We start from the raw sequence: 72,089 nt of genomic DNA on the forward strand, positions 1-72,089 counted from the left end.
TTAGATCTTTTACCGTTTTAGTACACACCATTTTTCTTGGTATATAGATAGATCACCCCATTTTCACAATGTAATAAAAATCAATAACATATTAAAAGTAATATTATAATAATCATAATAATAATAATAATTATAATAATGATAATAATAATAATGATAATAATAATAATCATAATAATAATGATAATATAATAATGATAATAATAATTATTATTATTATAATTAATAATTTTTATAATAATAATAATTATTATAATAATAATAATAATTATAATAATAATTATTATAATTATTATTATAATTATAATTATAATAATAATCATAATAATAATAATGATAAAAATAATAATAATGATAATAATAATGATAATAATAATAATAATAATAATAATAATAATAATTATTATTATTATTATTATTATTATTGACAAAAGATCAAAATGTATATGTAATATTTTGAAATTCTTAATACAATATTATAAATTTCTTTATTATTATCTTATTTTTAAAATTATATTTTTAAAATTTTTAATTACTATATTTAAAATAAATAGATAAATACATATGTGTATTTTTGATATATTACAATTTCTTTTATTTCTAATAAATTAAATGGAAATATTTAGTATTCAATTTTATTATAACTTTAATTTTAAAAAAATAATATTGTGATATATATATATATATATATATATATATATATTTAAAATTTCAAATGTTTAATATATGTAATTATATTAAATTTATATATATATATATATAAATATTATGAAAGGGTAAAAAAAATATTATTTTATTAAAAAAAAAAATCTGCAGCCGATTTTTTCTGCTGTTGTTGTACAAAAACAATCTTATCCTCTTATCTCATATTTAATAACCCTTATCCCTTAGTAACCAAATTGGTAATGGGAGATTAAAATCAAACTAAATAACAAATTTCCCATCAAATGCTAACTAGGTAATTATTATAATTTATACTATAATAAATAGGTTTGAGATAGAAGAGGAACATGCAATTGAAATTGGTGAAACACAAAAGCTTAAGTTGAGAAAAATAATAAGAAGGAAGAGAGAAAAGAAAAGAGAGAAAGAGAGAAAAAAAAATAACTTTTGAAGTATTTCAAAGGTATATCATTTTCTTAAGATAATTAATTTATATAAAAAAATATATATATAGATGGATTTTCTGGCTATTCCAGGACCTTTTTCCCTCAGTTATATCCGTAGTATTTTCCGGTACTACGTGGAGTGTAGATGCGGTAGCAAACTCAATCACTTTCAACCGAGTGGCGGTGTCATCTTTTACATTCTCTCCAAAGTAAGAAGTTCCCAGCGTAATCAACGACTATATAATAGTTACTTTTTATTTACCTCCCACCAATCACGTGAATCCCATTGTAAATCGATATCACCGTAATTTGTAAATATTGTAATAGATATGTGAGAAGTAAGTAGCTATGCACGTAGCTGTAAATATTTTTAGTTTAATATGTAATGTAATTAATAGCTAATTATATGTAAATGAGTTTGAAAAATCTTTTTTTGTTATCACGTATAATATTATTAATAATATACTTGTATTTTCAATCTATAAATATATATACGTATAATAATAGGATTAATATTTATACAATTAGGTGTTACAGTATAAATATATTTTAAAATTTTTTGTACTAGTCAAATCAAATTTTTTGGTTGACCGCTAGGGTTAACCTAGTAGTTGGGTGGGGAGGGACTGAGGTAGTTAGAAGTATGATGACTTAGGTTCAATCCTCACTGCAACCATCTTTGTAATCTTTCCTATTTTTACAAACAAAAAAATCAAATTTTATGGTTATACTATTTAAATCAATTTAGATTAGATTAAATTGATAAATATTAATTTAAAAGATTTGAATAATTTATAAAAAAATATTTGTTATTTTTTAAGCTCACTTATGGTAGAACCACGACTTCTCCGTCCGGTTCATATGTACGGCTTGTTCTATTATAGATTTTCGCGATGTTTTACGGCTGATTTACAATGTTACAAAAGATTAAATCCCACAACGTTCACTTGGTATATATAATACTCAATTTTTAATTGTTTAGTCTAAAATTGGCATTTTCTTATAATAAAGTAAACAGGAAAATGGTGAACCTTGCACGAAATGTTGACACGAGTACATAAAGATCACAGAAATGGTTCAGAAAAAATATATAATTTCCATCCTCCAATTTATACATGGAATCACGTACACAATAATTGTCATTACCATCCATGTTTAAGAGGATGTTGAGTTTTGGTTCCGAGGTGAGTATAAATTTAAGTGACATCAATTATCTCCTTTAGTTTCCATAAGCGTCCCTCCCATCCACCCTTTCAACATCTCAAGTGCAATGTTTGGTTGATCCATAGGGACCAAGTGCCCAGCATCAAATATCTGTTTTAGTGTCACATAAATAAAGTTATAACCACAAGTGAAATTAACATGTTTGTCACACTCAAAAATACAACCTTAAACACATACCCTAAGGAAAGTGAGAGGTCCATAGCTTTTCAAAAACCCTGCTTCTGCACCATCAACCACATATTTCAATGTAAGAGATGTCCCAAAGGCATTTTGGCCTGACCACTCCATGGCATGAACCCACCTTGAATTCCCTGCCAAATAACAACCATATCAATAATTCAATCTAGCATATAATATATAATTTTTTCAACACAAACAAATTTGTTTCAAATGAATGAAGTAGACTTACCAAGCCAATTGCATATGAGATCTTTATCACCAACATACACAAGCATCTTGATTCCATCCTCAAGAAGAGAAGGAATCCCCCCTTCCAGGTTTCTCATCCAGTCTTCCCTCATAGCATTGTGCACTGTTATACTGCATGGAACATACTCCAAGTCATTCGCCACTCCTAAAGCACTCTTCACGTTCTGCAGGTTTAACAGCCTCTCCAAATTGCTAAAATCATAGCACAAAGATCCTACACATTTCTTTCTGATATCATATACCTGCAATTTACACATCAGCAGAATGCAATAACGAAATCGAATTGAGTAGAAAATTAAAAATAAAAGTTATTGTTCTTTCATTCTTACTTACATTAAGGTTGTTGCCAGCAGCTTTCAGTATACTACCAAGTATGTTATCACAAATATTATATGCAATGTCGCAACTTTGTCCACCTTGAAATTCTGAAAAATCAAACACAAACAACATGGCAAATTCAAACCTATATGTAAATTAATGAAAAGGGATGGGTGTGAGTAGAAAACAAAAATGAAATCAGTACCACAAGTTTCAATGGCTTGCTCACAACTTGGGATGAACTTGCTGATATAATCATAACCGGCCTTATTAATTATTCCGTTGTCTAATGCAAAATCTGTGTATGCTGTATATTGAATTGCAGGATTTGTTAACCCATCACCAATTGCAAAACCCTGTTGTTACGTCAAATGAATCAATGCAAACAAAAGCCAAACAAATCGTGTATATAACATGATAAATTATATTAGAAACAGTGTAAGACCTTGAGGTTTATATGTATTCCTAGATTTTGTTTATTTGCTTGGTTAATCCGATATGCAAGTGCTGGAATATAGTGTCCAGCGTATGATTCTCCAGTAATATAAAAGTCATTCTTAATGAACTCAGGATGTGTCTTGAAAAATTCCTGCAATTATAGTAAAATTAATTTAGTAGATCTTACTAATACACAAGAAGATATTATCTTGTATAATGGAATGAAAGAAGGACTTTATAATTCTTACTTGCAAGAAGTCATACAAATCACTGCTAACGCTCACTTCATCATGACGAATGTCTCTATCATAAGAAGAGTAACTAAAACCTGTCCCCGTAGGTTGGTCAACAAATATAATATTTGATGCCTGTAAAATGAGAAGAAAAAAAAATTGTTGATATGAGACAAATAAAGAAACAATTTTCGTGTGACATTTTCAATAATAAAGAGATGGAAATTGACCTGGTCCCAGCCAAAAACATTCCATACAAGGGACAAGTTATTGGCAATATGAAAAGGACCATTTTCATAAAACAAAGCTAGTTCACTGCTGCACCCTGGTCCCCCTGCCAACCATATGATAACAGGATCATCCTTATTGTTCCGTGATTCAAAGAAAAAGTAGAACATCCTGTATGTGGCAACAAATTAGGATCATGAACAAATAAAAGGACAAAATTCAAATTTATTCATTTTAATTAAAATGAAAATACCACACTCAAATCAATTAACCAATCTCAAACCAATAATCGCTGTGCAATACTAAAATTAGAGTTATCTGTAGATAGTTTTTTACATGATTAAAAAAAGCTACCAAGAGAGAGTTTTTTTTGTTGCTGTTTGACTCAGCACATTGTGATTCCAAACTTATCAGTGGAATGAGGAAGTGATATAAATCATAATATATAAATTTACCTTGCGGCTATGGAATGAGGAAGCGAAAAGTAACCTGCATGGTGGCCAAGATCTTCAACAGAAGATCCAGACTGAGCAAAAAACGAGAACTTGTTCTCGACGATCTTTCCAGGGACAAAATCAGCATGGTCACCTTTAACAATGTTAACTGGTTTCTTTGGGAATAGGTTAAGGCTTCTAATGAGCGTTTGGGCTTGTGATTGTGATGAGTTGGTACGGTCATGGGTGAAGCGAGAATTTGCATAGGAGAAAGAAAGTGAGACGAAGAAAAGCAACACAAGAGACAATGAGACTTTGGAGAATGCCATGTTTGCGTTTGCCAATGTCTTTCAACTTATTTATAGCACTCGCAAAGTCGCAATGCATAGCCGTTCCACAACTTTTAAGCATTTATTTTTGGAGTGTGTATTAATTACGCATTCCCTTTCCTAATAAGTGTCACACACACGTGAGAAAAATATATATTTTAAAATAAGTGTATATTAATTTTTTAATATAATTTTTTTTTTAATTTCTCATAATATTCTTTAGAGAGTGATAATAAGTTGTATCGTTTTATATAAAGAAGATTAAGCATAATTAATTTTGTAAAATCATCATTATCTTACATATGTTTATTTTTCTAATTGTATAAAATAATTTATGCCATTATTTATTATGAGAGGGAATGAATATTTATTATTATATGTTAGTTCTTTAGTTGACTTTTACTTTCTCTCTTTGTTAGTGAATGACAGATAACTCTGATGTGCACCACCATTCAATATTAATTCTTGATTTTCTACTTTAAATTATATATATGTCTAATAAATAATATTAGAGTTTATTAATAAAAATATATTGTGATTTATTAGCATATAATAAATTTACATTAATTTGTATTAATTATTTTATTGATCTATATCTAATAATATTAAAAAATATAATATATTCAAAAACTATCTTTTTGTCCAAGTTAGAATAATTATTTTATATGAGAGTATTTTTATAAATTATTTTTCAATGAAAATATTTTTAAGGATTTTTTTTTCTTCTTAACTTATCTCTCATAATATAATATGTTCTTATTAGATATGATCTCTTTTTCTCTCTCTCTCTATATATATATAGATAGATAAATAGATAGAGAGAAAGTTAGGATTAATTGATATTAAGTATAAAAAATTTATAGCAAATTTTATTTTTTCAATAAATTTTTATATAATATCAAATTTCATTAATTTAACCGTGAAATTATGTAATATTATATCTAAGATTATATATATCAAATTTGACATGATTTGAAATAAAGTGAAATATGATGAACTACAAAATAATTTTAGAATAACATGGGTTTTGACACACAGGATAGAGATAGAACAATTTATATATTTAATTATCATTTTAATTTATCATGAATTATTTTAAATTTAATTATATATTTAAATAATTTTTATTTTAATTATCTCTTCACAAAATATTTAAATGTAACCACCTGCTTAGTACTACACTTACTATGATCTAACAACAACTAAATAGGAATACAATCAAGTCTAGTATATCATGCAATAAATAGATAAATCTTATGAGAGCAGTCATATATCACTATAACAAAATTTAGTATTACCGATAATTATTTAATAGTAATAAATTAATTTCTTCTATTTTATTTTTTAATAAAAATATTAATGACTATTATATAATGGTCACTAAAAATGTATTTATATCACATCAAAATTTACTATTAGCGACAATTATTTGTTAGAAAAAACTTAAGTCCCACATCGACTAGAAATAAAATAATTAAAGAGTATATAAGTGAATGATAACTCTCACCTTATGAGTACGTTTTATAAGGTTGAGTTAGACCTATAACTTATTATTCTAAGTTGATATTTAGGTGATAAGATAATTAAAAAAATTAAAGAATATATACTTAGAAGATAACCTTCATCTTCTAAGTCCCACATCAATTAGAAATAAGGTAACTAAAGAGTATTTGTACTTATCTTGCAAGTCCTACATTGACTAGAAATAAGATAATTAAAGAGTATTATAAATCTTTTCTTAAACTTTTAGTGGCAATTTTAAATGCCAGTAACAAATGACACAAAAAGTTATACATTTTTCCCGACCATTATGAGGGTCTTTACCAGCATATAGAATAATTGCCGGTAAATATTTTAGCGACACTGCATACAATGACTAATGTGTGAAATGTCGATAAAAGATTTTATAACAATTTTTGTTACCACTAAAAATCATATTAAATATCACTAAAAATCTATTTTATTGTAGTGTATGCAAGAAATAAAACAACTAATTCTAAACATATATATACATATTTCATATAAAAGAAGTAATAGTTATATATAAAATAAATCTAATTATTAATCAAACATTTATACAAGATTTAATTACTTTAAAATAGTAACTCAAAATAGAGTCACCTCTAGCATGACTCGTCCTAGAACAACACAACTTGACTTGACTCTGATATAAATATGATTATATGAGCCTCAAACCACAATAAAGAACAATATAAACAACTTAAATGATAGGGTACTCATCGGTCCATTACGGTCGGATTTGGGCTCAAAATGGTCAATCCGACCAAAACCGAATGCTCTTATTTTAATTAAAATCGTTTCCGATCCTATTGCCTCTGGGTCGGTCGGTTTTTTTAGCTTGATGGGTTGCAACGGGTTTGATCATGCACCACAAGAGTGTCGTCCGTTGTGGACGTGAAACTCCGATGTGATTCTGAGATACTAAAGAGAAAAAAGATGGAGAATAGCAAATTGAAGAGATGAAGTGAATAAGAGAAATGAAGCTGTGAAAGTGAAGAAAGAACATATCTCTGATGAAGCAAGAGAGAAACAAAAAACTGGACCAAAATCAAACCTCCATCTTTCACACAATGATTCAACTTTACTAGAGTGAGAAATTGAGAAACCAAAAAAAAAAAAGTACACTTATAGAGTTACAGTTCAAGATGTCGCCTAAATGATAGAAACTTTATCTGATAATATGCATATTTTCTTTTGATAATATGACTACAACATTTTAACTTCTCAAGACATAATAATAATTACATTTCAATGTAAACTTTGAAAACCGAAAGAAGTAATAATGTGTTGCAAATGCATTCCAATAAATTTAAATTCAAACACTTAAATATTCGGTCATGTGTGGGTTTGAACGAATTTTTTTCCCTAAGCCACACTCGCCCGAAATTAACCATCCAAAACCATTTTTTTAATTATTTAATCCAAAATCTCACTTAAACCATTTAAGCTATGCCTAGAAGTACGAGAACCTAAATTCAATTTTTATTACGATCATCTTTATAATTATTTCTATCTTTATAAAGAAAAAAAAAAACACCTAAACTATATATTTTTGAATTGGTTTAACCGAGTTTAGGGTGGTACTTTTTGCTCACCCCTAATAAAACTAATTTCATCTAATCTAATCCGCCAATGGTTATAAACAAATGCAACATTGAACCTTCTTTGGAAACCTATTCGCTTCTCTAGTTCCAACGACGGTATGTTTCTTATTTCTATATACTTCATCATTCTCATCGATCTTTACGATTTGTAAATTTATAAATTATAGACACCGTTTCTTTATCTTGATCGTTTATATTTTGCGACTTATAAATTTATCAGACCGTTAGGGAAAAATTCTCAAAAATGAACATGGCTAGTAAGAAATAAATATGAGCTCCATATTTTGATCATATTTTTTTTATGAACAGTTAACTTATAAAATAACTAAAGTTGCTTACAAACTCAATCAACTTAACTCCCGGTAGAAGCACGATTTTATCCACGCTCCACTCCATATGAACTGCTTGTTCTATGTTAGTTTTCGGCCATGTTTAATTTTACAACGTCACAAAAGATTGAATCCCACATCGTTTACTTGGGATAAAGCTGAATATTTTTAATTGTTTATTCTAGAATTGATTTTTTTTTTAAAAATACGCAAACAGTGAACCTTGCACAAATAGTTAACAGGACTGTAAAGATCAGGAATTTCAGCAAAAGGTTCGGAAAAAAAATATAATTTCGACCCTCCAATTTATGCAAAAAAGTCAGCTACAAAATAATTGTGAACACTATCCATGTCTGAGATTACGTTTGGTTTTGGTATTGAGGTGAATCTATATTAAATTTGAAGGACATTAAGTAACTGCTTTTTGCTTATTTCAGATTCCCTGCCATCCAGCTTTTCAACATTTCAAGTGCAGCTTTTGGTTGATCCATAGGGACCAAGTGCCCAGCATCACGTACCTATTGTAGTATCACACAAATCAAATTATAAAAAAGTGAAATTAACAGCGTCATGCATACTCAAGAATACAACCATGAATACAAACCTTGAGAAAAGAAAGAGGTCCATAACTATTCAAAGACCCTGCTTCAACACCATCAACCACAAATTTCACAGTAGGAGATGTTCCAAAGGACTTTTGACCTGACCACTCCATCGCGTGAACCCACCTTGAATTCCCTGCAAAATAACAACCATACCAATAATTCAATCTAGCATATAATATATAATTTTTTCAACACAAAAACAAATGTATTTCAAATGAATGAAGTAGACTTACCAAGCCAATTGCATATGAGATCCTTATCACCAGCATACACAAGCATCTTGATTCCATCCTCAAGAAGAGAAGGAATTCCCACCTCCAAGTTTCTCATCAAATCTTCCTCAAAGGCATCATGCACTCTTGAACTGCATGAAACAAACTGCAAGTCGTTTGGCACACCCAAAGCACTCTTTACTTGCTGTTGGCTTAACAATATCTCCACATTTCCAAAGTCATAGCACAAAGATCCCACACATTGCTTTCTAATGTCATAGACCTGCAACTTGCATATCAGAAAAATACACAACAAAACTGAACTCAGTAGTAAAAAAGAAAAGGCATTAATCATTCATCATTACTTACATTAATGTTGCCAGCAATTGTTGTGATACTATTGAATATGTTTTCACACGTTTCTAATGCAGTCTCGCAACTTTGTCCACCTTGAGCATCTGAAAAATCAAACAAACAACATCACAAATAGAAACAATATACATTAGTAAAAAAAAAAAAAGAAGGTTGTGTGAGTAATAAACGAAAATGAAATATTTACCACAAGTTTTAGCAGCTTGCTCACAGCCTGGGATTAACTTTTTGATATCATCGTAATCTTCCTTTCTAATTACTCCATTGTCTAATGCGAAATCATTATATGCTGGGTATTGAATTGCAGGATTTGTTAATCCATTACCGATAGCAAAACCCTGTTGTTATATCAAATGAATCAATACAAGCAAAAGTAAGACAAATAATAATTAAATAACTAACCTTTCAACCACAGTAATAATGTAAAATATATAAGAAATGGTACCAAACCTTAAGGTTTATATGAAGTCCTTCATTTTTCTTATTTGCTTGGTTAATTCGGGAAGCAAGAGCCGGAATATAGTGTCCGGCATATGATTCTCCAGTAATATAAAAGTCATTCTTAATGAAATTTGAATGCGCCTTGAAAAACTCCTGCATATTATAGTAATATATATATATATATATATATATATATATATATATATATATATATATTAGTGAATTTTCTTTGTACACAACAAGAATCATTGTATTCGGATAAATGGAATGAAAGAAGGAAATTTTGTATAATTATCACCTGCAAGAAGTCATATAAATCATTGCTGACGCCAACTTCATCATGTGGAATGTCACTTTCATCAGAAGAGTAACTAAAACCTGTACCTGTAGGCTGGTCAACAAATATAATATTTGATGCCTGCAAAAGGAAGAGGAGAAAAATTGTTGATACAATACAAATAAGCTAACAATTTTGATGTAACACTTTCGATAATAAAGGAAAGATGGAAATAGATGGTTACCTGGTCCCAGCCATAATCATTCCATGTAAGAGACGAATCATTAGCAATATGGAAAGGACCATTTTCATAAAACAAAGCTAGTTCACTGGCGCAACCTGGTCCTCCAGTCAACCATATAACAACAGGATCATCCTTTTTGTTTCGTGATTCAAAGAAAAAGTAGAACATCCTGCGAGTTGTAGTAGATTGCAATTCATATCAGGATCACATATTAGAAAAAAGAAAAAAAAAGTATTTATATTAAATAAAATGAAGACTAAATTACTCTTGATCCTTTTTATTTATTTACTCGATTCAATTTGATCCGATATTTTATCATTAAAAGAATTAATTTTAAAAATACACAACGTTATTATTTCCCTCTTAATTAATTATATTAAGGGTGTTAATTTCGTGTATATGTGATATAATAAAAAAAATAACACATTTAAACTATTCATATATTTTTTTGGTTGCAAAGCACTTAATTTGACTCATCACATGACATTTACAATGAATAATCGAATATGACTTTGGGATCCCAAAAGACAAAGTGATATGAAATTATATGAGAAGGATATACATATTTTACCTTGCTGCTTTGGAATGAGGAAGTGAATAGTAACCTGCATGGTGACCAAGGTCTTCGATGGAAGGCCCAGAATCACCAAGAAACGAGAACTTCTTCTCTACGATCTTTCCAGGGACGAAATCAGCAACGTCACCCTTAATAATGTTAACTGGTTTGTTTGGAAATAGGTTAAGACTTCTTATGAGCCTTTCAGCTTGTGATAGTGGTGGTTTGGCACTGACACGGCCACTGCTGAGGCGAGAAGTTGCATAGGAACAAGAAACTGAGACCAACAAAAGCAACGCAAGAGACACACAGAGAGCTCGTGATGATGGCATCTTTACCTTTGTGTCAAAAAAAAGGTGCCAATGACTTGATTTTATAGGACCCCAATGCAAAAGTTAATGCAGACATTGAAATTAAGAAATCTCACATGATTCTGATTTTGGTAATTATAACCGACACATTCTTAATAAGTTTACATCAGAAAATCTAGCATTTATTTTTACATCTAAACATGTTTGTAGTCATTAGAAAATGGAAAAAGTTCTTATAAATGATTTTGATTTCTATTATTTATTTTCCTTTTTTTATTATTCTATAATTTGAAACTATTATTTTTAACATTTTTATAAAATTAATTTCAATTATTTATTTATTTATTAAAATGTCAAGTGTTCATTTTATATGTTGTACACAATACTCCGGTTAGTTATATTATATTCGTTGTGGGTTACTTTTAAATTATTTTTATAGTTTCGTAGAATAAGGCTTATTTATTTTTTTAAAAATGATTGTTTGAAATTAAAAGTGATGATTTTATATTTTTGAGTTTATATATATATATATATATATATATATATATATATATATATATTGTAGGGAATAAAAATAAAATTTATAAATAATAAAAAAATGAAAATAAAAAAATTACAGAAACTAAAATAAAAAATAATTATTTTTAGAAAGAATATAAGTATATTTAAATTTTATTAAAAAGTTTATATATTCCCACCCCAACTTATTATAAACAAAATTAATTAATTTTTTCATAAATTAAAAGTTCTTTAATTAATATTATCTATTTTTGTTAATCTCAATTATAAATAATTTTTTACTATGTTAGTTATCTTTCATTGAAACTTGATTTCAAGAATATAAAAAAGTTGTTGAAAATAAAATTTAGATAATATATACTCCTTCGTTTGATTTTATTTTGATATTTTACGAAAAAATATTTCATTTAATTATCATTTTACAATATCTATCAAACATTAAATGTTGTTTATATTATATTCTTAACTATTAATTGTAAAGTGTGAAAATATTAAATAAGAAGATAAAAAGTATATTGAAAATTTATATAACTGAAATCTAAAATATTAATTATATTTTTTAATGTATGAAAAACATCAAAAGTCAAATAGAACACAATCGAGAGAATAATTTATTTAAAGTAAATTTTATTCTTTCAAAAAAAAAACATAAAGTCTTGATATATAGAGAGGTAGTGAGTGTTTGGCAAGATATTGGAAAAATAAGTTTCTTTGAATAACTTTTAAATTAATTTAGTAAAAAAATATTTTTTGTGAAATTTTATTTTAACAAATTATAGTTTATTTTTATAAGTTAATAGAAGTATTTTATTTTATTTTATAAAATATTAGTTTTTTTTCTCTTTTTAATCCTTATTAATTTACTTGAAATTATATTTATTCCTTTTAATTTAAAATTTATTTTTTCTACATGTTATGTCAACTCTTACTCTAATTATTAAATGGATAAATATGTCATTTTATATTGATCAAGTAACGTATAAACTAATTTTATCAAGTAATTTCAATTCAATTATTTAGTTTATAAATTTATAACTTTTGAACTTCTATCTTATAATTTAAGTTTTCAGCTTGCTTATAATCAATTTTACCAAGCACATTTGTCACTTGATAAACTATTTTTTTCTCAAGAGAACTTTCAATATTTTTTTTATTCTTTTAATACATTAAATAAAAATATGTTAATTAGGATAATATAAACTAGTATATAGTATTTTTTTTATTTATCAAAATTGAACTTAATACTAAAGAGACTCGCAATAATTCATCTACTCCATTCAATCAATTTAGTTATATTCTCCTAACTAGTATATGATTTGAATTAAGTTAACAATGATTTTATATTTCAATTAAAGTAATTAAAATTAATTTCAATTAAAGTATTTATGACCAGTAATATATTCTGACTCAAATTTAAAACAGTTAAATTAAGAAAACTAGCATGATTTTGGATACACTACTAGAATTTCTCTTATTACGTGCAACTTTTCCTGCGAATTTTTTATAGAAATTTGCAGGAAACGTTGTTCCTGTAAATTTTTCTGCGAAATTTTATTCGCAGGTAATACCTTCGTGGATAATATATTTTTGCGAATTTTAAAATTCGCAGGAAATTTTCCTGCGAAATTTCCTGCGAAAAAAATTCGCAGGAAAGTTTCCTGCAAAAAAAAATTTGCAGGAAATTTTCCTGCAAAAAAAAATTCGCAGGAAAATTCGCAAGAAACTTTCCTGCGAATTTTTTCGCAAGAAATTCTGCAGGAATATTTTTTACGAAAAAATTAAAAAAATTTATTATAAATTCTATATTTTAAGAATTCATAATCTTTTATTTTCATGCCTCATACATAATCTTTTAAATTCTAAGATTGTAGATTATAAGTCTAACACTCAACCATACAATTCTACTTGTAAGGTAAGTGTTATTCCAACTTATATACTCTTTAATTGTTTTATTTTCAATCGATGTGGGACTTGAAGATTTTTTAAAATATTAATCTTATTAATTTAAATATATTTTTTATTTTTCCTGCGAATTAAAATTTGCAAGAAAATCCGCAGGAAAAGTTACCTGCAAAATTTTTCTACCATTTAGTAAACATTACTTGCAAATTTATTTTTGCAAGAAAATATGCAAGAAACAAAATAAAATTCTTACAATATTTTCTGCAAATTTTTACCATGAAATTTTTTTTTCCCATGATTATTAAAATTGTAGCAAAATTTGTAAGAAATATCTGTAAATTATTTTTTGTAGGAAAATTCGCAAAAAATTTCTGCGAATATTTTTTTGTAGGAAAATTCGCAAAAAATTTTCTGCAAATATTTTTTTGCAGGAAAATTCGCAAAAATTTTCTGCAAATATTTTTTTTGCAAGAAAATTTGCAAAAAAATAACACTTTTCTAGTAGTGATATCAAAGCACAAGTATATAATTAATAATAATTCAAGCCATTAAAGAGGGCCATTTTTCTTTATTTAACATCATTTATATTTTGCGACTAATATTTATCTTTAGAATAAGTCTCGATCATGGGCATGGCTAGTAAAAAACAAAATAAAGTTCCATAAATTTCTTCAATCTGAATGATTTCTTACTTCAGTTTGATAGAATCATGACATATTCAAGGTCAAGTCCATTTGAACTTTTTGTCCTGTTTCAGCTTTTGCCTTTCGGCCATGTTTTACTGCTAATTTAGTAAAATTAAAAATTATAATGTCACATAGGATTGAATACCACGTCATTCACTGTTGGGATCGATAAGGCTGAATATGTTTAATTGCTTGTAATTTGACATTTTTATTGAATAAATTAAGTGGCGAACACTACAAAAACCATTAACACCGGTATAAAGATCAAAAATTTCATAAAGGCTCCGAGAATATAAATTCCACCCTCGAATATATACACGAAGTTATGTGCACAAAATAATTGTGATCATTATCCATGCCAAAGGATATCATGGTTTTGGTTTTAAGGTGGCAATCATGAGGGATATTAATTATAACAAAATTTAGTTATAAATTTTTAAGTATAATTAATATTATTTTTTAATTAAAATTAAAGTTTTACTTTGATATTATATTATATTAAATATAGGTTTTTGTTGGAAAAAAATTGAAATTTTAAAGTGCTCAAAATATTTTTAAGAATCCTTTTAAGACTCGAAGAAGAGTGGTTACAAGTAATTCAGAGAAGTTATCCATTGTGACACCCTCTACCCCAACATCATTAATAAACATAAACTATATTTATAAAAGATTTTCATAGAATGATATAAAACAATAAGTATCATAAGGTAGAAGATGCACATTCATAATTCATACACATAAATATTAAACTCAAGAAGTTATTATAAAACAAAGATTATAAATTAATCCCAGTAAAGGTGGCAGTGCCTCCTAGTTAGAAATCAATTTATAATTTATTAAATTACACAAGAAAAGAAAATATTTTTAGAACAATAAAGACATAAGAGAAATCCTAGCTAAACCCGATGTCACATCCTATCAGAGCATGCCCCAAGAAGCCTTTAGGCCTCATCACCAACATCCTCATGATGATGATTACCTGCAACATAAATTTAAACATATACAAAAAAAATAACAAGGGAGTGAGAAACATCTCACTCAGTTGTAGATGAAGAAATAAAAGTTAAATAGCACACACACACAATCATTATCATATATAATAATTATTTATCATGCAATGATGTCATAGACTCAACTCATAAATATATGCATGTGGCGCCATACGGAAGTTCACATATCATCATTGGTGACCCTAAGGCACACCTAGTTAGCATATCGTGGGTGACCCAAAGGAACACCTGGTTACATCATTGGTGACCCAAAGGCACACCTTGTTAGTCGTGGGTATGCGGCCTCAGCGGCACACCTGGAGTATATATGCATATGATGCATGTCATACAATCATAAACTTAACATTTCACATATTACAGAATTTCCTATAATATACCATATCATAAGCATAATTCATACTTATATTATATTTTATTAATCCAATAGTCCAAAGGTCCAATAATTCAATAGTCCCATAGTCCAAAGGTTCAATAGTCCAATAGTCCATTGTCCAACAGTCCAACAGTCCAATAGTCCAAGGTCATTAAGTCAAGGGTCCAATAGTTCAAAGGTCTTTAGGGATCATATAATTTATATTTCCTGGTATAATTATATCCTTAAGTAAAATAGGAAGCTTAATGAAAATAAGGAGGCTCGGCCTTCCATTTAGATAATAAAGTCTAAATTTATAAGTTAATAGGAGACTTAGTCTTCCATTCAATGAATATTTTAGAATAGTAAAAGTGAAGTTATCCATTAATTATAATTATTAATTACCGCAACAAGAAAATCAAGTAGTACAAACAAAACACAGTAATAATATATATTCAAATAATCAAACAACAGACAAGGGATCGGGAGCCAATCCAACAAACAGACTATTTAACAATTATTTCTACACCCCCAAGCAAGGTTTCCCACTCCCCCCTTACCTGGATAAATAGGAATTTGGGCAGAATCTCCTCTCTTTCTCCTTAAACCGGAACCGGAACTAGAGCAGAACCTTCTCTATTCTCCTCCTCTTTTCACAACCTAGGCAGAACCTTCTCTCTTATTTTCTCTTTCTATCTCTCTAGAATTCCTTCTCTCTAAACTTTTCTTCTCTCTAGTTATGAATTTTCAAAATCCTTAGGTCCCTATTTATAGAAATTTTGAAGTTACTATGCACTATGCACTATTCATTAAAATAATATTATAAGTTACTATGCACTATTCACTATTCATTATTATATTCAAATTAATTAAAATTTTGAAACGGAAAGAATCCGCAGCCCACGTTTCAGCCACCCCTTCACTGTGCAATTGCATAGTAAAATACTATTCATTAAAATAATAATATAATTACTATTCATGAATAGTAAAATACTATTCATCCAAATAATTTGAGTTTTGCGTAAGCGCTTACGTTTTTTCAAAATTACTATTCATATGAATAGTAAAATACTATTCATAAATACGTATACATAAATAGTAAAATACGTATACATAAATAGTAAAATACATATACATGAATAGTAAAATACGGGAATAAAATACTTATTCACATAATAAATAACTCTTTTCATTTGAATAAAATTTTGGGATGTTACATTTCTCCCCTCCTTTTAGAAATTTCGTCCTCGAAATTTACCTGAAAATAGGAATGGATATGCTTCACGCATCTTGCTTTCTAATTCCCAAGTAGCACTTTCTTCAAAATTTCCTCCCCAAACGACCTTAACCAAAGGAATTTCCTTTCCTCTTAGTTGTTTTACCCTCGTATCATCAATTCTTAGAGGAACTGTTTCATAGGTAAGATTATCTTTCAACTGAACATTGTCAGACTCGATGATATGGGAAGGATCATGGATATATTTTCTGAGTTGGGAAACATGAAAGACATTATGAAGATTTGAAAGAGATGGGGGTAAGGCAATTTGATAGGCTACTTCACCAATTCTTTTAAGGATTTGATAAGGACCAATAAAACGTGGAGTAAGTTTACGGGACTTCAGTGCTCTGCCCACTCCTGTCCAAGGAGTAACTTTAAGGAATACATGATCACCTTCATTAAACTCAAGGTCCTTTCTCCTCTTATCACTGTAACTCTTCTGCCTACTCTGAGCTGCTTTCATTCTCTCCTGGATCATCTTAACTTGTTCAGTAGTTTGTTGAACTATCTCAGGTCCTAAGATAGCATTCTCTCCAGGTTCTACCCAACACAAAGGTGTTCTACATCTCCTACCATATAGAGCTTCAAAAGGTGCCATCCCAATACTGGAATGGTAGCTATTGTTGTAGGTAAATTCTATCAAAGGTAGGAAACTATCCCAACTACCCCCATGTTCTAAGATGCAAGCTCTCAACAAGTCTTCCAAAGATTGAATAGTTCTTTCGGTTTGGCCATCTGTTTGGGGATGGTAGGCTGAACTCAATCTAAGTTTAGTGCCTAAAGCCTCATGCAAACTCTCCCAAAATCTAGAGGTAAACCTAGGATCTCTGTCAGAAACTATACTAGTAGGAACCCCATGCAATCTCACAATCTCACTTATGTACAACTTGGTTAGTCTCTCCAAAGAGTATCTAATGTTAATGGGAATAAAATGGGCAGACTTAGTCAATCTATCTACAATAACCCATATAGCATCTAAGTTTTTCGTAGTTTTAGGTAATCCAACTATGAAATCCATAGAGATGCTATCCCATTTCCATACAGGCACATCCAAAGGTTGCATCAAACCTGAAGGTTTTTGGTGTTCTACCTTAGCTTTTTGACATACTAGGCAGGCATACACAAATTCCTCCACTTCCCTCTTCATCTTAGGCCACCAGAACATCTTCTTAAGGTCTTGGTACATCTTAGTGGATCCAGGATGAATACTAAGGCTACTCCTATGTCCTTCTTCAAGAATTGCTCTCTTAAGTTCAGGCACACTAGGAATACACAACCTATCTCTAAACCTCAATACTCCATCTATTCCAATTTTAAATTCACTTTCCACACCTTGATTTAACTTCTCAACTTGACTCAATAGGAAAGGATCTACCTTCTGACCTTTTCTAATTTCATCTATCAAGTTATTAGTCACCTTCAAGGTTCCTAACCTAATACTTTTAGAGGTTAGTTCACACCCTAAACTCATATCCCTAAATTCCTCAATCATGTGCAATTCCCTCATCATTAAAGAAGAAATTCTCAAGGATTTCCTACTCAAAGCGTCAGCTACCACATTAGCTTTGCCTGGGTGATAGTTCAACTGAAAGTCATAGTCCTTAAGAAACTCTAACCATCTTCTCTGTCTCATATTTAATTCCTTTTGGTCAAACAAGTACTTAAGGCTTTTATGATCACTAAACACCTCAAATCTAGATCCAAACAAGTAGTGTCTCCACAACTTAAGCACAAATACTATTGCAGCTAACTCAAGATCATGGGTAGGATAGTTTTGCTCATGGGTTTTAAGTTGTCTAGACGCATAGGCTACTACCCTTCTCTCCTGCATAAGTACTCCACCTAAACCTGATTTGGAAGCATCACAAAATACCTCAAAAGTCTTGCTAGGGTCAGGTAATACTAACACAGGGGCACTAGTTAATCTTCTCTTAAGTTCTTGAAAACTCTCCTCACACTTAGAGTCCCACACAAAAGGTTGGTTTTTCCTAGTCAATTTGGTCAAAGGTAAAGCTAATTTAGAAAAACCCTCTATAAATCTCCTATAATACCCAGCTAGTCCTAGAAAACTCCTAATCTCAAAAACTGACTTAGGTGTTTTCCATTCAAGAACCGCCTCTACCTTAGAAGGATCTACAGCTATCCCATCCTTGGATATCACATGTCCTAAAAAATTTACACTCTCCAACCAAAATTCACATTTTGCCAATTTAGCATACAACTGTTTCTCCTTAAGGGTTTGAAGAACGATCCTAAGGTGCTCAGCATGCTCCTCCCTATTCTTAGAATACACTAGGATATCATCTATGAAGACCACTACAAATCTATCCAAGTAAGGGTGAAAGATCCTATTCATGTAGTCCATGAAAACACTAGGTGCATTAGTCACACCAAAAGGCATCACTAAATACTCATAGTGCCCATAGCGGGTCCTAAAAGCAGTCTTTGGGATATCCTCGGATTTCACTCGGATTTGGTGATAACCTGATCTCAAATCTATCTTACTAAACACACAAGCCCCAACTAGCTGGTCCATAAGGTCATCTATTCTAGGCAATGGATACTTATTCTTAATGGTTACCTTATTCAATTGTCTATAATCTATGCACAATCTCATGCTCCCATCTTTCTTCTTGACCAATAGAACAGGCGCTCCCCAAGGTGAAACACTAGGCCTAATGAATTGTTTCTCTTGTAGTTCCTCTATCTGTTTCTTAAGCTCAACTAACTCTTTAGGAGACATCCTATAGGGTGCTATAGATATGGGTGCGGTACCTGGCACTAAGTCTATACTGAACTCAATCTCTCTCTCAGGTGGTAAACTAGACACATCCTTAGGAAATACTTCTGGAAATTCTCTCACTAAGGGAATCTCATCTAGCTTATTCTCAGTCTCAACTGTTAATGAAGATAAGATCATGTATACCCTTTCATTTTCCTTTAAACAAGTTTTAATGTTAGAAGCACTAAGAAATTCCGTACTCTTACATTCACCAAATGAAATGGATTTATCAAAGCAATTTAAAAGAACATGGTGAGAAGATAGCCAATCCATACCAAGGATTACATCTAATTGACTAAGAGGCAGACAGATTAAGTCAACTAGAAACTGTTTATCAGAAATTGTCAAAGGGCATTTTAAACACACTAGGGATGTAGTTACAGAACCATTAGTAGGGGTTTCAACAACTAAATCAAAATTTAACAAAGACACAGGCAATTTCAGTTTTTGGACACAAGAGATGGAAATAAAGGAATGAGTTGCACCAGAATCAAATAGTACAACAAAAGGAGTCTCAGCTATGAAACAAGTACCTTGTATCAAATTTTCTGACTGAGCAGCTTCAACACCACTAAGAGCAAATACTCTTCCTACAGTCTTTGGTCGTTCGGTTTGCGATCCTGATCCAACGACACGTGTTCTTGGTGGTTCAGAACATTGAGTGCTAATATGTCCTTTACCACTACAGTTGAAACAGGTAATCTCCTTGTCACGACATTCTGACTTGTTATGACCAACACGTCCACACTTCCCACATCTCCCTGAAAAAGTAGATCCTCCAACACTTCCAGTAGTATTTACAGTGGTTCCTCTAGTAAAGGAATTACTTCTATTATTAGTAGTCATATTCCCTTGAAATCTTGTAGGGTTGGAATAAGGCTTACTTCTACCAGAAGTATTAGAATTCACTGAACGAGTAGGGCCTCCAGCTCCTTTATAGAAAGCAGCACGAGCACGGTTGTCACGATCATAAATACTGCACTTATTAACCAGAGTGGGAAAATGATATATCTCCTGATAGTTGATTGCTGTTTTCACTTCAGGACGCAGACCATTTACAAACTTTATGCATTTGGCCCTTTCCCCACCTTCACCATGATAGTGTGTACAGTAGCGGACCAAAGCATCAAACTTTGCAGCATATACCTCTACTGTATCGTTTCCTTGTTTCAGTTCAAGAAATTCCATTTCCTTCCTACTCCTTACATCATCTGGAAAATATTTTTCAAGAAAAACCCTCTTGAAGTTCTCCCAATTCAAATGTACGCCTCCATCAATTATCCTCCGAAGTGCTCCTTCCCACCAAAAGTAAGCATCAGCTGTCAGCATGAAAGTGGCTAGCTTCACTCTCTCTGTAAGGGGACAATCCATAACATTAAAGATTTTCTCGATCTCTGATAACCAATTCATGGCGGCATCTGGGTCATAACCTCCTTTGAAAGTGGGTGGATTATTCCTCTGAAATTGCTCCAACCAGTTAGGAGCAACTCCATTCATATTATTGTTGTTCATAGCTTGGGCTAATGCTTGGAGAGCATCAGCAATCGCACGATCATTTCTACCAGCCATATTCTAAAGAAATAATACAATTAATAGACATAGGCAAGCATCATATCAACATAATAGATCTCACAATCAATTCATTTATCAATAAATATAGTAGACACATAACTCACGGCCGATAAAATCGACCTGCTCTGATACCACTAAATGTGACACCCTCTACCCCAACATCATTAATAAACATAAACTATATTTATAAAAGATTTTCATAGAATGATATAAAACAATAAGTATCATAAGGTAGAAGATGCACATTCATAATTCATACACATAAATATTAAACTCAAGAAGTTATTATAAAACAAAGATTATAAATTAATCCCAGTAAAGGTGGCAGTGCCTCCTAGTTAGAAATCAATTTATAATTTATTAAATTACACAAGAAAAGAAAATATTTTTAGAACAATAAAGACATAAGAGAAATCCTAGCTAAACCCGATGTCACATCCTATCAGAGCATGCCCCAAGAAGCCTTTAGGCCTCATCACCAACATCCTCATGATGATGATTACCTGCAACATAAATTTAAACATATACAAAAAAAATAACAAGGGAGTGAGAAACATCTCACTCAGTTGTAGATGAAGAAATAAAAGTTAAATAGCACACACACACAATCATTATCATATATAATAATTATTTATCATGCAATGATGTCATAGACTCAACTCATAAATATATGCATGTGGCGCCATACGGAAGTTCACATATCATCATTGGTGACCCTAAGGCACACCTAGTTAGCATATCGTGGGTGACCCAAAGGAACACCTGGTTACATCATTGGTGACCCAAAGGCACACCTTGTTAGTCGTGGGTATGCGGCCTCAGCGGCACACCTGGAGTATATATGCATATGATGCATGTCATACAATCATAAACTTAACATTTCACATATTACAGAATTTCCTATAATATACCATATCATAAGCATAATTCATACTTATATTATATTTTATTAATCCAATAGTCCAAAGGTCCAATAATTCAATAGTCCCATAGTCCAAAGGTTCAATAGTCCAATAGTCCATTGTCCAACAGTCCAACAGTCCAATAGTCCAAGGTCATTAAGTCAAGGGTCCAATAGTTCAAAGGTCTTTAGGGATCATATAATTTATATTTCCTGGTATAATTATATCCTTAAGTAAAATAGGAAGCTTAATGAAAATAAGGAGGCTCGGCCTTCCATTTAGATAATAAAGTCTAAATTTATAAGTTAATAGGAGACTTAGTCTTCCATTCAATGAATATTTTAGAATAGTAAAAGTGAAGTTATCCATTAATTATAATTATTAATTACCGCAACAAGAAAATCAAGTAGTACAAACAAAACACAGTAATAATATATATTCAAATAATCAAACAACAGACAAGGGATCGGGAGCCAATCCAACAAACAGACTATTTAACAATTATTTCTACACCCCCAAGCAAGGTTTCCCACTCCCCCCTTACCTGGATAAATAGGAATTTGGGCAGAATCTCCTCTCTTTCTCCTTAAACCGGAACCGGAACTAGAGCAGAACCTTCTCTATTCTCCTCCTCTTTTCACAACCTAGGCAGAACCTTCTCTCTTATTTTCTCTTTCTATCTCTCTAGAATTCCTTCTCTCTAAACTTTTCTTCTCTCTAGTTATGAATTTTCAAAATCCTTAGGTCCCTATTTATAGAAATTTTGAAGTTACTATGCACTATGCACTATTCATTAAAATAATAATATAATTACTATTCATGAATAGTAAAATACTATTCATCCAAATAATTTGAGTTTTGCGTAAGCGCTTACGTTTTTTCAAAATTACTATTCATATGAATAGTAAAATACTATTCATAAATACGTATACATAAATAGTAAAATACGTATACATAAATAGTAAAATACATATACATGAATAGTAAAATACGGGAATAAAATACTTATTCACATAATAAATAACTCTTTTGATTTGAATAAAATTTTGGGATGTTACATCCATGATGCGTAAAAAACGAAGCGCTTACATATCACATGGAATCTCTACATAATAATTGTTTCCCTGAGATAAAAGCTGAAGGGCCTCGAATGATTTATTCGATAAGTCAAAAATTCTGAGAGGGAGTTGTAAGAGGTTGATAATAGTCGAAAACACGCATGTGGTGCATGACGGTTATATATCACACATCGAACTAATACGAAATAATCACTCTCTCCTAATTTCTATAAATAAATGAGGCAGATCCATTTAAAAGAGTTAAAAATTCAATACTTACACGCTCATATGTATCTACTGCCTACGTTCATGGCTCCCGTGTAAAGATCGTTGAATATGATTTCTTGATTACCCTTTTTCTTTTCTTTTCTTAAAGTAGTTCCAACCTAGTTAGTATAGTGTAATATTGTAGTTTTGTTGCTTTTTAGAATCCTTATATACTGTAATTCAACAATTATAAGAAGTAAACAAATTATGATTTCTGTTATCAATATATATGTTGTTCATTCAATTCATTTAAATGTTTATATGCATGAATCTCGTTTCATGATATTCATTGAAGAATATCTAGAAATCTTTGCATGCTAAAAAAATGTTAAAATTAAACTTTGACTAGTTTAATTGACTAATCTATTATATTTGGTGCATGTGAGATTCATTCTAAAAAAAACTAATTGCATGTTAATAACGTATAAAAATAAGATACGTAGAAAATATTACTTGATATTCATACCTAAATTGAAAACTTTGCTAATTCGAATAAAAATAATCCATAAATAAATTTCACCAGTTTTATTAATATATTTACATTAAAATTTTAATTTTGATTAAAAGATAGTATCACTTAAATAATTGCGGTTAAATTTTGTTTTATTGATTATGTCATTTTTGTTTGGGCGAGATTCTCACCTATCCAACTTTTCAACATTTGGAGTGCAACTTTTGGTTGATCCATGGGAACTATCATTTGGAGTGTCCAGCCTCATGTACCTATTGTAGCATCATATATATGTAAATAAAATTATAACTAAAAGTGAAATCAACATATATATCACACCCAAGAACACAAACCTTGAGAAAAGAGAGGGGTCCATAGTATTCAGAGATCCTGCTTCTGCACCATCAACCACAAATTTCAGTGTAGGAGTTGTATTGGATTGCAGGATTTTTGAAACCATTACCAATAGCACAACCTTTCGTTATATCAAATGAAATCATCGATGCAAGCAAAAGCAAGAAAAAATAATTAATAATTAATTAACCTTTCCCAATCATTCTTGACAAATCCAGGATGCACCTCGAAAAGCTCCTGTCATGCATTATAGTAAATTTTTTTATTGGTAAACAAATAATGTATTAAATAGGTAGCATAAACACATTTACAGGACAACAAAATATGCAACTAGCATATTGCAAGACCCTTGGTTTAAAGTAATTTCATCTAATCTAATCCTCTAAACGTTATGAACAAATGGAACATCGAACCTTCTTTTGAAACCCATTAGCTTCTCTGGTTCCAACCACGGTGTTTTTTCATTTCTATACTTTATAATTCACATATTTACCATTTATAAATCTATAAATTAAAGAAGACACTTTTTTTTTAATCTTCATCACTTATATTTTGCGAATAAAAAATTTATCAGATCGTTAGGGAAAAAGCCTCACCAATGAGCACGGCTGGTAAAAAAATATGCATAAATATGATTTTAGTTTTTGTAAAATAAATGATTTTTTATTTTAGTTACTGTATATTTTTTCATCTTTTAAAACTTTGTAAAACTTATTTTTGGATCTTTGTAAAAAAAAATCATCTTTGTAAAATGAGTAAATTTTAATTTTGGTCCTCGTATTTTTTTTATTTTTATTTTCATCCTCTAAAATCTTAATAAAACCATCATTTTTGAACCTAAAAATGATCTTAATTCCTCTATTTTTTTGTCAACCTGCAATTTTGATTTTTCTATTTTTTTAATATAAATATTAAATCTTTCTATTTCTAAAAATACAAAATTTTAGTTTTACTATTAATTTGATGTTCGTTGATTATGAAATTTTGAAAAAAAAAATATAAAAGATTTATGTTTGTATTTATTACCAAATATCACATTATTTAAGTATAAATAAACATTAAAATTTAGTAATTAATAAATATCAATTTAATAAAAGATCAAAATTTCATAATTTTAAAATTAAAACGATTAAATATATTTATTTTAAAACAAAGGAATCAAAATTACGGATGGGCAAAAATAGAGGGACCAAGGATGCAATTTAGCCAATAATTTTAACGTACATAAATATTACTATAACTTTTTTTTGGCTAAATTATACTTTTGGTCACTCTATTTATTTTAGAAATTCAATTTGGTCCCACTATTTTTAAATGGTTAAATTTATTTATCTTTTAAAATATTCAATACTATTTTTCTGCCTAAATTTACGCTAACAATGATAATGAAATCAAAAGAACAACATTGAACATTTTTCAGAATTAGAGGACCAAATTAAGTCATTTTAAAAATTTTATTTAACATTTTTTGTCTTTTTAATTAAATTTGAATTCTCCTTTATTTATTTAATAATTTATTTTATTACTTAACTCCTTCATTTTATGGTCATTTTTTAATTCCAAATACTTATTTTTCTTTTGTCATTCATGATCTTGTTAATATAAATAAAAGGAAATTCAAATTTATCTAGATAAAAAGAATGTTAAATAAATTTTTATTTAATTTGATCCTAGTATTTTTAAAATATTCAATTTAGTTCTCTATTTTTTTTAAATATTCAATATTATTATTTCATTTAATTTCATTAATATTGTTAGTGTCAATTTAGATATAAGAATAACATTAAACATATTTTAAAAACTAAAGGACCATATTAATTTTTTTTAAAATAATGAGATTAAATTGAACTATAAAAATAAATAAAGACTAAAAATATAATTTGATAATTTTTTTTTAGAAATATCATATACTAACACAATATCACTAATAATCAAGAGTAACATTTGAGATTGTTACTTAACCTTTTAATAAAAAATTAAGTAGTTAAAAATAATTACAAAATAATAAGAACTAAAAATAATAATATATTTTAAATTTTAAAGAGATAAAAAAATATATATATCTCACACAAAGCAAAATCAAAATTTATTCAATTTATAGAGATTAAAGATATATTTAAATTTAAGAAATAAATAAGAGCTCCGTATTTTATTTTATGAACTGTTAAAATAGCTTGTAAAATTAATATAAGTTGCTTACAAAGCACAATCTAATAAATATAAGCCTTTACTTGCGGTTGAATCACGACTTATGCACGGTCCACTCCTTATGAACGGCTTCTTCTATTTTAGTTTTCAGCTGTGTTTAATTTTACAATGTCACAAAAGATTGAATCCCACTTTTTACTTTGAATAATGCCCAAATATTAGTAATCGTTTATTCTAGAATTGGAAAAAAAAAAATTTAATACGAAAACGGTGAAACTTGCACAAATAGTCAACACAACTGTAAAGATCAGGAATTTCAGAAAAGGTTCAGAGAAAATATAATTTCCACCCTCCAATTTATGCCTGAAGTCATAACACAAAATAATTGTGAACACTATCCACGTCTGAGATTATGTTTGGTTTTGGTTTTGAGATGAATCTATATTAAACTTGAAGGACATTAAGTAACTGTTTTTTGCTTATTTCAGATTCCCTGCCATCCAGCTTTTCAACATTTCAAGTGCAGCTTTTGGTTGATCCATAGGGACCAAGTGCCCAGCATCACGTACCTATTGTAGTATCACACAAATCAAATTATAAAAAAGTGAAATTAACAGCGTCATGCATACTCAAGAATACAACCATGAATACAAACCTTGAGAAAAGAGAGAGGTCCATAACTATTCAAAGACCCTGCTTCAGCACCATCAACCACAAATTTCACTGTAGGAGATGTTCCAAAGGACTTTTGACCTGACCACTCCATCGCATGAACCCACCTTGAATTCCCTGCCAAATAACAACCATATCAATAATTCAATCTAGCATATAATATATAATTTTTTCAACACAAACAAATTTGTTTCAAATGAATGTAGACTTACCAAGCCAATTGCATATGAAATCCTTATCACCAGCATACACAAGCATCTTGATTCCATCCTCAAGAAGAGAAGGAATTCCCACCTCCAAATTTCTCATAAAATCTTGCAGAAAGGCAGCATGCACTCTTGAACTGCATGAAACAAACTCCAAGTCTTTTGGCACACCCAAAGCACTCTTTACTTGCTGTTGGCTTAACAATTTCTCCACATTTCCAAAGTCATAGCACAATGGTCCCACACATTGCTTTCTAATGTCATAGACCTGCAATTTGCACATCAGAAAAATGCACAACAAAACTGAAATTAGTAGTATAAAAGAAAAGGCATTATTCATTCATCATTACTTACATTAATGTTGCCGGCGATTGTTATGATACTACTGAATATGTTTCCACAAGTTTCTAATGCAGTCTCGCAACTTCGTCCACCTCGAGCATCTGAAAAATCAAACACAAACAACATCACAAATTGAAACAATATACATTAGTAAAAAAAAAAAAAAAACTGTGAGTAATAAACGAAAATGAAATATGTACCACAAGTTTTAGCAGCTTGGTCACAGCCTGGGATTAACTTTTTGATATCATCGTAATCTTCCTTTCTAATTACTCCATTGTCTAATGCGAAATCATTATATGCTGGGAATTGAATTGCAGGATTTGTTAATCCATCACCGATAGCAAAACCCTGTTGTTATATCAAATGAATCAATACAAGCAAAAGTAAGACAAATAATAATTAAATAACTAACCTTTCAACCACAGTAATAATGCAAAATATATAAGAAATGGTACCAAACCTTAAGGTTTATATGAAGTCCTTCATTTTTCTTATTTGCTTGGTTAATACGGGAAGCAAGAGCCGGAATATAGTGTCCGGCATATGATTCACCAGTAATATAAAAGTCATTCTTAACGAAATTTGAATGCGCCTTGAAAAACTCCTGCATATTATAGTAAAATAAATAAATAATTTAGTGAATTTTCTTTGTACACAACAAGAATCATTGTATTCGGATAAATGGGATGAAAGAAGGAAATTTTGCTGATAATTATCACCTGCAAGAAGTCATATAAATCATTGCTAACGCCAACTTCATCATGTGGAATGTCACTTTCATCAGAAGAGTAACTAAAACCTGTACCTGTAGGCTGGTCAACAAATATAATATTTGATGCCTGCAAAATGAAGAGGAGAAAAATTGTTGATACAATACAAATAAGCTAACAATTTTGATGTAACACTTTCGATAATAAAGGAAAGATGGAAATATATGGTTACCTGATCCCAGCCATAATCATTCCATGTAAGAGACAAATTATTAGCAATATGAAAAGGTCCATTTTCATAAAACAAAGCTAATTCACTGCCACATCCTGGTCCTCCAGTTAACCATATGACAACAGGATCATCCTTTTTGTTTCGTGATTCAAAGAAAAAGTAGAACATCCTTCATGACACGAAAAAAAAAATTGGCAGCATATTAGGATGACGGATAAAAGGGCCAAATTAAGATTAATCAATTAATTAATTAAAATGGAAATACAGCACTTGAGGAAGTGATATATATAATGAATAGTGAAATTATATGAGAAGGGTATAGTCACCTTGCAGCTTTGGAATGAGGAAGTGAATAGTAACCTGCATGGTGACCAAGGTCTTCGACAGAAGGCCCAGAATCACCAAGAAACGAGAACTTTTTCTCGACTATCTTTCCAGGGACAAAATCAGCATGGCCACCTTTAACAATGTTAACTGATTTCTTTGGGAAAAGGTTGAGGCTTCTAATGAGTTTTTGTGCTTGTGAATGTGATGGGGTGGCATGGTCATGGGTGAAGCCAGAAGTTGCATAGGAAGAAGATAGTGAGACAAAGAAAAGCAACAAAAGAGACAGAGAGACTCTGGAGAATGCCATGTTGTCTGCGTTTTTGGAAAATGCGTGCCAAAGGCTTTGTACTTGTAGCACTCAGCCAATCACGAAGTCGCAAGTTAAAGGCGTTCCACCACTTAATTTTCTTAATTTTTTTAGGGTGTGTATTAATTCTTTATGTAATATATTAATTATTTTGTTGACTTTTACTTTCAGTTTTTGTTTGTCCATGGTTCTCAACCATGATATGCACTATTCATTGGCTATTGATATTGTTCATTAATTTTTAGTAATAAATGAAGGCATTGGTAATTACTCCTTTTTAAAAAAAATTAAGTAATTTTTTTTATTAGTTACATTTTAAAAAAAAATATAATCTTTCATCTCATTTAAATTTAATTAATTTATACATTGCATTTATTATTTAGGAAAAATGAAAGAGAGTCAAACAAAAAATATCAAAATTGTTTTATAGAAAACAAAAAAAAAATATGTTTTTTGATTTGTGCAAAAGATATTAAAAAATTAATAATAAATTATATATATCCAATAAATGATATTTTTATTTATTGATATATAATAAATTTACATTGATTTGTATTTATTTTTATTGATTTATACTTAATTATATTGATATTAAATATTACAAAAATTAAACATTAAATACTAATAAATGATATAGAGAGAGAGATAGAGGAGGGATCTGTTTACTCTAAGAGTAAGTCTATTTAGATTTACTCCGATCAATAACTCATGTTTTACTTTAAATTTCAACAATCGAATCATTAAATTTAAAGTTCTTAATATATAGATCAAATCTGTAGATTTTAAAAAAATTAAAAATTATTTAATACTTCGTTTTATTAATTCAAATCAATATATAAAATGATTTTATGATTATCCGTCAATTTGAATTAATAAAATGAAGTATCAAATAATTTTTAAATTTTTTAAAAATTTGCAGACTTGATCTATGCATTAAGATCTTTAAATCCAATGGTTGGATTATTGAAATTTGATGTAGAACATGAGTTATTGAACGAAGTAAGTCTAAGTAAACTTATTCCTAGAGTAAATAGATCTATCCTCATATATATATTCCTTATGTTTTCTATTATGAGAAAAAAAAATATAAGTAAATTTTAAATATTTTTGTTTTATATTTTTGTCTTATTTAAAGATATTATCTCCAACATATCTCTCCTTTAATGTATGACCTAATGACCTTTTGATTGTATTATTTCTTTTAATATTTGTAACAAGGATAATTTAGGAATAATATTATGTCATTAATAAAATTCAATGTAGAAAATTAATTTTCTTAATATGAATAAAATCATTTTTTTTGCTTATAATAAAAAAATAGAAAAATAGAAAATAATAATAATAATAATAATTGTATTGTACAAAAATGTTTTTTAGGAATTTTTTTTAATAAGAATGTTTTTATATTTCTTCTTAAGATAAATGTTAATGACATTCTCTCTTCTAGTATAATTTACAATGATTTCAATTAATAATAGAGGATGTTAATGTTCTTTTTCAAACAAGAGATTTTTAGGAGTTTTTATCACTATATTATATTTCATTTTCTTAATTATTTTTATTTTTATTTTTATCCTTTTTCTAAACTAAATTTTTTGAATAAGTCTATATAATAAATTATCAAATACTTACATATAACCTTATATATCACAATAAAAATTATTTATCATATATAAGTATAAAATATAAAGTATATATTTAAAATATTTATTATAAATTTTAAATATAATATAATTTACATTTAATAATATTTTCTATTATAACTTTTAATTATATAAAAACTATATTGATCATGTGCATTACAAAGAGTAAACTACTAAATAATGAAATATTAATATTAATTCTTATTAAGTGATAATATATACTAACAACCTAAATATTGAAAAAGAAAAATTAATATTTTTATGTAGAAATATAAATATATGGAATATGATGTAATATATATATAGATTAAGGTTAGTTGAATTGGAGACCAAAAACTCATTTTGGGATCTTTACAATTCGAAAAAGATTAAATTATTTATATAACAGCTCTAATATTAGAGTTGAACACTTTGGACTCGTATTTATTTTTATATTAGTATGATATTTTTTATTTAAGGTTTAAAGATCTCATATCAATGAAATTTTTCACGTTTATATAAATTTATGTTCCTCCATTTGTTCTAATAATGTTAGACTTTGATTGTATTTTAACAATCTTCCTTTCTAATAAATTGGATCATGGTTTAATCTCCAATTTAGCATAAGTCATCTATTTAGTCCATTGAGCCAATCACTTGAACGAATTATCAGCTTTGTATCATTTTTAAGCACCGACATACACCTCTCCACATTTATATGTGTTACAATTTTGAGAACGTATAGGATATTGTCTAGCCGCTCAATCAAAGTTAGAACATTTAAAAGTGTAATTTGTTTGTCTCTATCCTCGGGATAGAGTATTTATAATGATTTTTACGGGTTTATGTGCCTTGAGAATTTTGATATTTGATAAAATAATTTAAGTATCATATCTTGACATATTATCTTTATTAAAGATAAGATTTAGTCCATATTTTTTACATCCAAATAATATATCAGATAACATTTACCTATTTCATCTCAATGTATCCATCTTAGATTATATCTAAGATAGTACACTTGCCTATTGACCTTGAGCCCAAAAGGCAAAGGAGTTTGTTCATATCGTCTTGATAAACCAATCTTTACAAGTCCATCTCATATTATATCTGGAATGGTACACTTGCCTACCAGGGTTGAACCTGAAAAGGCCAAGGGGTTTGTTCATAGCACCTTGGTAAACTAATCTCAATGAGTTCATCTTAGATTATACCTTAGATGATATATCCAGGATGATACACTTAATTACCTACTAGCCTTGAGCCTAAAAGGTGAAGGAATTTGTTCAGAGCATCTTGAGAAACCAATCTTAGTAAGTTCATCTTAGACTATCTGGGATGGTACACTTCGTGTGTTCATGAGTTTTTCACAATTTATTAGCTTTGAATTATTTATACGTACTTGTGTAGTTAACTTATGACTAATTTGTAACGAGTTCTTTACAATTTATTGTCTTCGAATTATTTATACAATCGTAGTCAACTTATGATCAATATGTCATGAGTTCTTCATAATTTATTGTATTTGAATTATTTATACTCGTCCAATCAAATATTAACCGATCAATCATGAGTTTGTCTTTGAATTATTTATACTTATCTAGTCAAATTTTGATCGATCAATCACGAGTTTGTCTTCAAGTTATTTATACTCATCAATCAGATTTTGATCATTCAATCATGCTTTTGTCTTCAAATTATTTATACTTGTCCAAACATATTTTAATCGATTAATAAAGAGTTTGTCTTTTACTTATTTATACTTATCTTGTCAAATTTTGATTGACCAATCACGAGTTTGTCTCCGAGTTATTTATATTCACCTAGTTGAATTTTAAGTGATTAATCACAAGTTTGTCTTCGAGTTATTTATATTCACCTAGTCGGATTTTAATGATAAGTTTATCTTTGAGTTATTTATACTTGCCTAGTTAGATTTTGACCAATCAATCATGAGTTTTTTTTTAGTTTTTTATACTCACCCAAATGAAATTTAATCAATCAATTACAAGTTTGTCTTCGAGTTATTTATACTCATTTAGTCGAATATTAACTAGTCAATCACGAGTTATTTATACTCGTCTAATCGAATTTTGATTGATCAATCACGAGTTTGTCTTTGAGTTATTTATACTCATCTAGTCGGATTTTGACCAATCAATCATGAGTTTTTCTTTGAGTTATTTATATTAGCCCAAACAAAATTTAACTAATCAATCACGAGTTTGTCTTCGAGTTATTTATACATGTCAAGCCAAATTTTGATTAATCAATCATAAGTTTGTCTTTGAGTTATTTATAGTCGAATTTTAACTAATCAATCATGAGTTTGTCTTTGAGTTATTTATAGTCGAATTTTAACTGATCAGACATGGGTTTGTCTTCTAGTTATTTATACTCGCTTAGTCAGATTTTGATTGATCAATCATGAGTTTTTATTTGAGATATTTATACTCGCTCAGTCAGATTTTGATCGATTAATCACAAGTTTGTCTCTGAGTTAGTTATATTCATCTACAAGAGTTTTAACCAATTCATCACAAGTTTGTCTTCGAGTTATTTATACTCACTCAATTGGTTTATAATCGATCAATCACGAGTTTGTCTTTGAGTTATTTATACTTGTCTAGTCGGATTTTAACAAATCAATCACGATTTTATCTTAAAGTTATTTATATTTGCCCAATCAGATTTTGACCAATCAATCTCGAGTTTATCTTCAAGTTATTTATACTCGTCCATTCAAATTTTAACAAATCAATCATGAGTTTGTCTTTGATTTATTTATAGTCATCTAGTTGAATTTTGATCGATCATGAGTTATTTATAGTCTCCTAGTTGAATTTTGATTGATCAATCACGAGTTTGTCTTTGAAATATATATACTCGTGCAGTCGGATTTTAATCAATTAATCACAAATTTGTCTTTAATTTATTTATACTCTCCTAGCCACGAATTAACCAATCAATCACAAGCTCATTGATTAATTTATACTTGTCTAGTTGGTTTATAATTAATCAATCATGAATTGTTATTTGCATATTTTTGTCTTCGATTTATTTATACTAGTCCAATCGACTTATGACCGATCAATCACAAGTTCTTTGCAATTTATTTTCTTCGTATTATTTATTCATATTATTTATACTTGCGTGTCATGAGTTTTTTGCAATTTATAGCCAAGGAGTTATGAAATAATTAGATTTTTATTAACTTAATGGAGAATAATTTTAAATTTTTGATTGATAGAAAATTTAAGCAATTATAGCATATTAATGATTTTTCTTTGAATACAAAATCTTATCTTTAGTAAATATTTGAACATGTGAGTCTAACAAAATGAATAAATTTTATCATATCAATATTATCTTTTTGGTTAAAACTCTAATTTGCTCCCTTATAATATTTTTTTATTTCAATTTAGTCCCACTTTAATTTTTGGTTTCAATTTGGTCCCTAATAATTTAAATTAGTGCAATGTCGGACTTTCGTCCAAATTATTTAAACGGAGTTAACTGTTGGCCACATAGATGCCACGTGGATGTCACGTAGATGCATAGGTGGATGTCAAATTTCTTTAATGCACCTGGAACCAGAACAACCCGTTCGATCTGAAACCAGAACGGCCCGTTCTGGTTGCACATGTTGTGTGTTAATTTTGCATTTGGAACGGGCCCGTTCCAGATACAAAATTAACACACTACAAGTGCAGCAAAATGGGTCATTCTGAAACCAGAACGAGTCGTTCTGGTTTTAGAATGGGTCATTATGGATTTGGAACGGGCCGTCCCAAAATGCCAACGACGTATGTACGTTCAACAAAATGCCGCAATGTGGTTAAAAAATTGAAAATAAAAATTCATAACATAACATAAATTCAAAGACAGAAATATGGTTCAGAGACTGAAAATAAGAATTTATAATATAACATATACTAAGAAAGTTCAAAGAAATTACTGAGAAGGAAAATCATCTGAGTAACGCTAAAGGTGCCAATAATACATTTTATCCACCATATAACCCTGAATGACTGATAGAATATTAGCATTATCTACCTGTACATGATTGTGTGGTGAAATGTTGGTCATGTGTGTCTTCTTCCTCTACTTCAGGTTGTACCTCCTCAAGAACAAGTTGTTGTTGTTGGGATACATCGGTCAATGACTTCAAGGGAAAACACCATGTCGTTTCATCATTGACTGTATAGTATCGATTTGGTATTAAGTGATTCAGTATAGTTTTACTAACAATGAAATAAAACATGCTACCATTGTCCTTAGTGATACACTGCATTGTCCTTAATGATACACTATGTAGCCCAAATGTTTAGCAATTGAAGTTATCAATCCCCATTGACAATATTACCAAATCCAGTGTTTGAGATGTTTTGTACCTTGGGTCTTTTTCCTTGCACGATTCACAACCGTGATTTAGAATCAGGGGCGTGAACTATAATTATTGACCATTTGTGTTTGGCATTCTGGAACTAGAACGGGCCCTTCTGGTTCCAGATGCATTAAAGAAATTTGGCATCCACCTATGCATCTACGTGGCATCCACGTGGTCAACAGTTAACTCTGTTTAAATAATTTGGACGGAAGTCCGATATTGCACTAATTTAAATTATTGATATTCAAAATCCAAATTCTAAATTTTTAACATTTACATATCAACTACTTTTATTTTCATACTACGTACCAACGATTTATTGTTATTTTACGTTGTAAGAATTTTAATATAAAATAATGTACATGAAAACATTCTTCAAGAATAACCTTAATTAATACTATTTATACAATTAGATGTTACAGTATAAATATATTTTAAAACTTTTTGTTCTAGTCAAATCAAATTTTTTGGTTGACCACTAGGATTAGCCTAGTGATTGGGTAGGAAGGGGTTAGGATAGTTAGAAACATGAGGACCTAGATTCAATTTTCACTGCGACTCTTTTTGTAATATTTCCTATTTTTACCAAAAAAAACAATCAAAATATATTGTTATGTCTATTTTTAAATAAGAAAATATATTTTAGTTTACAAGAATGATATTTTTTTAATTTCAAATATATATATATATATATATATATATATATATATTTAAAAACACAAAATTCTTCGAATTAAATATTTTAAAATTAGTTTATATGTATAATAACACTTATAAAATCATTTTTTTTATTACTTTATCATGACTGCGACTCCTGACCAACTTTATTCTTCAGAGCTTTTATATCCCTTAGGAGTTGTAATATATGGGAAGGAAAGTATTCTCTCTTTTCTGTATAGCTAAGTTTTCAAATTTAGCTTTTTGTTGATGTGATTTTATGATTTATGTTAAACATAATGCTTGCATGAAAATATATATATATATAAGTCTCGTGGCCTTAGCACATGTGCATGTTTTTTCAAGAATACAATTATTTAATTTATATATAGATCTAATATAGTTAATTTATAAAATATAATCAATATAATTTTTCTTAAAAAAATTTCCACTCTATAAAAATAACAAAATCAAATATGTTATGAACTTATGATTGATTATGATGCTATTTTTTATTGTTTTTTATTCCATCTGTATCAATTATAATTAACAATAATAATAATAATAAATATTTTTATAATAATACAAATTATTTTTAAAAAATCAAATAACTTCTTAATAAATTAATGTTTACATTATCTTGTTTTTATTTTTTTTCAGCTAAACTTATATTTCTATTATTATTTCTTTATTTTCTTTATTTATTTATTTTTACACACTTTGTCTGTTGATTCCATATTTACATCTATTGCTTCCTTATTTTTCTATTCTTTCTAGGTGTATATTTATTAGCATATTGTGTGTAAGTAATATTTATTATTTTTTAATAAAAATCGTATTATAATATCCATATCTATACTTATATGTATCTGGCTAAATTGTGCAACCGTCAATGTATTTATAAATTTATTTTTTATCATCCAAAGAAGTCTAACATTAATAAGACATTCATGTATTTATAAATTTTTATTTTTATTTTTATTTTAATGATGTGAGACTTTAACGACTAATATGTCATCATGTTAGCAAAATAAGTGTAACATTGACATTCTTTGCGAACCCCGTGACTTTTCTAGTTCCAATCGCAGTGTATTTTTGTTTCTATAAATTATCATTCACATCTTACGTTTTATAAATTTATAAATTAAAGAGGTATTATTTTCTGTATTAACTTCATCATTTACATCTTGCGGTTTATAAATTTATCAGATATTTTGAGAAAGGACTAAACCATGCACTACAAAAAATATTACATGTAGTGACATGCAAAAAGTGTCATTATAGATACAATATATATAAGTATATGTCTATTTGACATATAGTTATACACAATTTTAGTGTTGATTTTGAATAAGATTTAACAACATATTTTGTATGTCACTATAATTTATACCCACACTTTTTAATAATATACTAACATATATTATAGTTATTGTGTGGATAAAAATAATTTTTAGTGACATATATAATGTCACTATAAGGTGTATGTCACTGTATGATAATTTTGTTGTAGTGATGGTAATGGCCAGCCAAAAGCGAATGAGCTGTCACCGCTGTGTTTCTTATAGTATATGACTTCACTGTTGGGAGAATCACGAATTATCCGCAGTCCAGTCGTTTGCTGTATTCGTTTCTGCCCATGTTTGGCTGCTAATTAATTTACAATGTCAGAGAGGATTGAATCTTACATTATTCACTTGGGATAATGTTGAATACGTTTAATTGTTGACATTCTATTGTACCAAGTAAATATAAATTCCACAATTAACACGAGTATAAAGCTCAAAAAAATATAAATTCCACCCTCCAATACACAAAGTCATGTTCACAAAATAATTGTGATCACTATCCATCTCAGAATGTTTTGAGGTGATTTTATAAATTATATATTAGTAAAATATCTTTGTAATTAGTGGAATATATTTATAATTATTCTGTAAATATTTTATAGATTATGATATCTCAAGATGAATTATCTCTTTAATATATATTTTTTATGTTAATTTATTTATAATTTTAGTTTTATTCTGCTATTTATTTTCTTGAATATAAGAAATATCTTTATATATATTCATGACTTTGGTGAAATTCAATAACATAGAATGATTCTACAAAATTGTATAAAGGACATTAATTATCTCATTTAGTTTGCGTCAGATTTCCTCCCATCCAGCTTTTCAACATCTGAAGTGCTGCTTTTGGTTGATCCATGGGAACCAAATGCCCAGCCTCATGTACCTTTTGCAGTATATATCACATAAACAAAGTTAATTATAACCAAAAGTGAAATTAACATATATGTCACAGTAAAAAACACAAACCTTGAGGAAAGAGAGAGGTCCAAAGCTATTTAAAGACCCTGCTTCTACACCATCAACCATAAATTTCAGTGTAGGAGATGTTCCAAAGGCCTTTTGGCCTGACCACTCCATGGCATGAACCCACTTTGAATTCCCTACCAAATAAGAGCCACATAAAGAACTCAATTTGACATATACACAACTTTTTCAACACAAATGAATGAAGTAGGCTCACCAAGCCAATTGCATAGGAGATCTTCTTCCCCTACATACAAAAGTAACTTGATTCCATCCTCAAGAAGAGAAGGAATTCCCACTGCCAGGTTTCTCATCCAATCTTGCGCCATATCATTGTACACTTGTGAGCTGCATGAAACAAAATCCAAGTCATCCCCCACACCTAAAGCACTCTTCACATTCTCCATGTTTAACAACGACTCCACGTTTTGGAAGTCATAGCACATATCTCCCTCACATTTCTTTCTGATGTCATAGTACTGCAATTTCCACATCAGCAAAATGTAGTAAGCAAACTCAATTGAGTAGATGGAAAAGAAAAAAAAAAAGATATTTTTCTTTCGTAATTACTTACATTAATGTCGCCAGCAATGTACATGATACTTTTGAATATGCTCTGACATGAATATAGTGCAGTCTCGCAACTTTTTCCACCTTGAGTTTCTGAAAAATCAAACACAAACAACTTCACAATTGAAACAATATACATTAGTAAAAAGGGATGTGTGCGAGTGTGAGTGCGATAAAGGGAAAAAAAATGTTAATACCACAAGTTTTAGAGTCTCGTTCACAATCTGGGACTGACTTGATGATATCATCGTAATCAGCCTTTGTAATTATTTTATTTTCTAGTGCAAAATCTGGGAATGCTGGGTATTGTATTGCAGGATTTGTTAACCCATTACCAATTGCCAAACCCTGTTGTTATGTCGAACAAATCAATGCTAGCAAAAACAAGACGAATCATATATGTAATATGATAAATTATATTAGAAACAGTGTAAGACCTTGAGGTTTATATGTATTCCTAGATTTTGTTTATTTGCTTGGTTAATCCGATATGCAAGTGCTGGAATATAGTGTCCAGCGTATGATTCTCCAGTAATATAAAAGTCATTCTTAACGAACTCAGGATGCGTCTTGAAAAATTCCTGCAATAGTAAAAATTAATTTACTCTATCTTACCTATATATATACACAACATGATATACCATGCATTCGGATAAATATGATAAAAGAAGGGAACTTATAATTAGCAGAGAAAAAAATTACGCACAGTTCTTTAAGTATTTTAGAGTTATATTTCAATTATAATTATAATTTTATTTTAATAATTTCTCTCATAAAGATTTGCATTAAAGATGGTTATAGATTATTAGTGAAACTCTAATTTGAAAAAATAAAATAAAATAAAATGGTCCGTATACTTATCATTCTATCCGTTCCTACTCTTTAAGTTGTTTCACTACATCCTTCCCATATTTATCCTTATGTATTAAGGATTAAATGTAGTATTAAGTAGGTGAAAAATATAAATTATATTTTGACGAAAATATATATTTAAAATCCCGTAAGTTGTTACGATAATTACTTATATATTGTAGTTATTAAATAAGGCCTGGTTGATAAAAAATAATGGATGTAAAGCATCATATGTTTTCTACTAAAAAATATAATTAGAACACCAATGGTTATGTAAAGGATGTACGTAGTAGCATTTATATTTTTTTACAAGCTTTGGATGTTTTTAAATTCCAATATGTCATTATGCATTTTGAAAACTCCTAACAATATATAACCCACTCGTTTAAATATATTATCTAAATTTTTTTGTTGAAAATTATTTAAATCACATTTTTGTGGGGATATCTTACTATAAATTAGTAATTTCTAATGAACTTTAACTAATAATATAGAGTGAAGTAGGAGTGTATTGTTAAAACACGCATTTTTGTATATATTATAGTGAAGTGTCACTACAACAAAATTTGTTATTAATGACAATTATTTAATGACAATAATTTAATTGTCGCCATATATAAAAATATTAATGGTTAATATATAATAGTCACTAAAAATGTATTTATATTACACTAAAGTTTACTATTAGCAACAATTATTTATTAGAAAAAACTTAAGTCTCACATCGATTAGAGATAAGATAATTAAACAGTATATATATAAGTGAGTAATAACTATCACCTTATAGGTTCATTTTATAGGGTTGACTCCTAATTCACTATTCTAAATTTGTATCAAATCATCCATTGTTACCAAGTTCAATAGTGCTATAAAATAATTAGAGAGCAACTTTCACCTTATAAATCTCACATCTCTTAAGAGACAAGACAATTAAAAAAATAAATTAAAAAATATATAAATAAAAGACAACTCTCATCTTACAAATCCCACATCAGAGATAAAAAAGTATATAAGTTATGAATTTAGAAAAGGAAATTATAGGAATAAATTATTTAAAGTAAAGGAGACAATTGAAAAAAATAACTTTTAATAGCCTTTAAAATGATTACTAGAATTGTCACTAAAAAAATAAGTTTTTCCGATAATTTAGTAGATCTTTACCGACATTTTATATAAATGCCGGTAATAATATTAGCGACACTGGATACACCAGCCATTATTTAAATGCTGGTAAAAAAATAATGGTCATTTATATGACCGCTAAATAATAAATTAATTGTCACAAAAAACTAATTTTGGTGTATTGTGTTAAAGTATTAATATTATTTCTGTAGAATTGAAAAGATGGTAAAAATAGTATAAAAACAATAATGAGAATATTTTAATTTAAATTTGAATAAATTTATGTTTTTTTTTCTTCTCAAAAGTCTTGAACAATCACATATTAGGAATATAACCTGCAAGAAGTCATATAAATCATTGCTGATGCCCGCTTCATCGTGACGATAGTCACTGCTATCAGTAGTGTAACTAAACCCTGTCCCCGTAGGTTGGTCAATGAATAAAATATTTGATGCCTGTAAAATGAGAAGAAGAAAAAAACATTACAATATGAATTAAAAAATAACTTTGGTGTAACATTTTCCTTAATAAAAAAAACATGGAAATTGATGGTTACCTGGTCCCAGCCATAATCATTCCATGTAAGAGACAAGTTATTAGCAATATGAAAAGGACCATTCTCATAAAACAAAGCTATTTCACTACCACAACCTGGCCCTCCGGTCAACCATATAACAACAGGATCATCCTTACTCTTCCGTGATTCAAAGAAAAAGTAGAACATTCTGCATGTCGTAGAAAATTGTTAAGCTTAATTAATCATTATGATGAAATTAAAAGAGTTCTTTTTGTTGCAAAGTACTTTGAATACTTGAGATATTTTAAAAGACTCAAAACCTCGCATCGTTTGATTTTGCTTTCTTCAACGTGTTTGTATATCATCAGTTTATTTAAAAAAGAAAAAGAAAAAAACTTTCAAAGTCACCAATAAAGAGATGGGCTGTTATAGTCCAAATTTGCTTATCTGCAGTTATAATTAATTAATTCTAAGCTTAAATACATTTTTAATTTTTTTAATTTTATGATAAATTTGTTGTTAGTCTCTCAAATTTAAAATAGTTGTTTTATAATTTTTAAAAATTTTATTTTAGTTTCTTATATCACTAATAATATATATGAAAGTAGTGTACTAAGACAATTATGCATCATTAACTGAGTTTAATATAATTTTTTATTAATAAGAATATTAATACATAGATTTTATGTAATAATATTTGACAGATTTTTTAATAAAATTTGAATATAAGAATTAAAATAAAATTTTTAAAAATTACAAGACTATAAAAATTAATTTAAAATTTGAGAGACTAAAAATAAATTTATCTTAAATTTAATAAATTAAAAAGATGTTTAAGTCTTAATTCTATTTTAGTTATGCTTTCGTTTGTAACGTTGTTTTGCAGCAGTTTTCTCGTGACTATGTCTATCATCCTGGGAAGATATCCGTTTCTAATGACTAATGTGTTACGTACGGTTTTAAACCCTTCACAAGAAAAAATGTATCTCATCTTCTCTCTCAATCTCTTTCTAAAATCTGGTTCTTACAGAATTTGCTCTTTTTTTTCTTAGTCAAACTCTATGTGACATTTCAAAATTATCAACTAAAAATTAATTTATTTTTGTGATATATAACTTCTACTCATTAAACATTATTTTAATATGATAAAAATTGATTTTAGATAATATCAGATAAACATCTTATATTTTGAAACAGATTTTATAATTATTAGATCAAGACATTTGTTCTGAATCTCATAGCATTTATCTCATGAGAAAAATATAATGATATTAGATGCATTTATCTCATAGTCACCTTGCAGCTTTGGAATGAGGAAGTGAATAGTAACCTGCATGGTGACCAAGGTCTTCGAGAGAAGGCCCAGAATCACCAAGAAACGAGAACTTCTTCTCCACGATCTTTCCAGGGACGAAATCAGCATGGCCACCTTGAACAATGTTAACTGGTTTCTTTGGGAAAAGGTTGAGGCTTCTAATGAGTTTTTGTGCTTGTGAATGTGATGAGGTGGCATGGTCATGGGTGAAGCCAGAAGTTGCATAGGAAGAAGAATGTGAGAAGAAGAAAAGCAACAGAAGAGACACAGAGACTTTGGAGAATGCCATGTTTGCGTTTATGGAAAATGAGAACCAGGCTTTGAATTTATAGCACTTGCAATAAAACGCCGTTCCACCACATTCATTGTAGTATTTTTTTTTCTGTAAGATATAGTATTATTTATTTCGTTGACCGCTGACTACCCCTTAATTTTTGTTATTAATTACATATTAATTCTCCTTGACTCCTACTTTCAGTTTTGTTGGTCCACGGTGGTGAAATATGGCATGCTCATTTTGTTAATTCAGATATAGTACTTTCTCTGATGTTTATTATAAAAATATATATATTTTTTATTTTAAATATAAATAAATCTAACTATTTTTATATCATTAAATGAAATTTTCTACTCTTAGTTGCAGTACGAAATACTTTTTTTTCACATTTATAAAAAAAATTATGAAAGTAATAAAATTTAATGCAAATAATAAAAAATTAATATACATAAAAAAAAAAATTTCCCTATAATAGACAATTTGTTTCAGATAATAATATTGGATACATTTCTCCTAACAAGAATTTAAATTTTAGTCTATCTCACTGTGGGCAACTAGCTCTGTATTCAAACCTATTACTAATATTAATATTATTGTTTAGTAAACTTATTTTGATTATCATTTTAGAATATCAACAAAATATTATACCCTTAAATACTTATTATAGACTGAGAAAATAAAATACCTAAAACAAATATAAAGGAAAGAGAATGTAATTAATTTTATAAAAAAAGAATGTCTTATAATGACACATAATCTATAGTAATACATTTTTTGTTATATATTAAAATTTAATTTTTTTTATATTATAAATATAATATATATTTATATATGATTATAAAATGTAGATATAATTTATAGTAACTGTACTGACTGTACTTCGCACCCGGGCTCCGAGCCCGGATTAGCGATATAAAGCAACCCTGGGCACACGTTGAGTGACGTCAGCCCGGTATTTAGGACCCGGTATTTGGGTAGATCATTCCCGAACCCGGGGATCTCGTCCCAGATCAGAACCGCCTTCCAATTATATCATATCATATCTCATCATATCATATCATACTATATCATATGATATCTTATCATATCATATCTTATCTCATGCCCAAGGTCCAAGACAACCCTAATTCACACAAAGGTATGTGCATTATTTATACGAGACTCATACTCCCACAAACACTAACTTTGGCATCAGAGTCTCTTTTGCAGGTACCTCCCCCATCTTGGAGCACCAATGCATCAGCAAAGGAGGCTCATCGATCTTACTGGACGGTCCACCCCTACGACCAAATTCTGGTAAGAACATTTGACGCCCACCGTGGGGCCGATCAAGACCAGCTCTTATCGGCCATTCTTATGGTTTTCACTAGAAGCCATAACAGACGCGCAACAGACGACCTAGATCGCTCAACTACCATGGATAGTGATACAACAACATTGAGGAGGCTGATCGACCAAGTCGAACAGATGCGGAAACAACACGCCGCCGACCTACAAAGCATGCGTGCCAAGCACGAAACTGATCTAGCAGCAACGCGTACCGCTAATGAAGCCGACCTAGCGGTACTACGCGCCGAGAACGAGCGCATTCACACCCAACTCCCTCGGCGTCCCTCAGATCAACCTCCTCCGCAAAGTAACCTGAATAAGGACGAAGGGCACTCGTTTTCACAACCGCCAACAGCGGCTAGGGCACCGACTCCCAAGCCTCCCACACATCGGTCTCACGCGCCGACGAACAGGTCGACGCACGACGTCAGCAACGCCCCTGCCCACAGCACGGGGAATCAGACGACCTTCCACCGCCATCCTTTCGTGGACGGTATCATGGAGACACCTCTCCCCTTTGGGCGGAAGCCTTTCCACCTCGACCGCTACGACGGCACAACCGACTCGGACGAGTATATCAATCTATACACCACCTAGGTAAACCTCTATACTAATGAGGATGCTATACTGTGCAGGGTTTTTCCAACCTCGCTCAAGGGGGCTGCACTCAACTGATATACCCAGCTACCCGCCTAGTCAATTGACAGCTTCGGCACCCTGGTCAGACGGTTCACAGCGCAGTATGCGACAAGTCGGCCTCATCACATAACGTCAGGTGCTCTGGCCAACCTCAGACAGAGCGATGATGAACCACTACGGACGTGCATGCAACGCTTTGTCAGCATCTCGGTGAAAATTCGAAATTTGAATCCCGAGGTCGCCCTACACGCCATGCTCATGGCACTCAAGCCCGGACCGTTTGTCGACAGCCTATGTCGCGAAGCTCCTCGCGACATGGACGAGCTACGCGCCCGTGCTGCTGGATACATCCAGAGGGGAGAACACTCCGCCTTTCGTGACCAGGTTCGCAGAAAACCACAAGGAAAGCAAGACCAAGGTCAGGCCACAAACATTTAAACATTTAAAATTTTGAGGTCGAGTAAGAACCTTAAACATTCCTACCCGAGGTCGAGAACGAACCTCGTTAAAATTCTGAGGTCGAGTACGAACCTTAAACATTCTTACCCGAGGTCGAGAACGAACCTCCTTAAAATTATGAGGTCGAGTACGAACCTTAAACATTCCCATCCGAGGTCGAGAACGAACCTCCTTAAAATTCTGAGGTCGAGTACGAACCTTAAACATTCTTACCCAAGGTCGAGAACGAACCTCGTTAAAATTCTGAGGTCGAGTACGAACCTTAAACATTCTTACCCGAGGTCGAGAACGAACCTCGTTAAAATTCTGAGGTCGAGTACGAACCTTAAACATTCTTACCCGAGGAACGAACCTCGTTAAAATTTTGAGGTCGACCTTAAACATTCTTACCCGAGGTCGAAAACGAACCTCGTGAAGGCTTACCTAACTCTATTCTAACGTCGAATACGAACCTTAATACGCCTATTCCGAAGAATTTAAACCTTATGAAAGTCCACCAAGCTCTATTTAAGTCGCATACGAACCTTAATATTAATATCCGAGGTCGAGCACGAACCCCGATACTGTCGTTAAAGGTCAAATACGAACCTTAATCAAATCATTCACGTAAACCCGAGGTCGAGCACGAACCCCGGTACTGTCGTTAAAGGTCAAATACGAACCTTAATCAAATCATTCACGTAAACCCGAGGTCGAGCACGAACCCCGGTACTGTCCTTAAAGGTCGAATACGAACCTTAATCAAATCATTCACGTAAACCCGAGGTCGAGCACGAACCCCGGTACTCTTACTCAAAGGCCGAATTCGAACCTTCATAACCTCAATATTTTCACTTAAAGGTCGAATCCGAACCTCCATCGTTTATCCCAATTTGAGGTCGAGTACGAACCTCAAACACATAAATCTGAGGTTGAGTACGAACCTCAATGTTCTCACCTAAGGTCAAGTCTGAACCTTCGTTCATCTCAATTTGAGGTCGGGTACGAACCTCAACATTCTCACTTAAAGGTCGAATTCGAACCTTCATTAGCCAGTTTATCACAAATTCGAGGTCGAATGCGAACTTCGATGCCCTCACAAGATCGACATCGAACCTTAATCAAACCGCTTCGCTCATCACTTAGCCAAACCGTCTAACCCATAATCCGAGGTCAAGTCCGAACCTCGTTAAAATTATAAGGTCGAGCACGAACCTTAAATATTCTTACCCGAGGTCGAGAACAAACCTCGTTAAAATTCCAAGGTCGAGTTCGAACCTTATTATGCCAAGGTCGAGTCCGAACCTTGAGACTATATTTTCTTAACCAAGGTCAAGTCAGAACCTTGAGACTATATTTTCTTAACCAAGGTTCAAGTTCGAACCTTAGTTCAAACGTTTCATTCGAATTTGAGGTCGGATATGAACCTCGATACTCTCACCTAAGGTCGAATTCGAACCTTAGTTCAATCGTTTCACTCGAAGTTGAGGTCGGATACGAACCTCAATACTCTCATCCGAGGTCGAATCCGAACCTCGCTTAAAGTTCAGTCATCTTTAGTTTGAGGGCGAATATGAACCTCAATACTCTCATCCGAGGTTGAATCCGAACCTCGTTAAAATTCAGACAAAGATCAAACAGAGAAAACAGACATCAAATAGAAAAAGCCACAAGCCACACCACTCACATCAATAGCTGGAGCGACCTGCTCAGCAACTTGGGGCTCCACCTCAATACTCTCATCCGAGGTCGAATCCGAACCTCGTTAAAAATTCATCCAACTTTGGTTTGAGGTCGAATACGAACCTCAATACTCTCATCCGAGGTCGAATCCAAACCTCGAGATCACATTCTCTTAACCAAGGTCGAGTTCGAACCTTGTTATGCCGAGGTCAAGTCCGAACCTCGAGATCACATTTTATCAACCAAGGTCGAGTTCGAACCTTGATATGCCAAGGTTGAGTCCGAACCTTGAGATCACATTTTAGTAACCAAGGTCGAGTTCGAACTTGACATGCCAAGGTCGAGCTCGACCCTTAAAAAATCACATCTACTTAACAAGATCGAATTAGAACATTCAAACATCAAATTTGGGAGCTCCTCAGAAGCCCCTTTGCTCTTACATCACTCGGTGCTAGGGGGGCAAGTGTACTAGCCAGCAGAGTTGCCAACTTGTCCCTCACCAATCTATTGACCCGGTCAAAGGTTTACTAGCCTGACCAAGCAGCAAACTCATTATTGTCGAGTTCCTCAGCTCGACCATGAAACATGGATATCGAAATACCACATCGGCCCAAAGATGCCACGTCATCAAACGAATAAAAATACAATTTTGTCACCGCGCCGTAATCACAAGGTAAAACCCTAACAATGCCAATGTGCCGGTAGACAGTAAAAACCCTAATATTAAATCATTTTACTCAAAATTTGAGGTCGAGTACGAACCTCGTTAAAATTCCAAGGTCGAGTACGAACCTCGACAGGCTCACTTGAGGATCGAGTTCAAACCCTAAACGCGTTTATTTGAGGTTTGAATACGAACCCTAAACATTCTCATCCGAGGTCGAGAACAAACCTTGTGAAGGATTACCTAACCCTACCTCAAGGTCGAATACGAGCCCGAACCTCGTCCAAGTTTGAGGTCAAACACGGACCTCAGCACCCTTATTTAAAGTCGAGTACGAACCTTAAGTTCGTTCAGCAGAATCCAAACCCGAACCTCGTTAAAGGTCGAGGTCAAATACGGACCTCAACATCCTTATTTAAGGTCGAGTCCGAACCTTAATAAAATCGTTTCAACCAAATCTGAGGTCGAGTACGAACCAAATCCGAGGTCGAATACGAACCCCGACACTCTTGTTAAGGTCAAGTCTGAACCTCATCATCCGAGGTCGAATACGAACCTCGATGCCTCGCCTAAGGTCGAGTTCGAACCTTAATTAAATCATTTTACTCAAAATTTGAGGTCGAGTACGAACCCTAACATGCCCATTTAAGGTTGAATATGAACCTTAACACATTCATTTGAGGTCGAATACGAACCTTAACACGTTTATTCGAGAGGTTGAATACGAACCTTAACGTATTTGTTTAAGGTTGAATACGAACCTTAAACACGCGAACTTGAGGTCGAGCCCGAACCTCGGAATGATCGAGGTCAAATCTGAACCTCGGCACTACTACCTAAGATCAAGTTCGAACCTTCACGAGAAACTACTTAAAATTAAGGCCGAATTCGGATCTCAGCGTGAGCTTTCACCAAAAATGAGAGTGTACAACAGACATCGAACGTGTGTCTTAAAATGTGTGCAAAGCAAAAACCAAACGCAAACACATAAAGGCAGAAGAAAAATATGCATATACAAACAAAGTTCCCAGAGTTCAACGCTTGAATTCAAAACAGAAAATCAAAGCAAAGGGAAAATTAAACTAGGTCATAACAAAATTAGCCTACGTAGAGGCATTCTTGCTGGAGCTATCCTCCACGTCGTCCTCCTTGACGAGCCCGGTCTTAACTCCTCGACCTACGGCCTTCAGAGCTCGGGGGGCTAGTGTCCTGACTGTACTTCGCACCCGGGCTCCGAGCCCGGATTAGCGATACAAAGCAACCCCGGGCACACGCTGAGTGACGTCAGCCCGGTATTTAGGGCCCGGTATTTGGGTAGATCATTCCCGAACCCGGGGATCTCGTCCCAGATCAGAACCGCCCTCCAATTATATCATATCATATCTCATCATATCATATCATATGATATCTTATCTTATCATATCATATCATATGATATCTTATCATATCATATCTTATCTCAGGCCCAAGGCCCAAGACAACCCTAATTCACACAAAGGTATGTGCATTATTTATACGAGACTCATACTCCCACAAACACTAACTTTGGCATCGGAGTCTCTTTTGCAGGTATCTCCCCCATCTTGGAGCACCAACGCATCAGCAAAGGAGGCTCATCGATCTTACTGGACGGTCCACTCCTACGACCAAATTCTGGTAAGAACAGTAACATATATATATATATATAATGTGTTATTAAATTTTATTTAAAATTAATATTAAAATTGTCAGTATGCATATGTCAAATAAATTTATGTATATTGTATTTATAGTCACACTTTTCATATGTAATATTTGTAAAAGATAAGTGATATATTAGGAAATTGCCTAATAACCTAAATGAAATTTGTAACATCCTCTTTTTCCAGGTCTTTCTGATATGAAAAATACAAAAAAAAAAAAACAAAAAAAAAAATTGTTAATGTATACAACTGTTTTAAAATAATATTTAAAATAAAAATTTGAAAGAAATCTTATTTATTTAAATTTTAAGAAAAACTGATAGATTTAAATTAACTAGAATAGGGGCACAAGATGAAAATAATATATTTTTAAGTAAAATATATTTAATATCCTTTTCTTTTTATATTAATGCAAAAATTGAAACTATTGTCTGAATTACTCTATATGAATAATTATTAACTGGTTGTTCTAAAATAAATAAATAAGTGAAATATTGACCATTTTATTATTGCTATGATTGTTATATTTATATTTATTGTTAGTAGCAACAGTAATAGTTATCATATTATTTTTTATTTGTAAATATTTGTTGTTGAATTCTTATTTTCCTTTTATTTAATAATGTCTTTTAATTATAGTTATGTGATAATGTTAATTTTTATTTATAATTATTTGTCATTTTACATTAATAAAATCATTTTTTTTTAACTTTTAACTAGCTTAGTCTTCCATTTAATAATTTTTTGTAATTAATTAAATATTGGGTACCATCACCTAATTATATTATTAATCCTCATTTTGTCATCTAACATTTGATTAGAATGTAAATTTGGAGCAAGCTAAATAAGAGAGGACACATGAAGGTGAAGAAGGGAGAAATTTTTAAAATTATTTTGAAGAGTCTACAGTGTCGTGTGTCACTCTTTTCACATCTGACGCTATCTTGGCAGAGAGCATCAGCCTCCCCAACGCTAAGCACAAGTAAAGTGGTGTCGAACCTTTCCATATTTTAATGCCTGCAATCAACATGGGTCAACTTGTACCAGGTGTCATTTTTATGACATGACACTTTTTGACACATTTTATCACTTTCTCTTTGAGGGTTAGGAGGATCCACTCATCATTTAGCACTTCATTAGCACTTTAACGAGTTTTGCAACTCTTTAGAAGCTGTTAAGCTTTCCTTTATCATTTAACACTTCGTTAGAACTTAAAAAAAAAAATCGCACTCTTTATGACAATGTGTGTGTTTCCAACAAATTTGTTGCGTATTTAATTTTTTTTTATTATATATAATTTGAGATTTGATGTATAATAAATCAAATTAGTTGTAATTTAATTTTTTTTTATTATTTAGGTACACTAATTATATAAGTTCTTTAAATATTGAAAAAAAAACATATGCTAAGACAATAATTTAAAATAAATAAGTAAAGTATCCTTTCCTTTTTTTTCTTTTTTTCCCCTTATTTTGTTTTATTTATTTTATTGGTGGGCAGACTAAAGTGTTCAATTCATTTTTGTTGGTGAGCCAGCTCATCTTAACCCTTTTTTGATAGGTCAAACGGTGAGTTGAACTTAAATAAGTTAAATTGATCCATTTTATCATCCTATAAATATAAATATATATATATATATATATATCCATTTCAATGTTATATATTTTGATATTGTGGAGTGCTTAACTATAACTTGATATTTGATTCAATATTAGGTATTAAAAAATATTTTTTATAATCTTAAATTAAAAATAATATAACTAATAAAACTTGTATCTAAGTATAAAACTTAATTCATTATTTGTCTTATAAACTCTTTTTACTAATATCCAACCACACACACTTAAGTAGTGATAACAAGTGGTTTCATTTTAACAGTTAAGGTTGGGAGAAGTCTTGAGCTGCGTGGTAATATCTATATAATTGATGTGTTTTGTTCTTGAGTGTTTTAATGAGACTAAGTTGCTTGAAAATCACCATACGTATTTTTATTTCTATACTTTATCATCACATCTTACAATTTATATATTAAAGAGGTCTCCTTTTTCTATTTTAACTTCATTTATATCTTGAAAGTTGAAACTAATATATTTATCAGACCTTTCGGGAAAATGTCTCAACCATGAATATTAGCTCTGTATTCTTAATAACTAACACATTACTTCACATTTGGTAGAATCTCGACTTCTTCTCGTTCAAATCCATTCGAAAGCTTGTTCTGTTTTAGGTTTTTTGTTTCCCATGTTTTACTGCTAATTTACCATGTCAAAAAGAATGATTGAATCCCACATCATTCTTGGAATGCTGCTAAATATATATTTAATTACTATTCATTAGAGAATTAAGAGAAAAGAAACAATTTGTGTCCGCGGTCTATATTTTTTAAAAAATAAGAAAGACTTGATATTGAAAATGAGAGTATATATGAAGTTATTTTGAAATTAGACTTTGCCTTCATTGATGCATGAGGTTGCTGATTGCAAGGGGATAATCAAACTGGCCTTCTTTGAGATCGAATCATTTATACAAGGTTTACCATACCACAGAGGCAACATGATTTTATGGTTATTCACTAACAAATAATATACCAGTTCATTTGATTCAATTAATAATCGTTTAATTAATAATTTATTGATCTAGTATCTTTACTGTATTAATCACGGGTCCAAATTTTAAAATATTAGTGGAGTGATTTTTATTTTTTTTTTACTTTTCCATAACAAAAAAGAATAATCTAAAAACTATGGAGATGAACATTATCTTTATGAGTATTACCGATTATAGATAAGTACTATTATTATTATTTGATAAAGATAATATAAAAAAAATACAAAGATAGTCGAAATTCGAACTTAAGTCCTATATACATTAAAAATACATTATTTACATGCGAAAATATTGAAGATTACACAAATTGAGAAAAGGAATACAAGGATTAGGAGTTTCATAAAGCTGAGAAAATAATATTTATTCCACCCTCCAAATTATACACGAAGTCATGTACACAAAATAGTGAGAAATGTTTGCTTTTGGTGTTGAGGAGAATGTATTATAAGGACGCTAATTATCTCTTTTTATTCCAGTCAGTTTCCCTCCCATCCAGCTTTTCAACATCTGAAGTGCGACTTTTGGTTGATCCATAGGGACCATGTGGCCAGCATCATATACCTATTATAGTATATCACATAAATAAAGTTACCAAAAGTCAAATTATTAGTTTTACACTCGAGAATACAACCCTAAACACAAACCTTGAGAAAAGAAAGAGGTCCATAGCTATTCAAAGACCCTGCTTTTGCACCATCAACCTCAAATTTCACTGTAGGAGATTTTCCAAAAGCCTCTTTGCCTGACCACTCCATGGCATGCACCCACCTTGAATTCCCTGCAAAATTAGAACCACATCAAGAACTCAATAAAAAATATATACATAGCTATTTCAACACACACTCTAGTACAAAATCATCATTTACTAACACACTTTTGCCAGAATCTATATTATGGGTTTAAGACCAATGTAGGAAGTCTAAAACACCCTACATAGAAAGTCCCTCTCAAATTAGTAACAAAAGCAATCTTTGAAATGAATGAAGTAGGCTCACCAAGCCAATTGCAAATGAAATCCTTATCCCCAGCATACACAAGCATATTGATTCCATCCTCAAGAAGAGTAGGAATCCCCACTTCTAGGTTCCTCATCCAATCTTGCAGCATAGCATCATACACTGTTGAACTGCATGAAACAAACTCCAAGTCCTTCCTCACACCTAAAGCACTCTTCACTTTCTTTAGATTTAGCAATTTCTCCACGTTTTGGAAGTCATAGCACAACTGTCCCACACATTTTTTTCTGATATCATAGTACTGTAAATTTCCAAATCAGCAGAATGCATTAAAAAAACTGAATTGAATAGGGAGAAAAAAAGAAGGTATTGTTCTTTCCTGATTACTTACATTAATGTCGCCAACAATGGACAAGATCCTATTGAATATGCCTACACAAGTACCAAATGCAATCTCGCAACTTTTTCCACCTTGAGTTTCTGAAAAACCAAACACGAACAACATCACAAAGTGAAACAATATATATACATTAGTAAACTAGATGTGCACGAGCGTGAGTGACAATGGTTAAAGAACTCGATACCGCAAGTTTTAATGGCTTGTTCACAGCCTGGGATTGACTTGCTGATTTTATCGTAATTAGCCTTTGAAATTATTTTGTTTTCTAATGCAAAATCTGTGTATGCTGGGTATTGAATTGCGGGATTTGTTAACCCATTACCGATAGCAAAACCCTGTTGTTATACCAAATGAATCAAATCAATACAAGCAAAAGCAAGACAAATAATTAATAACTAATTAACCTTTCACAACAATAATATAAATTATATTAGAAATAGTGTAAGACCTTGAGGCTTATGTGAATTCCTTCTTTTTTCTTATTTCCTTGGTTAACTCGGGATGCAAGAGCTGGAATATAGTGTCCAGCATATGATTCTCCAGTGATATAAAAGTCATTTTTAACAAACTCAGGATGTGCCTTGAAAAACTCCTGCCATATTATAGTAAAAATAATTTAGTGGATCTATTTATATACAAGATATTATTGAAATGAAAGAAGGGAATTTTTCCTATAATTATGAATTACCTGCAAGAAGTCATATAAATCATTGCTAACACCCGTTTCATCATGACGAAAGTCACTTGTACTAGAAGAGTAACTAAAACCTGTACCCGTAGGTTGGTCAACAAATAAAATATTTGATGCCTGCAAAATGAGAAGAAAAAACCTTGGAGATAGGAAAGCAATTTTGGAGTAACTGTAACACTTTCCATAAAGGAAACATGAAAAATTGATGGTTATACCTGGTCCCAACCATATGGATTCCATGTAAGCGACAAGTTATTGGCAATATGAAAAGGACCATTTTCGTAAAACAAAGCTAATTCACTGCCACATCCAGGTCCTCCAGTCAACCATATGACTACAGGATCATCCTTACTCTTCCGTGATTCAAAGAAAAAATAGAACATTCTGCATGTCACAGGAAAAAAAATATGGCAATTCAAATCAGAATCACATGTTAACGAGCAATTAAAAGGGTAAATTTTAAATTTAATTAATATAAAAAAAAAATACAGAACTTGAATAGTATACAAATTTACCTTGCAGCTTTGGAATGAGGAAGTGAATAGTAGCCTGCATGGTGACCAAGGTCTTCAACAGAAGAGCCAGACTCAGCAAAAAACGAGAACTTCTTCTCCACGATCTCACCAGGGACAAAACCAGCATCGTTGTTGATGTTAACTTGGACCTTTGGGAATAGGTTAAGGCTTTTTATGTGCTTTTGTGCTTGTGATTGTGGTAGGTTGGCACGATCATGAGTGAAGCGAGAATTTGCATAGGAGAAAGAACGTGACACGAAGAAAAGCAACACAAGGGACAGAGCGAGTAATGATGATGATGATGGCATGATGTTGTTTGTGTTTGTGAAAAATGCGTAGCAATGACTGAATATATAGCACTCGCGTTTCAAAGCCCTTCCACCAACTTCACTCACTGTATTCCAGTAATTTTCTTTCTTTATATATGTCAGTATATATTAATTTCTCTTGTTGATCTCTGATTTTTCCCTTTTTATTATTTATATACTTTGTTTTTACATGTACTAGGAGGCACCTTTTCGGCCAAACAATAAACCGATAGGGGTGCCCGAACCAATGAAAACGCTGTCCACAGGTAGGTACCCCTTCGGTCAGATAATAGGCCGAAAGGGGCACCCGAACCGATGTAACACACTACTACACTCCCTCGGCCTTAGGATAGGCCGAAAACCTACTCGGCCTTAGGGTAGGCCGAACACCTTTTCGACCTTGTACCTAGCCGAGGACTTCAACAAAGACCAGCTCACGAAGAGCATGGGGCAAAACCCTCGGCATTGACTTAAACCGAACACTTCCTCGGCCTTAGGGTGGGTCGAACACCCTTTTCGACCTTGTACCTGGCCGAGGACTTCAACAAAGACCAGCTCACGAAGAGCATGGGGCAAAACCCTCGGCATTGACTTAAACCGAACACCTCCTCGGTCTTAGGGTGGGCCGAACACCCTTTCGGCCTTGTACCTGGCCGAAGACTTCAACAAGGACCAGCTCGAACAACACGTGACAAAATTAGACGCTTATTATACAGTAATTACCATGCCTGATCAAGAAGAGATTAAGGTTAACTCAAGTGTTACCTATCTCCCAAGACTGAAGGCCCACCAGGCCCAATTGTGTCACTATAAATACACAGGTGATGTGACATAAATGAGGTACGTTATTATCCAATATAAAAGCACTTATCGCTCTATACCGAATACTCACTTGATCGTTGGAGTGTCTTTGCAGGTACCCTCCCCACCTCTCGGGGACAGTATTCGGTCGGCACGAAGACTTAGAAGACCGAGAAGGAAGAACGACAAGAGGAGTGTTTCTACGCAGGAACATTACACATATTAATTCTTTTGTTCACTTCTATTTTTAGTTTTAATTTTGTTGGAGCATTGTGGTAAACTCTGATATGCTCCACCATTTATTTGGATTTCTATATTGTTTATTATTATCTCTCCCTCTTGGTTATGAGTTACAAATTGATTTTTTTTTACTTTAATTATAAGAAATAATTATTAGTTTTTATGATTATTTAGGATTAAAATTCTTTTTTTATTATTAATTCTGTTTAATTTCTATGCATCCACTTATAAAATAATATCAAATATACCAACATTTAGAATGCAACTTGTATTTATGATAAAATTAATCAAAATAAATATATTAATTATTTTTCTTGGTCTCATAATTTGTCTCATATCATTTATATTTAGAATTAAAGATAGTATTTGTTAACATATGAAATAAAATTGATAATTAATTATTATTGTCGTAATTTTTATATATAAGATTCAATTACCAAATTCATTAAGATTAAAAAATGATTAATTTAATTGATAATAATAAAATTATTTTATTTATATTTTTGAAAAAAAAACTACGTACTTATATATTACTTCTTTTTTCTAATTAATATTCATATATCTTTTAATTTTCCTAATTAATATTCATATATCTTTTAATCAAATAGAATGTATGTTTTATACTATTTTTTTTCTCGTAACTAATACTCATTTTTTTTAACTAATTAGAATATATACACTTTAATAATAAGAAGAAAATACTAATTATTGTTAGATATTTAAAATAAATCTCACAAGATATCTTTGGAAACTATTCGGTTTACGGGGGAAAAAAGCTATTCTTATACCTTCAATAGATGTTAGAGATTTTTACTGCATCCATGTTTTTAACTTAGTTTTAATTATATATTTTATGCATTTCGTGCTTTTATTTTTCTTACAATTAATATTTAAATTGCAGCACGTGCTTTAATTATTGTATATATCGATCCTGTAGCTCAAAACAATATTTTATAAAAAATAATAAATGATTCTGTTATCTTGGTCCTTTACTTCTTTTATAAAATCTGAACTATAATTTTTCCAACAGTTATAATGTTGTATTTTTATAAAATAATTATTAAAAAAAAATCTTGTATGAGATGTCGTCATCTCTAAATTAACAAACAATATTTATTGTTGAATTTTAATAGATTATATGACAGCACTCTTTAAAATAAATTGAGGATAACCTTTATAAATATAAGCTTATTTTGATTTGTCCAAAAATTATCAAATCTATATTAGTTGAGATGATATTTTATTAACTTAAAAATATTTTTAAATATAATAAGTGAGATGTATTTTTATCCGGTAGCATACCAGCTGTGATCTTATATATATATATATGAAAGACTTAACACTGACATGCATATAGGGACATAAACTTTGTAGATATTTGTTAATCGTTGTTATTTATTAGCTCCGCGTAGTGTTTTTAGAAACTCCTCTTGGTAGGGGATATTTTTTGTTGGAGTAGAGGATATATATATGAAGTTCATTTCTATTCTTGTTTTATTTTTTCTCTAGGTCTCTTTCAGACAATGTAAGAGTTAGGTATCCCTTATACTCATTATCTTTTTTCTTAATGAAAGTTTTTTTTTCTAATAAAAAAATTATAATAGCATAATATTTATTATTAAAATTACTTTTATATATATTATAGATATAATATATGTTGATATATTATTAAAAGATATAGATATAGTGATACACAAAATATATTATTGAATCTTATTCAAATTAAATTAATATTAAAATTATGTAAATATCTATATATAAGATAGATTTATATTCATATATATTATATCTATTACAATGGTACGTTATATTTAATTCTTATATAAAAATTTCATAATTAAAACTTTAAAGAAATATAATTTTTTACATAGTCATTTTTTAAAAGAAAAATTCAAGATGTGTTAGGAAGCTAAAGCTACCCTACTAAAAAAACCTAAAACCACCATTAGAGAAGAAGATAAAAATTGATATTTCTTCATTGATGATGAAAGAAAAATATACTTTTATATACTCTACTAGTTTCATAATCTTAATTTAGAAAAATTATATATACCAAATATATACAATAAAATAATATTAAAAATAAATACAATAATATTTTAATATTTTATTAACTTCATCTATTATTTTTTATAAAAAAAAAAACAATTAAACTAGACTTTGTTTAAGAGTGAAACTTTCGGACCAAGAATGTCCCAAACTTATCACATTCGCAATCAACATGCCAACAATAGGAAGAAAGTGGGAAAAAAGAAATAGAAGGAATATTGTTAAATTAGCAAGTAACAATACCAAATACTCATCCTCCCCACACTTTTGATGCCCATTTCACATATAAGAACAACATTGTCAGTTTCTAACAAGTTCAATTGGTCATTGCCTTACGAGTTCTTCTTTCTCAAAACCATGTTATATGTGCATTATTACCCAAGTAAAAAAAAAATGTACTAAATAAATAGATATTTAAGGCTAGTCTTTTACTTGCTTAGAGATTCTCGAGAATATGTATTTTTGTATCTCATTTGCACGAAAAGAAAATGCAATATATTAAATAATATTAAAATTACTTTTTGAGAAATATTATATATTTCATTAAATTCACAGAAATATAAAAATTATCAACTATCAACCACCAAGTTCATGAATGTGTTACCAATAAAGAAACTCCATTTCAATTGAATAAAAATAATGTGATTTCAAGTCTAATAACAATTATAACCATGCATCTTTCCGTTAGAAAACATAGTTTATACACTTTTTCTCAACCTTTAATCAAGAAAAGTACTCGGTATGGGTGAAAACAAGATCAGATTTTATCATGTATATATAATTCTAACTTATAATACAATTACTAAACATAAGTCTAATATGTTTATTTATTACAAGTTATTTTAAAGATCTAACCTAAGCTGTTTAAGAGTTTGATCTAACTTAAAAATCTATTTACTTGAATTATTTTAGACAAAACTTACCCTTTTAATAAACAAGCCTAAAACTTGATATTTTTAGGTAAAAGACTTTTTAAAAAAAATTAAACCTACTCTTTTAAAAAAAAAAAAAAAGTCAAGTCAAATCAAATCAAGTTTTCCTCGTTAAATCATTTTACCTATTTTAACTTCTACTAATCAATTTCATTGGTTGAAAAAAGATCATTCATAACAAATTTAAGATAAATAAATAAAAGATGCATAATAAAATAAGATATTAAAGGAATGATAATTAAAATTTTAAAATCAAATATGGATTGTTGCAATTTGAAGAGGGAAAATCCTGAAATTGTAAGCTTTTGTTTTGCCTAGCTAGCTAGTAGTTAATTGCAGAATATATCGATATATTTATGGCTTTGAAAAGCAGGTAATGAATAAAGCATTATTTTCTTTTCTATATGATTTCTTGAAGTTTCTCTCTTTATGGATGTTACTTCCGTGAAAGTAAGGTCCTAACTCCTATCAACTCACCTAGTCGTCTCTATCATTTTTGCCTCCCTATTTCCATTCATATTGCCAAATATATATGGATGACGAATAATTAATATATATACCTGAATGAAGATCATAAAGAAAGCTAGCTAAGCAATATCATATTGTTATATGGACCTATATTACAGGTAAATAATAAAGTAGATACTCTAATTTTTTTTCCTTTTGTTCAGTTCATGAAAAGAACCCTTTAGTGCTCAATAATTAACCAAAACTAGTTTATGGACAACTCTAGTTAAATTAGACTAATCGCTGAGGCATTTTCTGATTCAGTTACATACACAGACAAAAGAAAATGCTTGATGATATACTCCCATTCACCAAGTATTCCTTGGTTTGAATTGCTTGTTCAGATTGATTTTATGTCGTCTTGTACACATCCACTAAGTCCTGACTTTATCAGTTAAGGCCCACCAATAAATTATTTAAATAGTTTTTAAGTTAATTTGGGCTTTTAAAAGGTTAAATTAAATCTTAAAAACATTTTTTATTAAATAAATAAATATATTAAACTCAATATTAAATTTAAGAGATAAATTAGACTCGAACTTTAAATAATGAAAAGCTTTTGAAATGAGAGAAAATATTTTTTTATTTTTTATAAAAACTTAAGCAAGTCATTGAATTAGTTTATGTAATAATTTGATGGTTTAGTTATTAATAGGGAGGATCACTTGTTGAACCTATCAAACACTCTATTAATTATTAAAAAATTAAAAATAATATAATTAATGTTGAGGTTCATCAAGGGAGTACTAAATATACATATCCACATTAGTATGATATTGTTCACTTTGGGACTAGTTTTCCTTATTTTATTTTTGGTTATCTCTCAAAAGTTCACATACTAATGAAGCATGTGTGTACTTTATAGACTCATAGTTCTCTTCCTTTCCAAATGATGTGGGACTTTTGATTGTATTTTTCAACAATCATTCTCTCAAATAAAGGACCATGGTTAAACATTCCCTTCAGCAGATAGATCACAAATATTTCATGGTGACTTATGCTTTTCCACCATTCATTCACGGTAATGAAACATGCTTCTAACCTCCATGTTATCAAGAAGACATTCACCTTCATATATGAACACATCGTCAGAAGCTACCAAATCTATCATACTTGTTCAAGTTAGAGTCAATTCTCCATTGGCCTTGTCACCGCTTCCTATGTACCAAAATTCACACATCCTCATATGGTGTCACTTATTGGTTCTAAAACAAGAAAACAAACAAGAACAGACCCTATGCATGAACAAACCAAAAAGGTAGAAAGGAAAGAATAAGAATGTAAAATGTAAGCGGAAGAAAAAACAACACAATAATAAATGAAAAAGATTAAGTGAAGAGAATACAACAAATTGACGTGATTCAACTAATTTAATCTACATTCACAAGAGAACAAATTTCAGGAGGCACGGCTTGTTAGGTGCACTAAGAGGAGTATCCCACACATATATCTACATTGATATGTTATTATCCACTTTAGACTTAAACTCTCATAATTTTATTTTTTGTTATCTCCCAAAAGACTTTATACCAATGAAACATGTGTGTACTTTCTAAACTCATGTTTCTCTTCTTTTTCAAATAATGTGGGACTTTTGATTGCACTTTTCAACAAATTAGCATAATTGAAAATATTTCATATATTAAAATAAAGTATTATCATGCTAAATAATAAATATCACATGTTCAAACTTCAAATTTAAAAATATTATCATGAAAACTTAATATCCAAAATAGCAATTAAACTAAATTTCATAACAACAAAGTTCAAAAATATCAAGCTCATGATAACAAAGTTTATAAACAATTAAACTAACTCCAATAATAAGTTCAAAAATCAAAACATAAATATTTATGTCCAAATTATCAAATTTTAACACAATGTTAGCAAAGTCTAAATGACTTTATTTTTAAAGATAATTGATAAATGTTTTTAAGAAAAGAAGTTTGGAATTTTTTTTTATTTAAAAAATAATGTTTGCAACTCTAGACCGGTTCATCGGTTTGTTATAGAAATAGACCAGTTGGATCCAATTCAAATGGTATCTTATTGCGGGTCAAATGGATCAGCCCCGAGACTTAGAATGAAACTGACAACTTTACTGTTCCTTGAAAATTAAGCCCACATTCTACAAAGTGTATTTGGTAGAGTAAAAACAAAGTATGACAGATTGAAATAATAAATAGAGAAATAAAATAAACAAAAATATGTGAAAAGAAATAGAGTTCAAAGAAGGATGTTTGATTTTAAAAAGTAGAAAATAAAATAAAAATATTTGAAATCAATTACTTTAACTAACAATTGATTTTTTTTTTATTTTACTTCAATTTCATAAAATTTTGCTTTAAATTAATCTGACTCAATCGAAAGATAAGTAAAATCTAGTCAAAGTTTATTTTTGTCAAGGATTAAACTCAAATCCTATACGAATAATTCGACCAATTATTTTTTTTAGACAAGATTGTATTTTAAGAAGAAAAAAAAACACCAGTCGAATTTTTTTATTTTTTAAAACAAATGGTTGTGTCAAAAACAAATTATTGTCTTCTTATCACGAATGAAATTGATGATATCCGGTTATAAACAATTTGCAATTGATTATTTTTCATGGATAGATCTCCTTGTTTATTTCTTCCCTGCTTTATACAGAAATAAAAAAGTGAGACTAATTTTTTTTTTATTTCTTTCTTTCCTTACTTCCTTTTGATCAAACACACTCAATTTTTTCTCTTACTTTATTTCTCAATCCACCATATTTCTACAACATTCCTGCAGCATCAAACGAAGTGATAAAATTGGTGATTTTCACTATAAGGCTACAATACAACAATACCCTACAAAAACAAGTCCATACATTGTAACTACGTACTAATTAAGTTTATTTTTACTTATTCTTTCAATTCAATTGTAGTGGTGGAATATGTAGTTGAAACTTGAAAGCATTTGACGATTGCATCAACGATGCGTGTCCGTGTTTGTCTCTGTTGTAGTTATGCTGACCCATTCCTATTTCTTGCTAAATCATAAACATAACAAAGGAGACTCCTTGAGTCCTTGAACAATAGGCAACTAATTTGTCTAATCAAAACTATGCACCCCGACATTTTAATTTTTTTTATTACATTATCATGAATGGTATGCATACGCATACTTGATAATTAGAATAAGGGAGAATGTAAGTAATTATTAGTTGGCCTCGTGTTGCAATTAGAGAGATGAAGCAAATATGACAACCACCCTCGTGCAGCATAATTCAACGCTAATGCGAATATTTGACAAAATTAGAGCCAGATGTTATGCAATCTCAAACCATTGATGAAGATCCTTTGCGATTATTACCTTAATAAAAATTTAAAAAGCGGGACTATAACTTGACACACTTTCAAGAACTTCGTGTAATTTACTTACAAACTGCCTGTCCCAATATTACATTTCCCATTAATATATCAATCGTCTTTTCCGATATAGATGTGACAAATTGGATACAAACCTGTCAAACATCTCTCTCTTATAACAAGATATGAGGGTAAAAGGTAGAGGCTGCGAGACAATAAACTTGTTTATGACCTAACTTTAGCAAGTCTGGCCCTAATTTCTTCCATTTCTTCCTCATCATCAACACCCTCAGCTATAGCATCTTCCTACAAATAATAATGTATTCCATGATTGGTGTTACGTGTGAGGCAAGAAACAGAGCCTTGTTTATGAGAAAAATGAACTAACTGCACATACCTCGGCGGCTCCAACACTTTGAGCGGGTTGTTTAACCCTTTCTTTCCTCACGGCTTCAGGAAGTTGCGCAGCTGTCTCACCAGCTATTGCGGTCAAGACTTTCTCGACTTCTTCTTCTATCTCATCTTCTATGTCCTCGGAATCTAGTGCAGTGTCCACGGCATCATTTACTATCTCTTCAATCACTCCTGCCTGAAAGAACAACACTCCTCGTAACTACCAATGCAACTATGTTTTCTAACCCAGATGGAATTGAAACAGTGGTATTCTTCTGCATTAAAAAGGGTTGCAGGCATACCTTTGTCATTTCTTTGCTGAATTCTTGCATTGTAACAGCCATCTCAGGGGCCTTCATGAGGTTATTGACAATCTTCATAACCTCGGCGCTCTTTGATAGATGTCCCACAGTACGAGCAATTGCTGCAAAACAACCAAAGCGATTAATTTCAAAAGAACAAAAATCTAATGACACAAATCTGATACATAACCAATTGCAAAAGAGTTTGCAGCTCAAATAAAAACTAATTAATCTAAATAGTGTATTTAACTGTTTATAACAAACAGAAAAAATACAGTGAGAATGTTACACATATATGATTTGTCACGTTAGTCATTGCATCAAGCCAAATAAAAAGTGCTAAGGCAAAGCTGACCCAGGCAATACACAAATCAGCCTCTAACACTCAACAAACTTTCCCTCTGTCTTGGTTTTAAAGGCCTCACTGGGCTTACAAATTGGACAGAACAATTTGAAATTTCCTCCCCATAGTAAAACATAAAGATTCACCAAAAAAAAAGGGGTGTGAATTAAAATGAAATTTTATTATTTTATCATTTTACTTTGATTTTCATTTGAATTTAATTTTATGGGTTTTATTTGGTTATTTTAGATGAATAAATTAAAAATAGTTGTAGATTTAGAGTCATATGATCATATCAACAATATACAAAGAAAGAAAGTCCCTGAAGATTTACTTGCCAATCAAGTTCAGTTATGCCAATAACTTGGTCTCTTATTTGTAAAACGATGTAAAACAAATATTTTTAATATAAATGCAAAGTTATATTTAATATAAATGTGCATAAAAATAAAATAAATAAGGCTAATAACATTAAAATCATTACTAAAGTAAACTTCAACCAAAAAAGTATAAAACTCATAAGTCACAGCTTAAAAACTCCGAATAAAAAAGACCATAACTACTTCAACATCACATAAAACTCAACAAAAATACACGAATGAAGTCAAACCCAAGGTCCCAATTAGAAGTAGGATCTCAACCGGAAGCAAATGAACAAAAACAGAGAAAGAAGAACAGGGATCAATAATTGTGCCAAACCCTTGCAAACCCAGAAGCAAATGAACACCAAACAGAGAAGTAAACAAGCCCCCAAGGGGTTGAATCCAGGAGTGGAACCCAGAATGTGTTGTTTGCAGAAGAGCAAAAAATAAAAGAAGAGGCTAGCCAAAATGAACAAGTATGAAACGTTCTAGGAATTAATGGAACAGGTGTCAGGTCTTCAACAATAATGGGTCAGTTTCAGCAAACTTGGTAAGATCAGTCAGTCAACTTCAAAAAAGATTTCACAAGTCACTCACTGATCACACAAAATTGTGTCCGACTTGGATTAGGATCACTTGAGCCAGAAAAAATTGAAAAACCACACAATCTTACTATTAAGATTGTGCTCCCACAATCAAATTGTAATTTTGACCGCCAGCAGGTTGTTCTAAGTGACTCACACAACAAATCTTCAATGTTCAAACTGATATACATGTTGCACACCAGAATAATATCCCAGCCATCTTCTCCTCTCTACCCCAAAAACTAAAAAGTAAAGACAGAAGCAACCGATAGTCAGGTGATTATTTTCCTCACAACAAATTCACTTACGGTAAACAAATTTACCCATACTATTCAGTTAATAAGAGGGATTAAAGAAGATTAAAGCTCTTCAGTTAAACCTGGTATCAAGCACAAGTAACTAACATAGATGGTCCTAATTTGTTATATGGCAACATAAAGTTAAGGCTAATAAAACATGGAAAAACCTACCAACACTCTCTCCAAGGTGCATCGATATTGAATTCATTTGTGCTTTATTTTCATAAAGACGGTTCACTGTTTTCCTAGATCTCACAAGTTCCATGGCAAGTGCCTGCAAATTGCAAAAATATCATAATAAGGATAAATGTTTCTCAAAATACTGACCTTATCCTTTGAACCTTGAAATGTCAATAGATGAACAAACCACTGCCAAAAAGGCCATACACAAGCACAAACCAAAAATAGTTTCATTATTAGTTTATTGAATATTGGGACTAGTCCTAACAATCCCACCAACCAACATAGTCCCCATAAACTTTTAGCACAAAAAATAAATGTTTGGCATGTCAATCCAACAATTTTCCTTGGATTCAGCACAAATAATATACAATGCATTAACAGTCCATATTCCAAATTTTTCTCCCATTCACTCTCCTGCATCCATTCTTAAGAATACACTATTTGACGCCACCTCCAACCCCCCCCCCCGCCCCTCCCCGGTTGTCATATCTCATCATCATCCTAAGTGTTTGGGACTTACAGCAAAATATCCCGTAAAAAAGCAAATAATAACTTCCACATCTACACACAACAAACAAGATGAAAATGTATTTTATACACATGAAAACACCATTAAATATTCTTACTGGCATTCAGGACCAACTCGGGTATTCAAGAAACACACATTAGAAGGTGATCACCGTAGACACACATTTCTCAATCCCTCGAACTCAATCAAATTATCCCATGACACTACCCAAAAATAAAACAAACAAAAAAAACCCTGGCACTAACAATAGTTAATCAATAGCAAATAAACAAATAACTAGTCAAAAAATAAATAAGAACAAACCTTTGCAGAGCCCATATCATTCCTCTTCGCAGCTTCTCTAATCGCCTTCTGCACATTTTTTTCTTCTCTCTGTATATCTGAAAGAAACCAAAAAACATAAAAATCAAACATAATAACAAATAAATAAATAAATAAATAAGGAAATTAATTAGGGTTTAGAAGTAAGAGAGAAAGAAATACCGCGAATTTGACGCTCAATGTTGCGACACTCTTGGCGAAGCCTGCGCTGCCAATCTCTCAATAGCTGCTGCGGATTTGGCTTCGGCTTCAGAATGTTCATCACCTTCTCCATTTCCGATTGATCCCAAAACCAAAAATGATTTTTTGAGGGATCCGAGAGAACGAACGTTGCCCACAAATAGAATTGCTTCAAGATCTATTGATTAGATGCTACTGAAGCAATTGCTTCATCAAAGACTATTGATTATTCGATTCTACGATGCACCACCGTGGCACCGTCTCCCTCCGTTTTCCCTTTCACGCGTATTTCTCAAAATGTGTTATTCGCAGAAAATTTTAGAGATAAAAAATAAATAAATAAATAAAAGATTTTAACACAAATGGTTAATTTTTTTTATTTAATTTTGAAGCAACAAAGATTGATAAGGAGTATAATTTTATAGAAAAAACTACAAAATGTACATTATTTGAATGGATAAAAATTTTAAAAGAACATATTTATTCACTTATTTAAATATGTAAAATGATAATTAGAAATAGAAAATTATATAAAAATATACCTCTATATATCAACATCTTGACACGTGAATCGATACTTTTAATTACTTTTTATTAAATATAAATTCAACTAATTAAATAGTTATATTTGATGATATTATTAATTTTATTAAATATACGTAATTGTACTTAATTTTAGAAGTATTTAATAATTTATCATATCATATTATTTTAATGTATAAAATAATATTCTGAATATTATTTAAATATTTATTATTAAATAAAATATTTAAAAATATATAAATCATTGAAATTTGATAAGAATGATCATTATAACATCCCAAATTTTATACTTTATATTTATGAAAATTATTTTTTTATATAGTTATTAATTAATAAAAAAAAGGTTCTTTTTATATAGAATATTTTAGAGATTTTAATGAATGATTATTATGTATTTTAAATATTTATGGAATTATTAAAGGGATTTTATAATTAAAAATAATAAAATAATATTCTGGGCTCAGAACGGGCCGTTCCAAAAGTGGAACGGGTCGTTCCAAATTTCTTAAAAGGCTTGTGTTTGTTGGCCCGGAACGGGACGTTTCAAAAGTGGAACGAGTCATTCCAAATTTGTAAAAAGGCCTGTGTGGGTTTTTCCAGAACGGGCCGTTCTAAAAGGGAAACGGGCCGTTCCGGAATCCTAAAAATGTCTAGAAAGTGAAGTTAGAAACGGGTCGTTCTGCTTATGGTCAATGTGTGTTAAAAAGAAACCCAGAACGGGCCGTTCTAATTTTAGAACAGCCCGTTCTGCTTTTTGGAAACGGGCCGTTCCGATTTTAGAACGGGTCGTTCCAGTTGAAAAATTTGCCTACATTTGAAGGTACCGGAACGGGCCGTTCTGAATTCAGTACGGGTCGTTCCGGGTGCGTCAGAATGCCTATAAATAGGGGCATCAGGGGTGAAAATTATATAATTGGGTGAAATAGTAAAATCTTAGAGAGAGAGAGAGAGGGAAAGAAAGAGGGAATCCAGAAGGGGAGGTTCTGCTCAAGTTTTAGCTCTTGCTTATCCAGGTAAAGGGGAGGAGAACTTTATCTCTTTAAAATTTTATATACTATTATGTTTATTTATTTATGTTATTTTTTATGTGTATTTATCTAGTGAGGTGTCCCTAACCTCATTTATTTGCTTAACCTATGATTATTTTTATCCATATTAATTATTAAGGTGTTCATATTTTATATTGTTTAATTATTTTATAATGATTATCATTTTTATTTATATCATTGGTGTCCTTAATATATTCTTTTTATGTAAATATATTTATAATCAACTATGATATAGTTGTGATGATATCTTGGACTCGTCTTGTTATTTCTTCACGTATTTATGAAGATAAATATTGTTCTATGGCCATAGAAGATAAAGTTTGAATTATTTGTAGCTGGAGGTTTGATCTTGGGGATTTAAATGAGTAAGAAATGAAGGTGAAATATTCTATTGTTGGTTAAGGTGAAATATCCTTTTATTGGTTGATATTATGATGATGCTTATTTATCCTGACTAGTCTCTACAAGTATAATTCAAATTTTATTGTATCATGAAAATCTAATATATGATCTGTATATTATATATATATATATATATATATATATATATATATGTTTAATATTGATTGTAAATAATTCTTTATATTTTTTTGAATTATTGTATTTATTGGATATTATTCTTACTCCTCTCTTTTCTTTGTTTTTTTAAAATTAAATATATTATAAAATAGATGGATCTGCTTGGGATTCCATATTATTTTGCAGTTGTTATTACCGCCGTTCTACTTGAAAGAAATTGGGATATGGAGACTATTTGATGGATTTGTTATAATTTTAATTGTCAACAATGTTATTTCAATTGTAATTTTTTTTACTATCAATGTAAATATTGTAATAGAAGTGGAAGAAAGAAATATTGTGTAAAATAATACATTATTGTAAATATTTTAGAACGATATGTCATGTAATAAATTCACAAAATATTCTTTTTCTTTATCTTTTATCTTTAAAAAAAATATTGTTAATGATATAGTTGCGTAAATATTATATAAGAAAATATATAATTATTATTATATAAATTGGGCGTTACATTAAGTGGTATCAGAGCAGGTTGATCCAATCGGTCGTGAGTTATGAGTTTACTGTGCTTGTTTGGTAGAGTTTATAGTTTTTAGCGAATGAATCCAAGGATGTTTTGAATGTTTTGATGAAAGGCCAAAGTGTGCATCTTTGTTATTTTTTTATTACATGATTTGGAAGTTATAAGTTATTCCTAACTAGGAGGCACTGCCACCTTTACTGGAATTAATTTATATTTCCTTTATTACTTTTAAATTTTATTATATGAATTCTTGATTTTTAATGCTTATATTTTGATTTTTTTTATGGGTTAAGTTGTATGAGGATTTTATTTTAGCTTCTAAGTTCTCTGTGCTGAATATGTAAGTTGTTTTGGTTTAGGATTGTAGGAAGAAGCTTAAATAATAGTTTGGAAGTGTTTTAAGGTGTTAGACTTTGGTGTGCTCTTTTGGTTGATCAATACAGGGAATGTTTTAGCTATAGTTTTGTTGTGCCAGTACAAGTATTATGTTGACAGAGTATTATATTGATAGAGTTGGATTTTATGATCTTCATAAAAGTTGTAGTCTTGAATGTTAACTTGTCAAGGGCACCAAAATCAGGTTCAATGGAGATCTAGAACTTCCGATATGATTATTATAGTGAATAAAGGTCTAGCTGTTAGCGCTGATTATATCTATTACAAATTTTGGAATTTTTAGCTAAGTATATGATCATTTTAGAATTTCAAGTCTTCATAAGAGTGATAGTTTATCCTGTTAAGCTTTCTTTTGGTGATAGGTTTAAGATCATTTGGTGATAGCCTGTATAATTCTCTATGTATCATTTTCTTTGATAGTTGTTAAAAGGATATATATTTTATCATGATGTTTGTGAGTTATTAGGAAATTGATTTTATTATGATATTCTGAGGTGTTGTCTTGTGGATCAAAAGTTCCTTTAAGGTTGTATGATGTTATGTGGTAAAGGTTGTTCATGTACAGGCTATACGGAATAAACGGTGATTGATTCATACATGCTTAAGGATGGTATATATGAAGGTTTAAAGTAGGTATTCTAATATGATTTGATATGCATGTATGTTGATATGTGGATAGATGATCTTAGGAATCAATTAATGAAAATTGGTATGTTTAGTAAGATTGACCTTAGGATGTGATATCATCATATTAAAATTGAGGATGAAAATATATTCAAGACAACTTTACACCGTTATTTAAGTATGAATTTCTATTGTATGAAGTGAATTTTCTAGGTTTTGTAATTTCTAGTGGAGATATAATGAAGATCTATCTATGATCGAAGTTGTGTTTAAGTGGGAGATACCTAAGTTAATTAGTGAGGTTAAGAGTTTTCTTGCATTAACTTATTAATATAGGAGATTTATTGAGGAAATTTCTAAGATAATATTACTTTTGTCTGGATTAACCAAGAAGAGAAAGTTGCCTTTATGGAATAGTAAGTGTGAAAGTAGTTTTCAAACTCTAAGGAAAAATTGGCTAGTGTTAAGATTACCGGACTCTAGTAAGTGTTGTGTTATTTAGTGATGCTTCGAAGACGGGTGTAAATGGATTGTTGATGCAAGAAGGAAAGGTAGTAGCTTATATTTCTAGGCATCTAGGTATGGAGAATTCATGAGAGAAAAAATTACCTTACCCATAACCTTGAATTAGAGATTGTAATATTTACACTTAAGATTTTGGAGACATTACTGGTATGATTTTAAGTTTGAAATATTTAGTGATCATAAGAATCTTACATATCTGTTTGATCCAACGGAGTTGAATATGAGATAGAAGAGATAGTTGGAAACTGTTAAGGATTAAGATTTTAATCTTAGTTGTTATTTGGAAAAAGTCAATGTGGTCGATACTTTGAGTAGGAAACCTCTATATATATATATCTCCCCTTATGGTTAAATGGATGTATCTTTTAGCTCACATTAAAAATTTAAGTTTGACTTGTGAAATTATTCCTAGTAGTATGAAACTAGGTATGACTCGAGTAAATAATGGACTATTAAAGAAAATTAGAAAAACATAATTAATTGATTCATTCTGATGGCAAGACATGAGATCATAAGATAAGGTAGTAGATATGAGTTTGCCTTGGGTATAAATAGGGTGGTAAGACTTAGAAATTGATTATACGTACCTAGTAAATTTATGCTTAAATACTTGATCCTTGGAGAGGGTCATAAAAATTAAAGTAATATGGTGACAAATGCCTTAAGTAGGATGATCATTCATCTATCATTTTTGATAATGTAAGGGTTGAATTTGATCGAGGAGATTAGAAACTTAAGCGTGATGTGTGAGCTCACCCTTAGGAGCATTGAATTGAGTGTGTTGAAAGGACTAATAGATTAATGGATGTGATTAGAGGACCAGAAGTTAAATTATTTCTTAGTGAGCCAAGTGGAAAAGATTGGTAGACGTATAGATAGCCCTTTACTTGGAAGTTGAGGGTGTTTTGAGGTTCAAGGATAGAATCTATGTGCCTAGTAAAACCGAATTAAGGAAAATGATCTTAGAGGAAGAACATAAAAGTACTTTTAGTATTCATTTAGGAGATATTAAAATGTATCAGAGTGGAGCAGCGGAAGCATGGCCTAAGGAGAAAAAAGAAGTAGAGAAGTTGAATCAAGATGTGGAGAGTGAGTTTAGATTTGGAATGGATGGAATGTTGAGATCTAAGAATAGATTGTACATTCCTAGTATGCTAGAGCTTAAGAAAGCAATCCTAGAAGAAGGTCATAAGAGTATCCTTAATATTCATCCAGGAGTCACTAAGATGTACCAAGATCTTAAAAAGATGTTTTTGGTGACCTAAGATGAAGAAGAAAGTGGAGGAATTTATGAATGCTTGCTTAGTATGTTAGAAAGCTAAGGTAGAACACCAAAAACTTTCAAATCTAATGCAACCTTTAGACGTCCTAATTTGAAAATAAGATTCTGTATCTATGGACTTAGTTGTAGTTATGTATGATATTCTTAAGAAATTTGATCTTAATTGGTTAATGGATAAGCTTACCAAGTTTGCTCACCTTGTACTTATTAACATTAGACAATTTTTGGAGAGATTGATAGCGTTGTACATCAATAAGGTAGTTAGGTTACATGAGAATTAGAAAGCAAGATGCGAGGAGCATACCCATTTCTATTTTCAAGAAAATTTCAGGGACGAAATTCTAAAAGGAAGGGAGAATTGTAACATTCCAAATTTTATACTTTATATTTATGAAAATTATTTTTTATATAGTTATTAATT

At 30.5% G+C, this 72,089-nt stretch overlaps 6 protein-coding genes across 6 annotated transcripts; all 6 read right to left on the reverse strand.

Moving 5' to 3' along the window:
- Positions 1 to 2,167: 2,167 nt before the first annotated feature.
- LOC109798820 (serine carboxypeptidase-like) lies at positions 2,168 to 5,147 on the reverse strand. Its single transcript, XM_020359215.3, has 9 exons — positions 4,435 to 5,147; positions 3,982 to 4,150; positions 3,767 to 3,886; positions 3,526 to 3,669; positions 3,286 to 3,436; positions 3,096 to 3,187; positions 2,743 to 3,004; positions 2,511 to 2,644; positions 2,168 to 2,423 (listed from the first exon to the last, which is right to left on the reverse strand). The coding sequence occupies exons 1-9, from the start codon at positions 4,740 to 4,742 to the stop codon at positions 2,316 to 2,318; spliced, it is 1,488 nt and encodes a 495-aa protein (XP_020214804.3). The 5' UTR covers positions 4,743 to 5,147; the 3' UTR covers positions 2,168 to 2,315.
- Positions 5,148 to 8,469: 3,322 nt separating this feature from the next.
- LOC109798659 (serine carboxypeptidase-like) lies at positions 8,470 to 11,272 on the reverse strand. The gene is given in 10 exon segments (XM_020359006.3): positions 8,470 to 8,693; positions 8,696 to 8,714; positions 8,801 to 8,934; positions 9,035 to 9,296; positions 9,383 to 9,471; positions 9,573 to 9,723; positions 9,836 to 9,979; positions 10,125 to 10,244; positions 10,348 to 10,516; positions 10,919 to 11,272. Coding segments are annotated over 10 exon segments (1,509 nt in total). The 5' UTR covers positions 11,236 to 11,272; the 3' UTR covers positions 8,470 to 8,589.
- A 15,513-nt stretch (positions 11,273 to 26,785) lies between these two features.
- LOC109798658 (serine carboxypeptidase-like) lies at positions 26,786 to 29,359 on the reverse strand. Its single transcript, XM_020359005.3, has 9 exons — positions 28,988 to 29,359; positions 28,662 to 28,830; positions 28,439 to 28,558; positions 28,180 to 28,323; positions 27,917 to 28,067; positions 27,729 to 27,817; positions 27,381 to 27,642; positions 27,152 to 27,285; positions 26,786 to 27,065 (listed from the first exon to the last, which is right to left on the reverse strand). Exons 1-9 carry the CDS (start codon positions 29,293 to 29,295, stop codon positions 26,976 to 26,978), a joined length of 1,467 nt encoding a protein of 488 aa, XP_020214594.2. The 5' UTR covers positions 29,296 to 29,359; the 3' UTR covers positions 26,786 to 26,975.
- An 8,744-nt stretch (positions 29,360 to 38,103) lies between these two features.
- Positions 38,104 to 42,947, reverse strand: LOC109798613 (serine carboxypeptidase-like). Its single transcript, XM_083061284.1, has 9 exons — positions 42,640 to 42,947; positions 41,383 to 41,551; positions 41,162 to 41,281; positions 39,290 to 39,433; positions 39,050 to 39,200; positions 38,857 to 38,945; positions 38,500 to 38,761; positions 38,286 to 38,419; positions 38,104 to 38,202 (listed from the first exon to the last, which is right to left on the reverse strand). Exons 1-9 carry the CDS (start codon positions 42,945 to 42,947, stop codon positions 38,104 to 38,106), a joined length of 1,476 nt encoding a protein of 491 aa, XP_082917410.1.
- A 9,376-nt stretch (positions 42,948 to 52,323) lies between these two features.
- On the reverse strand, positions 52,324 to 54,877 carry LOC109799167 (serine carboxypeptidase-like). Its single transcript, XM_020359699.3, has 9 exons — positions 54,540 to 54,877; positions 54,240 to 54,408; positions 54,022 to 54,141; positions 53,782 to 53,925; positions 53,518 to 53,668; positions 53,325 to 53,413; positions 52,973 to 53,234; positions 52,622 to 52,755; positions 52,324 to 52,538 (listed from the first exon to the last, which is right to left on the reverse strand). The coding sequence occupies exons 1-9, from the start codon at positions 54,845 to 54,847 to the stop codon at positions 52,431 to 52,433; spliced, it is 1,485 nt and encodes a 494-aa protein (XP_020215288.1). The 5' UTR covers positions 54,848 to 54,877; the 3' UTR covers positions 52,324 to 52,430.
- Positions 54,878 to 62,688: 7,811 nt separating this feature from the next.
- LOC109799197 (vacuolar protein sorting-associated protein 24 homolog 1) lies at positions 62,689 to 66,522 on the reverse strand. The gene is made up of 6 exons (XM_020359737.3): positions 66,190 to 66,522; positions 66,010 to 66,086; positions 65,166 to 65,268; positions 63,407 to 63,528; positions 63,109 to 63,300; positions 62,689 to 63,017 (listed from the first exon to the last, which is right to left on the reverse strand). The coding sequence occupies exons 1-6, from the start codon at positions 66,299 to 66,301 to the stop codon at positions 62,937 to 62,939; spliced, it is 687 nt and encodes a 228-aa protein (XP_020215326.1). The 5' UTR covers positions 66,302 to 66,522; the 3' UTR covers positions 62,689 to 62,936.
- Between the last annotated feature and the right edge of the window lie 5,567 nt (positions 66,523 to 72,089).

The sequence above is a fragment of the Cajanus cajan genome, chromosome 8 (genome assembly GCF_000230855.2).
Source record: "Cajanus cajan strain Asha chromosome 8, NIPB_CcT2T_4, whole genome shotgun sequence".
In the NCBI taxonomy this organism is placed as follows: domain Eukaryota; kingdom Viridiplantae; phylum Streptophyta; class Magnoliopsida; order Fabales; family Fabaceae; genus Cajanus; species Cajanus cajan.

Bases quoted from the DNA above. Each gene is read 5' to 3' on its own strand.
- LOC109798820 (XM_020359215.3), bottom strand. From the start codon at position 4,742: ATGGCATTCTCCAAAGTCTCATTGTCTCTTGTGTTGCTTTTCTTCGTC. The intron at 4,151-4,434 runs GTAAATTTATAT...TGCCACATACAG, and splicing joins CCTCATTCCATAGCCGCAAG to GATGTTCTACTTTTTCTTTG. The intron at 3,670-3,766 runs GTAAGAATTATA...CTATAATTGCAG, and splicing joins ATTTGTATGACTTCTTGCAA to GAATTTTTCAAGACACATCC.
- LOC109798658 (XM_020359005.3), bottom strand. From the start codon at position 29,295: ATGGCATTCTCCAGAGTCTCTCTGTCTCTTTTGTTGCTTTTCTTTGTC. The intron at 28,831-28,987 runs GTGACTATACCC...CGTGTCATGAAG, and splicing joins CCTCATTCCAAAGCTGCAAG to GATGTTCTACTTTTTCTTTG. The intron at 27,818-27,916 runs GTACATATTTCA...TTGATTTTTCAG, and splicing joins CCAAGCTGCTAAAACTTGTG to ATGCTCGAGGTGGACGAAGT.
- LOC109798613 (XM_083061284.1), bottom strand. From the start codon at position 42,947: ATGGCATTCTCCAAAGTCTCTGTGTCTCTTCTGTTGCTTTTCTTCTTC. The intron at 39,434-41,161 runs GTTATATTCCTA...TTACTATTGCAG, and splicing joins ATTTATATGACTTCTTGCAG to GAATTTTTCAAGACGCATCC. The intron at 38,762-38,856 runs GTAAGTAATTAC...TGGAAATTGCAG, and splicing joins ACATTGCTGGCGACATTAAT to TACTATGACATCAGAAAGAA.
- LOC109799167 (XM_020359699.3), bottom strand. From the start codon at position 54,847: ATGCCATCATCATCATCATTACTCGCTCTGTCCCTTGTGTTGCTTTTC. The intron at 53,669-53,781 runs GTCTTACACTAT...GTATAACAACAG, and splicing joins GAATTCACATAAGCCTCAAG to GGTTTTGCTATCGGTAATGG. The intron at 53,235-53,324 runs GTAAGTAATCAG...GGAAATTTACAG, and splicing joins CCATTGTTGGCGACATTAAT to TACTATGATATCAGAAAAAA.
- LOC109799197 (XM_020359737.3), bottom strand. From the start codon at position 66,301: ATGGAGAAGGTGATGAACATTCTGAAGCCGAAGCCAAATCCGCAGCAG. The intron at 63,529-65,165 runs GTAGGTTTTTCC...GTTGTTTTGCAG, and splicing joins GCACCTTGGAGAGAGTGTTG to CAATTGCTCGTACTGTGGGA. The intron at 63,301-63,406 runs GTATGCCTGCAA...TTGTTCTTTCAG, and splicing joins TCAGCAAAGAAATGACAAAG to GCAGGAGTGATTGAAGAGAT.